The sequence below is a fragment of the Mytilus edulis genome, chromosome 13 (assembly GCF_963676685.1).
Source record: "Mytilus edulis chromosome 13, xbMytEdul2.2, whole genome shotgun sequence".
Lineage (NCBI taxonomy): Eukaryota > Metazoa > Mollusca > Bivalvia > Mytilida > Mytilidae > Mytilus > Mytilus edulis.
The window spans coordinates 54133340-54205428 of NC_092356.1; the positions used below are offsets into that span (position 1 = coordinate 54133340).

The 72089-nt window shown below is 31.2% G+C and overlaps 2 protein-coding genes across 3 annotated transcripts in view; one reads left to right on the forward strand and one right to left on the reverse strand.

Moving 5' to 3' along the window:
• The first annotated feature begins 1975 nt into the window (after positions 1-1975).
• On the forward strand, positions 1976-59582 carry LOC139502365 (uncharacterized). Of its 2 annotated transcripts, none has more exons than XM_071291825.1 (13): positions 1976-2369; positions 34213-34335; positions 38109-38319; positions 39441-39653; positions 40946-41068; positions 42131-42337; positions 44349-44506; positions 48242-48372; positions 50142-50304; positions 51063-51267; positions 52445-52622; positions 53692-53881; positions 59183-59582. In XM_071291825.1, exons 1-13 carry the CDS (start codon positions 2166-2168, stop codon positions 59471-59473), a joined length of 2397 nt encoding a protein of 798 aa, XP_071147926.1. In that variant the 5' UTR covers positions 1976-2165; the 3' UTR covers positions 59474-59582. The 2 variants fall into 2 exon arrangements, with proteins under 2 accessions (XP_071147926.1, XP_071147925.1); XM_071291824.1 differs by lacking the exon at positions 1976-2369 and adding an exon at positions 9650-10082.
• A 12435-nt stretch (positions 59583-72017) lies between these two features.
• LOC139500407 (transmembrane channel-like protein 3) overlaps positions 72018-72089 on the reverse strand; it is an 18992-nt gene continuing 18920 nt past the window's right edge. The window contains exon 20 of the mRNA XM_071289146.1: positions 72018-72089. This exon is cut by the window's right edge and continues 281 nt beyond it. The gene's annotated coding sequence lies outside the window, so the exon portion shown is untranslated.

Here is a 72089-nt window from a genome sequence, read left to right on the forward strand (position 1 = left end):
ACGAATCAATGCTTACAATTGTTATTCCGTTCCTAATTATCAAGTCCAACGTGTGATTAATTGAATTCAATATGTATTAAAATTTTGGATATTTGATTTCGTGGTTTTTCCAAAGTATATATAAGAGGTAAAATTAAAGAGAAATAATGTTCTCCAAGGAAAATTATCAACAGAAAGTGTTTTAGTAAATGTCAAAATCAAAAGCTCAAACACATCAAACTAATGGATAACAACTGTGATATTCCTCACTTGGTACCGACATTTTAATAGTATGGAACTTGTCCACCTTGTTTATGTTGTTGAACGGTTATTTTCTCATCTTCACCCCCGTAATCAATTATCCCAAGAATAATATTGAATCCATAATATTCGGGAATATAAGATAATGCTGCATAAAGATAATTTAAATTGTGTTCTGAAAAACCCTAATCAATATATAATGATAAAAAATTGATTAATGTATCATACAATCATGAATCTTCAAAGAATTTAGTGACTTAAACTCAGAACATGGCTTATCTTCGTAAATCAAATTGACTAGTTAGTGGTAATAATATTCAAACTTTGATCTTATCGTTACTATTAAGTCGCATGCCTAATACGTTTAAAAACCGGATGTTGGTTACAAGAGAAAGCTTTCAAGAAACCATTAGATTACTCATCTTCGATACCTGACCAATTGAACACATTAAGTTTACTTTTAAAGTTTGATGCATTAGCTTTGATACTATTCATTGATATTAGGTCATTCAAATGAATATTAAAGTTTAGTGGGATATGCAGAAAAAGTTTGAACATGGTTATATTTTATGACATAACACGTATAAATGTTTCGTAGTTCATAAACGGAATTGCAATTTTGAATATTATTTGTAGCATGTTTATTTAGATATAATAAATATTATATTAACGTTGGTTGTTAATTAGTGAACTCGGGTTTTACTAACAAATTTAACAAAAGGTCATTACGACTGTATGTGGTCGATCTGTATCGGTATGTAACGAAAGGGTCGTCCATGTCTACATTGCAGTGGCTGTTGGTGATTGATAAATACAAAAGTAGTATACAGTTGTTCAAAAGTCATAATTAGGAGAAGACAAACCGAAGTTACAAACTAAATCCTAAGGAAACACATCAACTATAAAAGGAAAACAACGTAACAACAGAAACACTGAGGTGCAACAAAAACAGACGCAAATGCAACATAATTTAAAACGAACTATTTGACAAAAACTGCCATACTCTTGACTTGGTACATGACATTTAAAAAAATGTTTGGTTGGTTCTTCTGTCACCATGGATAAATTACAAAATTCAAATAAGGTATTGCTTTAATAATATCAATGTTTGCGGCATTTAATTTGCCCAGCGTTGAAAACTATATGTCAGTCTGCATATGATCCCTTATATATCAGTTGGTCTTTAATGAACATCTCTTTAATTTTATACATATCATAATAGTAAAATAATTGTACGTGTCGCGGTATGCCAATTAGTTTGAATATATCCTGATGTTTAAATAACATTAATGCGTAATATTTGAAATATTACCAAAGTGAAAAAAGATAGATAACAACAAATTTGCTTGTGTATTGAAAATAACAAAAAAGCATTAGAAATTACCAAAATTACCAAAGCCAATTATAGTGGAATTAAAGGTTGTCCTGTCTATACGGTTCATTTTCATTGTCAATACTAGTATTTGAATTAAAGAAATGATTTTACTTATTATTTTTGTAGAAAAATATTACTAAACCATATAACATTATTCTAAAAGAAAATTGAACACAAATTGGCTTTTTCTATCGACTATATATTGGTGCACCCTCTAACATGCACATCCAATCATTCTGTTTGTTTCAACATACATCAATCAATTAGCCTACAGGTGATTCGAAAGTAAGATTAAATCCAATACAACAGAGAATTCTACCATTACTTTTCTAAGTATATTATGGATGTCAATTCGCGGAAGCATTAGTCTAAGTAATATTAAACATGAAAACTTATAAATAAATTAAAATTAATTTTTCAACATAATCATAACAATTTGTATGTCAGCTTCTGGTAGGTTTTGTAACAGTGTCGATGAGAACTATTTTCCAACTTATTTATCGTACTTTTTAAAAGTAACATTCAAATATTAACTGCTGAAATATTAACAATGGCAGTCGGTGGATATATACGCAATACCACAAGTTGTCATAACTTGGTATATGGGAATAATGAAAGTTTGATGACATCCCAGGGACTCGCAGGAACTATAACTAACATGGAAATGGTTTGGTTAATTGTTGGTTTCGGTGTATTTACTGGACTATTGGCTGCTAGTTTTAGTGCAATCAGAAAACACATTCACAGAGATAAGGTAAATACAGCGCTTTTTGTTTGTTACATTCTATCTTTCAATCCTATGATATGACAAGTAAGTATTTCGTCAATTAAATGTATACCTGTTTCTATTATTTTTTTTTGCAAATGATCACAATTTTTTAATTGCATTTCAACCTTTCTTATTAAATGCAACAATACGCTTGATATGTTGTAAACACCAAACTTCCTCCATGAATCTGAGATTATATAATCAGCTTGAATTTAAAAATGACTAACATTGCATTTCGATTTATTATACTAGTATGTAATTAATTCAGAATATATATGCCTGTTTTTAGTAATATTTTCAAACTTCGACTGCATCTTGTGTATCTAGATTAAATATCCATATTTAGTTCAAAATGTTATACCAGGAAGATTTCGCTCTTCTACAAAAGGGAGAACGTAATGACTTCTCTAAGTTAATATGTCTTTAAGATACCTAAGCAAATTTATCGGATTTGATAAATGTTTACCCACTAATTGATAAGGAGAAGTATTGAAATTGAAAATTTCACAATTTTTCATTATTTTTTAGCTTTTTATTTTAGAATGTTTCTTGAAATTACATGAATATATATATATATATATATATATATATACAACTCGTCTTAACATCAACCCAACAATGTTAGATCTATAGCTTTTGCAAATTTTGTGTTCTTCTCTCGCCGGGATTCGAACCCATGCAACTGAGATATCGTGAAACCAAATCGCCTGCACTGTAGCCGTCCCGCTAGACTACACGACCACCTGGGCTTCATAAAAAATTAAGCTTTCGGTGGCGGGGTGTTACCTTTCCACTTTAGTTTTAATCTAGCGTCGTAATATATAAGGCATGGAGATGTTATTTTTACAGATCAGCTAAATTATCTATAGAAATGGATCCTACAAATTAATGTAAGATACAGTCACAGAAAATAATTATATTTATAAGTACGTCTGAGTCAGTGACAACTCTACAACAGATGTGCAGTGATGGTGATACATGGCTGTGTACATAATGTACATACATGTAGACTCAAATATGGTGTCGTAACCAAGATCTATTATAAAAGACCAAAATCAGTAGAATCTAAATCTCTGTTCTTTTGAAGATATCCCTTAACACTCTTAAAAACTGAGTTTGACAAAAGATTAAACGTATCATATATTCTTATTTGTATATAGACTGTGGGTGCAGTGATCAATAAAAAGCCGACAGAGTTAACATCAATGACTTCAGAGAACATATCTATTTACAATAAAGATAGGGATTGTATATTTTCTGATGATTTTGAGCTTCGGGTGAAATCTATATCACTATTCTTAAGAAATCATCGTGTTGGCTTTCAAAGAAACTTTTATTATTATTAAGATTCGGCTCGCAAAAGATTTAACCTTCTAGGCAAATTATTGACAAATTTTCTTCGCGCTGGAGGGGTACAGCTGTATCATTCTGGAGCACCTGAGATCACTCCCAGTTTTTGGTGGGGTTCGTGTTACTTAGTCTTTAGTTTTCTATGTGGTGTCATGTGTACTATTATTTGTCTGTTTGTCTTTTTATTTTTTAGCCATGGCGTTGTCAGTTTATTTTCTATCTATGTTTTGACTGTTCTTTTTATATCTTTCGACCCTCTCTTGTAACGCTTTAAGGATAGGATAAATTTCAAAAACATCTTTACAAAAAGTCTAACAGGCTTATTATTCGCGGTATTTCCGATGTTTACAAATATTGGAAAATTGAAAGCTTGCATACCTTAGTGAAGGTAGTGAGAATGTACAAAATATAGACGAAAGAGGTCAAGTAAAGTGTATGTACAATCTTAGAAGTGTGAAGAGAATATTTAGTAGTTACTTAGGACACAATACCAAATTTATCTGCTCAAACAACAGACACATGATGACAAAGATTCATAATAATAACCACTCAGTACGTTAGACTAACAATTCAGCCAGACTGCAGAGCAGCACAAACTAATTGTTCTAATATATCTTACGAAAGATACGACAGAATAACTCCAGGCATCCACAAACTACCAGATTCGCTCTACATTTACTAGTTGAAAATAAACTGACAACCCCATGGTAGACAGACAAACAATAGCGTGCAAAACACAACATAGAAAACTAATAAATAAGCAACTCGAACCCCTACAAAAATCTGATGGTGATCTCGGGTGTTCCAAAAGGGTGATCAGATCTTCTTTATCACGTGCAAAAATGTTGACTGATTAACTTAATAGTATTCAACGTAACAAAGATATTCTAAGTGACATATTATATTTCATGCTACATGATTATTTCATACTATATAATTCAAGTAATTTTGTTCTGTACAACTATATTCAGTATTTCATTGATATGAGTTAAATTTCAACTTTTTATTGTCAATAAAGGTTTGATAGACTTTCGGAAGTAAACAATTAACGCAAATATAAATGGTCGCTAAAATGTAAAGCTTGGACGTTTTTTTTATTTATTTTCTTCAAGTTAATTTTGGAATCACGAAATAATTCACTGAGAAATGCGCCAGAGAGAGCTAAACGCGACCTTAAGTATTAGCAAAAATAAGTTGGTTTACAGTATGCTTCAGTGAAGCAATATTCAAGGCCTATGAGTATTGCAAATCGTTTTGCCAATAGCACAAATCATCTTTGTGCCTTAAGTTTATCAACGTTGAACCACCATCCTCATCTCGGTTTACCATGTTCGTCCCGAGCTCGAGAGGTCCTCGGTTCGATCCCCAGTCGGGTCAAACCAAAATCTATGAAATTTATAGTTGCTGCTTCTTCATTCAGCACGCAGTAATGAGGTAGAAAATCTAAAACTGGTCGAACTGGAGTTAATATGATTTGTCTTTCTGTGACCTGTAAACTTTTGAATAAGCACGATAAAATTCTGTGTCAGCGTTAATGTTCTAATAAATTAGGGTCTATTGTCATATCTCATTTTATAAACATGTTTTCGTACAGATATACGTTAAATGAGACACTAGTGATTAAACATATTCTAGAGACAAAACTATAATAGCATAGAGGATCATAACTCATCTTTTGCTACATTTATTTCTTAAGAGGCCAATGAATTGACGCATACTCAGTCTATCTGAAGCCCTTTGTGGATAACTTCTTCACAAATTCAAACTTACTGGCAAGAAAAAATTGAAAGAATGTGTTTTTTTATTATTCCGTTTAGGCCACACCAAATTAATTAATAGTTCTTTGAGATTTTACCCAAAAACAAATGGGGCGAGCGAGCGAAATTTAAATTTATATTTTTAAATTCTTCGCCTCAAATTTTGAAGAAATATGGAGCGAGCGATATTTTTTTTCTCTCAATTTTTATATCTTTTACCTAAAAGAAGCAACTGAATTTTCAACTCACTTAATTGAAAGGGGACATAATTTGATATAATTAAATTATCTCCCTTTTTATATGTATTTCAACTTTCTGCATTCTTTTTCATTTTGTTTTGTTGTTTGTATAATTAACACTGCACAAATATACACTTTTGAACATATTTTTTTATGCATGAACTTTATATGGCTATCTGCTTTTAATATGCACTGCTTTCATCTGTAGTATATGCACCTTCTGGTCCTTAGACACCCTCTGTAGTATGCTATTTCTCTGCAAACTTTTCATGGCCGTGATCAATATACCATAGTGCACTGCTAAGCTTACTTAAAACCTCTTTACCAGTATCTAAAGTGTCTAGTGACCATCCTTGATCAATGTTTGAGGCCCAATCAATGATATCAGAGTAAAGTCTTTGTGGTCCAGTGAGCTGTTTCCCAGACAAGGGGACAGGTTTATCAGGCATGTGTAACTCATTTTGTGAGCTCATGAGTACCGAAAATGCATTAATTCCACTTGGTTTTGAATTTGATGCATCTTTAGTAGCAGTGGATCCATCATCAATTGTGAACTGCACATATTTAAAGTTTAGGTCATTACACATTGACCATACCATATTTTCGTCAGATATTTCGATACTAGAATCATCGAAACTGTTCGACTTACTTATTTGTATGGTTTTAATATTAATAATCTTACTTTGTGCATCGCTACATCGTTCAATGGCTTCTTGATATAGTTCCCTGAATGTCCGACATTTTGTTTGTGTTGCCGTATTTTTTAATATGTATGCCTTGTTGTTATTTTTGTCTGAATGTTTCACCACAGAAACAATCAGCACGTTTTCCATCTTTGCAACTTTTTTGATCAGAATAAAAAATATGCTTGACAAATGACAAACACTGCATATTTTCAAACGTTTAATTGATAAAGATTTTTTTTAATACCGGAATAGAGTTCGTCGAAAGTGCGGATTTATTTTCGACGTGCGGGAATTTTATTTTTATTTTTATTTTTTGGTTTTGGCAGGTGAGGTGCGGGAAATTTATTTTTATTTTTCATTTTAATTTCGGCAATTTAGGTGCGGGTTTTCCAAAGAACTACTAATTAACTTGGTGTGGCCTTATCACCAAACCCAACAGTTTCATTTGAAATAATAAAAAATGTTCGATCTATATCCTTGCCATAATAAGAAATGTTCCAGCTAATACCGTGAAATAATAATAAAAAAAAAATACATTAACAGATTTCAATTTTTGTTATAAAAAGGTTATGGAAACATTTTACAAAATACCTTCAGAAGATAAAATACTCAAACGTCGTGAAAAGTTAGGAATAACCTAATGAATGCAATGTATAAGATTTGTATGTTACAAGGAGTCCGGATATTAAAAAAGAATACAAATATTCATCCTTTTAGCTGATTATTTTTCATAAGTTTTACACTACTCAATTGTGTTTACTTATGTAATATGTTATATAAAAAGGTCAACTAGTACAGTATGGTCTTTGTATAGATGTTTGAAATCAATAAGTAAAAAGTAAAATCATAAAAATACTGAACTCCGAGGAAAATTCAAAACGGAAATTCTCTAATCAAATGGCAAAATCAAATAATAAAACACATCAAACGAATATACAACTAAGGTCATATTTCTGACTTGGTACAGGCATTTTCAAATGTAGAAAATGGTGGATTGAACTTTGTTTTATAGCGCTAAACCTCTTACTTGTATGACAGTCGATTCAAATTCTGTTATATTTACAACGATGCGTGAACAAAACAGATATAATAGCTGAAATAGTCAAAATATGGGTACAGCAGTCATCACTGTGGCACAATCACAAAACAAACAAATATTTTACAAAAAAGCATCTTATCAAAGGAGTAGGTTCAGTAAGATCCCTTTTTGGCCCCAAAATATAGCAGTTTTACAAAATTGTTAAAATGTAAACCTTTAGTTATTTATTGGACAGTAGAATGCTTCTGCCACATAAATATGGGCTATTTTTGACAATACAATGCACATATATCCGGTACTGGCACCATTAAGTCATGCTAAATTACTGAAATCCTCATAATTCTAGCATTTTAGTTAAATTTTAGACGGTTTTCGTGTAAAACAAAAGTGGCCGCATTCGTGTTCATCCTTAATATTGAAATGGAAGTTGTATTTTATGATAATACATAACATATATAAAGGTTAAGGATGAACACGGATGCGGCCACTTTCATTTTTACCAAAAACCATCTGAAAAGTGACATTTTCCGGCATATTAGGTAGATTTTTCATATTTGAGCTTAAATCGGTTAAAATCTTTGACATAAACTAACTAATTCAAATAAAATAGACACTTAAGTGTTTAAAAAGTGGTCAAAATCTTTCGTCAGATGAACCTGAAATTTGAGGCCGAAATCGGTCCTTACCGGATCTACTCCAAATTTATAAACCACATTCATCGCTTCGCGTGTTTGACGTCAGAAAATGTAAACGTCATACAATTTTGTCGTTCAAAGTATTTAAAAAAAAAAAAATTTAATTTCACATGGGGAATGGTGCTATACAGAGTTAAAAAATCAAAAGTTATGTTAGAACAAATCTCAGAAACAGACCTAGATATAAAATAAATGAATGGATTCCAAATTTAAGTAATAAACAAAATTTTTAAAAATATATATCCTCACAAAGTCATTATTTTATTTCAACCTATGAACATTTAAAATTACTAATCAGAACATCCATTGATATTATTAAAAAAAAAAAGTAATGATTTTTAATCAATTTATATTTCTACGATCGGTTTTCAAATTTTAATACATCACTTAAAAAGAGGGACGAAAGATACCAAAGAGACAGTCAAATTCATAAATCGAAAATAAACTGACAACGCCATGGCCAAAAATTAAAACGACAAACAGACAACAAAAGAACACACAACATAGAAAACTGAAGAAGAAGCAACACAAACCCAATTAAAAAACTAGGGGTGATCTCAGGTGCTCCGGAAGGGTAAGCAGATCCTGCTCCACATGTGGCACGTTTCATGCAACTACCGTATGCATGGATGCAATATGTATATGTGTGTTTGGAATTTAAGTCGTTGGTCAACTGCATGCTGATTTGTGATACTTTAAATAGTTGTCCTCCAGAAAGACTGATACTCGAGCGTCATTGAAATATATTTTGTATCTTCTAAAGGCATACTTAATAATTTACTGAGGAAACCAACCATTCATCCAGTACTCTATTTCGCCAATATATTGTCTTTATCGGTGAAATTAAATACAAGACCTCTAGTTTGACCGCCATGCTAAAGAAAACTTTGATGAAAGAAAAAAAAAAGTAAACAAACGTCCTCTTTTGACTGTGTATGACGTCTTTACACATGAACCGTTAAATGTGTACTGATTGATACTTTAGTATGGGCGAAAATAGTTTTATTTATTAGTTGCAATTGACCTGTCTTAGGTTATCAGCATATTAGCGGTATCTTCCGTTTTTTTGTTTTTCGTAAATTGTTTTGTTATGAATTAGGACATTAGTTTTCCTGTTAGAATTATTTCACATTAACTATACGATATTGGTGTTTCTAATTGTCGTAGACCCGACGTATACGTTTATCTTTAACTCTTAATATCATCTTCATTTGAACGCCGGCGAAGAGTGTTTAAAAGGCAAATGTAGAAATAGCTTTATTTCACTCTAAATGAACAATGCCTGTGTCGATATCTTGTTATAAAATCAAGACACCATTGTAAAGCTACATTTTTAGAAAATAACACTACTAAAACGCTTTTCTTGAACTAATGAAATCATAATGCAACTTAAATCATTGATATCGTTGACATGTATATCCAATGATGCTACTAGCTACAATATACGTCAATCAATTAGTCTACAGGTGATATAAAAATGAGATAAAAACAGGTGTTATGGGATATTCTCATTATTACTTTTCGTAGTCGATGCTCAGAATTTAAACATTAGAAAAAAAACATACGTCCGAATGAGATAAAAACAAACTATTATGGTTAAATGATATCATATTTAACAACAATACGCATGTTCGAGATATTTGTTTAAATCTGAGAACATGTCGTTGTTGACCATTTACAACTTATTCATTGCTTAATAGCATCTACGAATTACCATTTAAAATGACAATGGGAGTCGATGGATACATTCGCAATACAACAAGTTGTTATAACCTAGTGTATGGGTACAACAAAACATTTACAGCAACCAAAGGCCTTGTGGGAACTATAACTAACATTGAAATGTCCTGGTTAATTATCGGCTTTGGTATTTTTTCTGGACTACTGGCTACTGGCTTTAGTGCTATCAGGAAACATATTCACAAAGATAAGGCAAGTATGCTAACATCTACTATGTAAGGTCGCTGTTGGATTGTTGTCTCATTGGCAATCTCATAATAACTTTTTATTTTATATGGACTTATTAGTTCTGTACAAAAACATTCAACCACATTACAGTGAGAATCCTCACAGTTTTTTTTTATGTTAACTCAATTTTTGAATAATTTGTTAGTTTGTTTTAATTTTAATCTCAGTTGTGTTGAACGTCTGTGATGTATGTGTCGGCTGCTGGATCTCTGTTATTGTCATTTTAACCTGTTATGTCTTTTTGGATTGTTCACTCAATGTGTCAGTAAAGCCGAACTATAAACAACGTTCATACAAGTTGAGGTTTTGCTAGCTATGAAACATTTTCCTCGTTACTTCACAGCATATTCCCATAAAAAATAAATCATGTTTTACAAACTATAAATCAATTACCTCCCATCAAACAAATTTTGAGTAAAGACTTTACACACAGTCTGAAAAAAAGGCTATTCCTGTCAATAAGATAAAAGAAATGTGGTGGCGAAAGACAGATGTAATAGTAAAACAATACAAAAATACTTATTCGTGGTTCAAGAAATATCGGCCATGTATCTAAATGTAAATCATTGAATATGATATAACAATAAAGTGTGTGGTTTGATAGCCAATAAGACAATTATACTTCATGTCAAACTTACGTGGATATAAAAAAAAACTATGTTTCATGTTACTGCCTTCGTCAATGAGCAAAACCAATATTCCTAATACATCAAACCTTTTTAACACTGGGATTGAAACATATGCTGTAATTGTAAATGTGAAATCTCACCAGAATAACTAAGACTCAGAAATATTTAAAGTATGACATATTGTAAACACATCTGTGTATTTTGAATAATGTATGTTACTCTCTAAATGGCCTGTTGTATTGTTTTCTTCGAGTGGCTGTTTTGTTGATGTTTAACCTACATTTGATCATAGATATACGTGAATATCGTAATTACCTGATATCGTGGGCACGACACTCGTTTCTAAAGAGAAAAGTACTTGGAACAGTCAAACACATAAAACGTTTATATGTATTTTATCATCTAGCGTACAAGGAATATGTAGCCAGTAAAGGTCGTTAAAAACTTCTATCGTCATCATCTAGCGATTACAGATAAGATCCAATTATATAAGAAAGACATAATTGCAAACAATCTGGTCGTATCTTTCCTGGCTGTATTTCCGGTATAAAAAATAGACATTTGATTGACTTGTTCCATTCATATCAGTTAAAGAAAATTTGAATGTAATTCCTTGCAAGGTCTATAAGTCAGACAAAATTAACCATTTACTTAGAACAGACTATTATTAGGTTATTACTTCATTACATGGTTAAACCATTAATGCTTTCTTACTTTATAATGATAGAGCAGACATTGTGACGACTTTCAATCATTAGCGTTGCAGTTATTCCTCTCATGATTCAGGAAATTGAAATATTGAGATTGTAACTATTGCATTTAAAAAGTTATCTCCGCGTTTTATTATTTAACTTTTGAAAGAAGAATGATATCTTTATGATTTTTTAAATGCAACCGTTATATCAAATCACTAATCGGCCGAACATCTGACATACGGATTATGAAATGCGATTTGTATTATCGCAATATTATATTTGATTACCTCTATCAGGAACATCCAAAGCCAAATATTTGGAAGCCAAGAATGTATAAGAACCGAAACAGTAGAAAAGCTATATAGCAAAAAAAACCCACTGTATTGATATATATAATATAAGTATCATATTTTAAAAAGTCTAAGTTGAAAACAACGTTCAAACCTATGATTTCGTTGGATAAAAACAAATGTCGTTGTAAAGGGGTGTAAATACAGCATGAACAATATTTTCCAAACGACCAAAGAGTGAAAAAAAGTATAATTTAACTAAGCGCATTTGAATGACAAAGGCAGTCAGAAGAGTTTAAGAACATCACTTGTTCAACACAACTGATATTCTTAAACCCTGCTGACTGCCATTGACGATTGCCAAATAAATTGATCACAAGGTGTAACAAAATGGTTTTCTACATTAATTTAATACCAAGTAGACACAAAAAAACTTGCGGCAAAGATGGTAAACCACAATATGAGGTGCTAAATGTTTTGTTTTAAAGTATATTATTTTATACATACACACTGCCAATATGATAAACAAATTCGAATTTATAATCGTATTACATATTTCAATCTTTAGAAAATAAGAATTAATAAAATGATCTTTAAAGAAACTCTTATATCATTTCTAAAGTTTGATGGACGCTCATTCTATGCTTAGTTGACCATATTTGAATATATGTGTAACTTATGACTACGGATATTGTCGATTAGTAACCACAATATCATCCTCATCATCTCGATTGTGATAATACAGAACGACAACATGGCCAATTACACTTTGTCCTTCATGGACAACAGTGTGGTTACCAAAAAAGGAACAGTAGCTGCTTACGCACCAGGAGCACCTGAGTTCATCCCCAAGTTTTAGTCAGATTCTCGTTTCCTAACGGAAAGACGACATTCTTCACACAACTGCTATATTGTTTTATGTCAATGATCGGTCGCATTGATATTGTGTCATTCATTAGAAGCCATTTATTCTAGTGTGAACAACACCTTGCCACTCAAAATATAATTACTGATATTATAAACATAAACAATGATTTACAGTAGTTATGGTTATGCAATCTACATAATATACATTCATATACAATAACCGAATTAATTAATTGTCTATTATTATTTATTGATCTTGATTAATCATTCGGTGCTAGCCAAATCTCCTTGTTGAAGACCAGACTTTGACCTATAATGGTTTACTTTTACAAACTGTGATCTGGATTGAGAGTTGTCTCATTGGCACTCATACCACATCCTATTATATCTATTATAAGTTAATTAATGTTCAAAACAATATCAAAGAAGGATTAACAATTCACGACATTTTTTTTATTTGTCAAATTTGTACCAAAATTAGATGAAATACAAGACAGAACGTGCACTGCCGTTTGTGTTTTTTTACCTCCTTTTTGCCATAGAGTTGTGGGCTTATTTTCGACTGAGTTTAAATGTCCCTTTGATATCTTGCATCTCTGTTTCATCAGGGTTTTTTTATAGCATCAGTTTCGTTTTATCTTAAATATAATGTGTTCCCTTATAGATTACAGATTTTATCAGATTTGATAATTGTCATTAATTCATAACAGACATGAGAAGAGATGACAAAAGTTCGTTTTAGCCACACTTTGTGTATTAATGAAGACTTGATAAGACCTTTGTTATTCAAAATGTATACAAAATTTGCTCTGATACTAATTTAATTTTTTTTTACGTGAGGAATATTTGTAAAAGAGGGACGAAAGATACCAAAGGGACAGTCAAACTCATAAATCGAAAATAAACTGACAACAACAGGCTGTAAGATTTGACGACAGATGTTTTTTTAAACTTCTGTAAAGGAATTCTGGGTCAATTTACTTTCACTTCTCCATTTAAAACTTGTTGTCATATACCTTGTACCAAAATACTCTGCAAACAATGAGATTACAATTATCTTATATAGTCATACAGGATTTAAATAAGTACACAACATTGTTTTTTATGTTAGTTTAATTTTTAAAATTCCAAGTTTTAGATGTTTCTGTTTATATTGAATGATACTTTGTTAAAACAAAAAAGATATTTTTGCAACGTGTTAGATGGTATGCTAAAAAAAAGACATATTATCTGTCTTAACTACTTTCACTTTGCAATTTAAAGCCATATCAGTAATGAATGTTACACCTTTGAAATACCAAACAATCTAAGTATATCGTTCATTATAATTGCAGGGTAATTCATGTGAATTTTCTTCACGAAACATCACACATTTTGATTTCTTTTATATCTTAACTATTTGTTTTTTAAATTTGCCAACTGAAAAACCCAAAATGTATTTAGCCTATGGTATATCTGTATTTTTATTGATATCCCTGTAGTCTAACGGTAACTCAATAACAGAATTGATATTAAAACGCCTACCAAATACAATATATTTCCATAAATCCTGATGAAACTACGTAAAGATACAGTTTTTTAACATCCTTTATTTGTAAAATAAGATAATCTAATTAGACAATCAAAGAATAATTCAAACTAATGATGTGTCGCTTCAAAATATTTATGTTCTTTTAAAAGATAGAATATCGACCTATATATATATTATCAACATTATTTCAGATATTCAGACGTCATATTCTCTTTGATATTACGGTTTGTAAACAGACGTTTGAATATATCATAAGAAAGGCCAAAAAAAGGAGCAATAATTATCAGAATAATTAAGATTTATAAGTTATCTTTCCCTCATTTTATCCTCATAATGCTTGGTGTTCGTTCAGTTCATGTATATACGAATAGTATACTTTACAATGATGCAAGTATAAAGCGTAGCTAGCTAAAACCAGATTTAATATACGGTTTTCTGCATAAGGATTGTATCAAAACAGGATATTGACAATTGTTTTCAATTTGTTTGATGTGTTTTACCTTTTATTATTGCCATTTGATAAAGGCCTTTTCGTTTTAAATTTTTTTAAATCAGGTGTTACGGGATATTCTCTTAATCAATTTTCGTAGTTGATCCTGTTGGTCAGAATACAAACATTAAAACAACTTAATCGCGAATGAGATGAAAACAAACTATTATGGTTAAATGATATCATATTTAAAAACAATACGCATGTTCGAAATATTTGTTCGAATCTGACACCGTGTCGTCGTTGACTATTTCCAACTTCATCATTGTTTATTAGCATCTACCAATTTCCTTCTGAAATGATAATGGCAGTCGATGGATACATTCGCAATACAACAAGTTGTTATAATCTTGTATATGGAAACAACAAAACTTTGACGGCAACAAAAGGACTTATAGGAACTATAACTAACTTTGAAATGTCCTGGTTAATTATCGGCTTTGGTGTTTTCGCTGGACTACTGGCCACTAGCTTCAGTGCTATCCGGAAACATTTTCACAAAGATAAGGCAAGTATGCTAACATCTACTATGCTAGGTTGCTGTTGGAAAGTTGTCTCATTGGCAATCATATCATAATTTCGTATTGTATATAGACTTATTAGGTCTGCAAAAAACAATTAGTAAAACGACTTAGACACACTAAAGGAAGAATACTCACATTTTTTTGCTGTTGATGTCATTGTTTGAATAATTTGTCTGTTTGTTTGAATTTTAATCTTAGTTGTATTGAATGTCTATGATGTATGTTAACACAGTTTTGGCTGCTAAATCTCTGTTATCGTCATTTTAACCTGTTATGTCTTTTTGAATTGCACACTCAGTTTTTCAATAAAACCGAACTAACAACAAAGTTTATCAAAGTGGAGGTTAAACTAGCTTTAAAACATGAATTAGTCAACCAATTTATTCGGTAGTTCAAAGCCAATTTCCATGATAGTTGAGAAACTCTCGCGAAAGATAGATGCAATAGTTAACAATACGAAACTACTTATTCGTGATTCAAGAAATATCAGCCATGCATCTAAATGTACAACTTTGAATATAACATAACAGTTAAGTGTGTGACATGATTGCCAATAAGACAACTATTCATTCATGTCAAACGCCATGGATATAAACATGCGTCAATGCACAAAACCAACATACCTACTACATGTAACCTTTATTATAATGCTTCAACGTTTGTAACGTTCTTTTTGATTAGATAACGTCTCTAATTTTTATGACATCAATTGAAAATTAAATTGATGCTATAGAACGTAAGAACAACGCAGACGATATATGACAGACGTTAAGTACATGTTGTAACATTGTTCTCTGTCGGTTTCATGAAATGGAGATAACAATATTGTATTTTAAGCTCCGACGGCATCACTTAGTGATTTGATGGTCACAAATACCAATTTACTGTCTCTGCTAACGCGTCGCCAGTAAACTTAATTTGCTACCATCAAATCACCAACTGATGCCATCGGAGCTTAAGATACAATACAGTTATCTCAGAATTACACCTGGATTGAAACATATGCTGTAATTGTAAATGTGAAATCTTACCAGAATAATTTGAACTCAGAACGATTTAAAATATGTCATATTGTAAACACATCTGTGTATTATGAATAATGTATGTTTCTCTATAGATGCCTTTTCGGTACTATATGTCTTTAGTTAGTTGTTTTGTAGATGTATACCCTATATCTGATCATAAATATACGTAAAGATCAGTATTACCTGATTTTGTGCGCACTAAACAGAAAAATACTTGGAAAAGTCAAACACATAAAACGTTTATATGTATTTTATCATCTAGCAATTACAGATAAGATACAATTATACAAGAAAGACGTAATTGCAAACAGTCTGGTAATATCTTTCCTGTCTGTATTTCTGGTAAAAATTAAATAGACATTTGATTGACTTGTTCAATTTATGTCAATTAAAGAATATTGGAATTTTATTCCTTACAAGGTCTTTAAGTTAGACCAAATTAAACAATTACATACAACAGACTATTATTAGGTCATTACTTCATTACATAGTTAAACCTTTAATGCTTTCTAACTTTATAATGATAGAGCAGACATTGAGACGACTTTCATTCATTATCTTTTCAGTTTTTGCACTCATGAATCAGGAAATTTGAATATTAAGATTGTAACTATTGAATTTAAAAAGCTACAATTGCATAGAGATAGTATAGTTCAGAACAACGTACATATCTACGCGTTTCATTTTTTAACTTATGAAAAGAGAAGGATTTCTTTTTGAATTTTGAAATGCAATCGTTATATAAAATCACAAATCAGCCGAATACATATGTTTGAAACATCATATGATGAAATGCGATTTGTGTTATTGTAATATTTTATTTGATTACCTGTATCAGGAACACCAAAAGTTCAATATTAAGAAGCCAAGGATGACCCGAAATAGTAGAAAATCTATGTAACCAAATAAACACTGTATTGATACATATTAGTATCAAATTTGATACATACACAATGCCAATATAATAAACAAATTCGTATAAATGTCGTATTGCATAATTCAATCTTTAAAAGATAAGAAATAATAAAATCGAATCGATCTAAAACAAATATTTTTAAGGAAGCTCCTATATCCATTTGATATCCTTTCTAAAGTTTGACAGAGGGTCGCATTTTTAAGTTGACCTTTCTTAATAATGCTTGATAATTTATAGTTAGTAGTGGTAGTTATGGATAGCTAACAGATTACTCTTTCAAATGAATGCAATGTTAGTATGATGCAACAATTATGTAACCAATTATAATGTTAACTGTGTGTAAAATATTTGTGATCAAATTTCCACTTTCAATTGAAATTAGCTTCCTCATAGGTATTCCTAGAGGATTGATTTTATTATATGTTGTTCCTATGGCCAGTATCTACAAAAGAGTGTCTCAGATTTCAGATAGAATGTATAGAACAAATTTTACATCTAATTAAACATTATCTTCTTTTATGTGTTTAGGATGTTCACACTAATTAGAGATTCATTGGAGAATGAAATACCATAGGGACATTTTGAGACACTTTTTTGAAGCCCATGATGTGTTGATTAAGATTTCGTTAAAATTTTCTGTATAGTTAAAGAGATGAAAGAGCTAAATTCATTCAAGTGAACTGACCGAGATTTTGCCACTAATTACATAATAATTGATTACACAATGATTGCATAATAAGAATATTGCATTCATTTAAAAGTTTAATCTTTTATCTATCAATCTTTACCTCTTTTATTATTTTGTATGCATTCATAAGAAAGTTACAGCATTTTACAGGTTAGTGATTGGAAGTAAACAAATCTTTGTATTGTGCTACCTTAACAGCTTGTTGCCATTTAAATACTGTCTACGGGTGCAAAGTGACAAAGTTGTTAAAAGCAGAAAAATAAATAAAAGCCTTAAAGAATTTATTTTCAAAAATAAATCCTGATAAAAAGTTGCATTTGTAATATTATATATTGGAAATAAAGCTTAAACCTTATAGATCAAATAATTTTTGTGTTTGCACAAGACAAGGAATCATGACATCTGCAATTACCCAAAAAGTTTAATCTTTTCATTTATATTTGCCTGTCTTACAGCCACCCCGACAACTGCAATGAACACGATCTTGGTCACCACTTAACGGAAGCGCTTGTACTGCTTCTATGACTTTAACCGCAGTGCTCTCTGATATTTCCAAGATCCTTTCTCTGAATCTTTTCGATTTGATTTCGACTCAATAAACCAATCATGATTAATACTTTTGTTCCTATGTTTCAACTTTCGGCAATATTCAGTACAACTCCTTTGATATTTCTACAGTCAATCAGACCTCTACTATTCCACTGTAACATTGTCTCCAATTTCTAAATCTTTTACTCATCTTTTGGCATGTGCTGTTCTCATCAAAGGGGAAAATTCATCAACTGCACAATATCAACAATTTGTCTACTTTGCGAATGAGTTTTTCAATTATTGGTACATTCAAAACACCATTCTGTCATAAGAAGTATATTTGAAGTGCTGTCTTTATGGAACTGACTTTGACTTCCTTTACATTACTAACATTCTCTCTGTACTATCTTACGCGTGTGAAAGCGAGTTATTAGAGTTTATTATTTCTTGATATTTTTTTCTACACTGTTTCCATCTTTTCACTTAAGTTTTGATTATATATGTTTTATTCACAAAGTACACACATGTTGAAAGTTTATACCTTTATGTCTAAGTAATAAGTTTTTTTTAAAGGGAAACGATTTGTTTAGAACATCAAATATAATGATTTGTACAAGTTATTATCTTTTTCTCAGTAACCATTGTACTAGTAATTACTTGTACAATTGTATTTGTACAAGTAATAACTTGTATGATGGCTTCATACAAGTAATTACTTGTATAAAATGTTTGTACAAGTAATAACCTGTACAAAATAATAACATGTACACGACATATATAAGTGTCTCTTATGACTACAGCTATTGTCGGCTAGTAACCACGATCTCATCAGAATCTTTTCAATTGTGATAATACCGAAAGACACCATGGCCAATTTCATTGTGTGTTTTTTTTTTCCGGCAACATGACATGTGCCAAATAAGGAACCGTAACTGCTTACACATAAGGAGCACCTAAGTTCATCCCCAAGTTTTAATGAGATTTGTGTTGCCCTAACGGAAAGACGACATTCTTCACACAGCTGGTATATTGTCTTATATCATTGATCGGTCGCAGCGATATTGTGTCATTAATCAGAAGCCATTTATTCTAGGTGTGAACAACATCTTGACACTCAAAATGTGATTACTGATATAATAAACATAAACAATGGTTTACAGTAGTTATGACTATACAATCTACATAATATACATGCATATACAATAACCGAATCTAGTAATTGTCTATTATTATTTATTGATCTTCATTAATCATTCGGTGCGAGCCGAGGCTCCTTGTTGAAGACCAGACTTTGACCTATAACGGTTTAATTTTACAAATTGTGACTTGAATGGTAAGTAAATTAATGTTCAAAACAATATTAAAGGAGGATTAACAATTCACGACTCTTTTGTTATTTGTCAAATTTGTACCCAAATTAGATGAAATACAAGACAGAACGTGCTCTGCTGTTTGTATTTTTCTACCACTTTTTGCAATAGAGTTGTGGGCTTATTTTCGACTTATGAGTTTGAATGTCCCTTTGGTATCTTGCATCTCTGTTTAATCAGTTTTATTTATAGCATCAGTTTCGTTTTATCTTACATATAAAGTGTTCCCTTATAGATTACAGATTTTACCAGATTTGATAATTGTCATTAATTTATAACAGACATGAGAAGAGATGACAAAAGTTCGTTTAAGCCACACGTTGTGTATCAATAAAGACTTGATTAAACCTTTCTTATTCAAAATGTATACAAAATTTGATCTGATACAAATTTCAATTTTTTTTTACGTGAGGAATATTTGTAAGGTATTTGACGATAGATATTTTTTAAACCTCTGTAAAAGAGTTCTGGGTCAATGTACTTTCACATCTCCATTTAAAACTTGTTGTCATAGACCTTGTTTTTTTCTATCAAAATACTCTGCAAACAATGAGATTACAATTATCTTATTTAGTCATAAAAGGGAAAATTTAGTCTTTACTTTCAGACGTTACAATAAACGGTATAATTGGTTTAAATTAAATGCTCTGTTTTGTTATATTCTTTTTTTTTTCTTCAGAAATATCAAATAAAAATAGTGGGTAACGAGCCTTAACTTCTTGCAAAAATAAAACACAATCTATATTGTCCTTTTACTTTGAATATAATTTATTGCCCTTGCTTTTGAAAGTTTTTTTATTTTAAACAAAATTTAAATCATTTCACAACCATTTATTTTTTTTGTTAGTTTAATTTAAAAATTAACAAAGAGTTTTAGATGTTGCTGTTATATATTGAATGATACTTGGCAGACTCCTTATCTGTCTTTACTGCTTTCACATTGAAATTTAAAGCCATATTAATAATAAAAGTTACACCCGTGAAATATCAAACGATCCACAACTATCTTTTATTATAATTGCAGAGTGATTTATGTAAAAAACAAATTCACGAAACATCACCATTATTTTATATATGATATATATGTGTTGCTATTGCCTATAGTCTAACAGTAACTCAATTATGGACAATAATGGAACCGATATTTAAACGCCTACCAAATACAATATATTTCCATAAATTCTGATGAAACTACGTAAAGATACAGTTTTTTAACATCCTTTATTAGTTAAATTAAGATACTCTAATTGGACAGTCAAGCAATGATTAAAACTAATGATGTGTCGCTCTAAAAAAAATGTATGTTCTCTTTAAAAGATATAATATCGACCTTTATATATTATCAACATTAATTTCAGGTATTTAGACGTCATGTTCTCTTTAATATAGCGGTGGTAAACAGACGTTTGAATATATCATAAGATAGGTAAAGAAAGGAGCGATAATTAACAGCATTAAAAAAATATTCAAGATTTCTTTCCCTCGATTTATCCCCATAATGCTCGGTGTTCCTTTATTACATGTATATTTTAATAATATAATTTACAATAATTCAAGTAAAAAGCGTAGCTAGCTTAAACCAGATTTAACCCAACATTTTCTGAATAAGGATTGTTTCAAGACAGGTTTTTTACAATTGTTTTCAACTTGTTTGATATGTTTTAGCTTTAAGCATTGCCATTTGATAAAAACCTTTCGCTTTGAATTTTTCTTGGAATTCGAGATTGATTTTAATTTACTTTTTCCGTAATCCTCATACTCAATGTTATCAAAACCTAGTTGACTTTCCATTCCCCTTTGTCTATTTTCCATTCTTTACGTTCGGTCCTTCTACTATTCTCACTTGGTACCCATTGCTTGTTGTGTAGAGACACTCGGATTTCAAGGACAGAAACGGTTTGTTCGTTTTCAATATGCATCCAGCCAGGCTACTGTGGATTCATTTATATTTGTAGCATACTAATTTTCGTGGGTTTCGTGGGTAAAAGTGAACCACGAATTCAAATGTTCAACGAATATCATATTTTCAATAGACTTTGTATTCAGAGATTGGCATAACCATGAAATCGAATAACCACGGAAAGGCAAGATTTCAGAAATCCACGAAAATTGATACCCACGAAAATAAATGAATCCACAGTATATGTAAATGGTGTTAGTTTGTCCTACTTATGTTAATGTGTTTGTGTAAGGATAAAATTAGCAGCGTAATATATACATATCTCTGTTTAACAATTACATTCTGCTAAGATAAGTGAAATCGAGGTACAATTAAAATGTAATGCTCTGTTACACGTGTACAATAATTTCCAAAATTTGATGAATAAATATTAAATTACTGTAGATGTTTCATAAACTTTATTTAAACAATTCTGTGTCAATTTACTTTCAAATCTTAATTTATAACTAGGAGCCATAGAGCATGTTTTTTGTAGTTAAAATACTCTAAAATTCATTTCCAAATTTGGTGAAAAAAACAATTTAGGGGGTTTTCCATAAAGTAATCATGTTGGCTTTGAAGGAATCAGCATTTAGTAAAACTCATTACATTAACTGCTTGATAAACGAATTCGGTATTTACAATTCACTGTGAAACTGCCTATTCTAGAGGGGGTGAATCAGATGTGGATACTTAAAAATTCCAAAGATCTTTTAGAGTACATACAATCTAACTCTCTTTCATCGTGTAACAGTATTCAAATGTTCAACGAATATCATATTTTCAATAGACTTTGTATTCAGAGATTGGCATAACCATGAAATCGAATAACCACGGAAAGTAATTGTTAAACAGAGATATTAATTGTTAAACATTTGACTTTTCTACTCTTTACACTAGCATTCCACATTCCAAACTAAAAGACAAATTGAAAGAGTTGGTTTTGCATTGCTTCGTAAAAAAGAATGGCCAACGTAGATACAAGTATCTTGTCTTAGGGAGGGATACATCCTACTTTGTAAAGGATCACTCTGATTCGAACAAAAAATTCTCTGAAACTGATATTATCAAGATGCTTGATTTCTTGATTGACAACATATTTGTTACGTTCGGAGGACGTGTTTTTCAACAGACTGTCGGCATTCCAATGGGAACAAACTGTGCCCCTCTACTTGCCGACTTGTTTCTTTATTATTATGAGGCTGACTTCTTGCAGGAACTTCTTAGGAAAAAGATAAGAAGTTAGCAATATCCTTTAACTCTACTTTTCGCTACATAGATGATGTTCTTTCACTAAATAATTCAAAATTTGGTGACTATGTGGAACGCATCTATCCAATCGAGCTAAAGATAACGGATACTACAGATACAGTTAAGTCGGCCTCATATCTTGACTTACATCTAGAAATTGACAATGAGGGTCGGTTGAAAACAAAACTTTACGACAAAAGAGATGATTTCAGCTTTCCAATTGTGAACTTTCCATTTCTAAGTAGCAACATTCCAGCAGCACCTGCATACGGTCTATATATCTCCCAACTGATACGATATTCCCGTGCTTGCATTTCCTATCATGATTTTCTTGAGAGAGGGTTGCTGCTCACAAGGAAGCTATTAAACCAAGAGTTCCAAATGGTGAAGTTGAAATCATCCCTTCGTAAATTTTACGGACGCCATTACGAGTTGGTTGACCGTTATGGAATAACCGTTTCACAAATGATATCGGATATGTTCCTTACGTCGTAACTACAATCCCCTTCCCTTTCATGAATGTGACCTACCGAATTGGACTATTTACCGGATTTGTTATCACATAAGCCACACGACGGGTGCCACATGTGGAGCAGGATCTGCTTACCCTTCCGGAGCACCTGAGATCACCACTAGTTTTATTGGTGGGGTTCGTGTTGTTTATTCTTTAGTTTTCTATGTTTTGTCGTGTGTGCACTTGTTTGTTTGTCCTTTTCATTTTTAGCCATGGCGTTGTCAGTTTGTTTTAGATTTATGAGGTTGACTGTCCCTTTGGTATCTTTCGTCCCTCTTTTAGCTGACTTGTTGTTTATGGTTTTTAGATATATTTTTACCGATTGCTTAAAGTACAATCAAATTCTTTATCGAACTTAAAAATACCAAAAAATCATTAAAAGCCATAGAAATTGTAGTAAAGGTATGTGGCATAGGTGTGTGTTCAACTGTTTTTTTCTTTTCTTTTTTGTGCTTATGACGCGTTATATTACTAACCAATTAACGTTCACCTGCTATGTTTTAGAAAAAAAGTAAGATCACAAAAATACTGAAGTTCGAAGAAAATTTAAAACGAAAAGTCTTTTATTAAATGTCAAAACCAAAAGCTCAAACACATAAAAACAGATGGATAACAACTGTCATAATCCTGACGTGGTACAGGCATTTTCATATGTAGAAAATGGTGGATTAAACCTGGGTATTTGAGCTAGCTGAACTTCTCACTTGTAAGACAGTCGCATCAAATTCCATTATATTAAAAATATATATCCTTTCAGGATATAAATGTTGAAAATATTAAAAAATTATATCTCAACGAAAATAAATCCAAAAAAAAATTAATTGAAAAACTAGATGTTTTCGACTCAAACATTTTGATTGATTTGAATTTTTTTTGGTAATTTGTGTGGTTTTTTTATGGGTTGGGGGGTCTTCAAGATATTTTTTGTATGTACAGTTAATTGAAATACTTAATATTCATTGCTGTTAAGATTATCAACCCAGTACCATGTTAAGTTCTGATTATATTTACTTCGTGCAATTAGATCAAGAAATGTTTGACCGCACCAATGAACACAACATGTTTTGTACTCCATGTGCTAATTTATTTCAGGAATGTCAATAATGGTTAATGAATTATTTTATGTTGTTGTTCAATTATCGGTTGTCATTGATGAATATATGACATTTTTACTTCAATCTGACCGACAACAGCGTAACCTGTGTTTGAATGAATTTACATGTTTGAAGCTTTTATATATATGTTACAAGAATTTGTATAATCCGGGATTATGGAAAATCACTTGTTAGTTAAGGGATTATATATAATCAATTACATTTCCAGGGATTATGTTTAATAACTATAAAAAAAAAACCAGAATAGCTTAGATGATATTAAAATGTATATCAAATTTTAATAATACTTTTAGATATTTGGATGATACATGTATTTTGGCTCTCAAAAATGACGACTTCAGTATGTATACTAAAGAAATGTATCCTGTTGAACTTACTTTAAATAAAGCTAATACTAACAATGACCACTGCCCTTTCCTCGATCTTGATATCTATATCACTAACGGAAAGCTTAATATTAAAATGTATGATAAAAAAGATTATTTTTCATTTCCTATCGTTAATTATCCATTTTTGCGCCTGTCCCAAGTCAGGAGCCTCTGGTCTTTGTTAGTCTTGTAATGGCATAATGATGATATTCTTTTTATCGAAATGTTTGTTTTAAAAATTGTTTTTATTGAGAATATTAAATAACATGAAATTGTCATCATAACATCTTTAACGCAGACATTAGTTGTGATAGTTGTTCGGTTGTATGAATGAAGTCAAATTAAAGAACAATATTTTAAAAAATAACAATCATTTATTTTTACCAACTCAATTTGGATAGCATCGACAACTACAACATTGCTTATTTCGTATCTGTTTATTCCACAATATTAACATTTTAAAAACCTTGCCCAGCATATATCGAATCAATTTGATCGACACGTCGAAGCGAAATAAAGTTTTCAGCACAAACATCAGAAGATACCAATGAAGGGATAACAGTAACCTCGAACTGATGTCTTGTATAAGATCTTGGAAGGAGTCCATGATTTATGCCCAGACGTTATCCTTTATTGTCTTTTCGTTAATAATGGCCAATATCTTTTTGGGGTCTCCCTTTTCACGAACCATTTGTAGAACTTGTATGTGATATGCATATATTTTGTTTTTTTCTTCAATTTGCATAAACTTTCAAGCATACGTTTGTTTTAAACCTCAAGCCACATTTACGACTCTGACATGCTTATTTGTTCACATAATGAGGTTCATCATATGAATTCAATATAATGTTTTTAAAAGATGTCACAGATTGTCATAGTAGATTGGAAATGAAAACTGTTCACTTAAACTTTCAAGGAATAGGAAAACAAATTCAAAAAATTAATTTGTTTATTTTACATTTGTTTCATGAAACAAAGGATCTTTGAATTATTTATAATCCCTGAAATATTATATAAGGGAATGCGTAGAATAATAATTCAAACTATCGGTGATTATAGAAATCACTGGTAGTTTTCAGGGAATCTATATAATCACTTATGACTTTAGTGTTTTAGTGATTCTTCATAATCCCTTTTTGATAATTTCATTCCTTAAAGTTAAGCAAGCAAATTATTTTGACCAGGAAGTATTTACCCCAGAATAAAAAGTGATTCTTTCTACAAAAAAAAAATTAAAATACAATTATTTTTAGGTCCATTAATTATTTCATTCAATCATTACTTAGACGGATTAAATATTTTTAAACAGAATAAGTGCGTTATCATACATAGTACAAAACATTTTTCAAATTCTATACCAAATCAACTCATTTACATTATACTTATAATCAGTTTTATACCAGAATCACGTTGATTTAAATTAGATTGTTATAACGTTGATGTTTGCATAAAGAATCAAGTATACCGCTGGGATTCTGTTTGTGTGATTCTCAACATGGATTTATCCGTACCAAAATAGAGCGTGTCTTTGTTTCAATAACTAGGATAGATATGAGAATAGTTAGCGTGTCAAGACTCATGAAATACAGCGATATTCAACGAACTTCAAATAACATAAAACTGCCTATGTTGTCTCGGTCTTCGGCTATTTCAAATCGAGTAAATTCTATAATTAATGCATGTGTCTCTGCAAGTATGTGGCATTGAAAAGTGAGCGAAGGAACCTGTAAGCTCTATTTTTCCGACGTAGTCGGTATAGTTTCGGTTTGTGCCCTTTGAACTTAAGGACGCTTAACAATGGCAACAGAATACGCATGCTGGAAAATCCTTTCTGTGATTGGACAAAATGCTGTCATGGTGGGTGATTTGGTTGTGTTTGAAAAAAACGTATCGTTAATTATATCACGATGGAAAGCAAGTGAAAAACAATAAATATTTGAACTAGATCTTACAAAGATTTATATTTTTATTAAAATAATTGTTTCTCCAATAACTCTTTGCTTCCGTGACAGCTGTTTATTCGGGACAATTACATAATTTTTAATGTAAACTTTCTTGTACGAACGTACATGACTTTTAGAACGCACCTACGCATGTGAGATTTCCGCGGGGATTTGGTGAAGGTAAACAGAAAGATACGAGGACCGAGAATGCTGAACACAAACAGAGAAAACGTTATTTAAATGGTATCTTTGTGCTTCTGAAGGTTATCGAAATGATAGTTTTAAACATATACTAAAATTTAAATTCGTCGGATATCTTTTTTAAAGATAGTTTTTGTTAAGATTAAGGTTCAGCAACAGAAATGACAAATATGGCCGTGTTTCACAAAAAAAAACCCACTGTGAATGCAGACAAACCAAAGCACCTGGAAAGCATGGCAGGAACTAGGTAAATAACATTCCAACGCTTAGGTTGCAAAAGTATTGAAAATATACAAAACGTTATGTCTTTAATCATAGTAGAATATGTAGTGTTGATACGCCCAATGTAAGCCAAAACATTACGATTTTCAGCATACAATAGCGTTAAGTATATGCTACAAATTTTGGTGTTTTTCTTTGCTGAGTGTTTAATTTATTTATTTCATAAGTAAGATTAAAAGAATTTTTCTCCACATTAACCTAATTTGAAACAACTTGATGCAAACTTTGTATCACAGAATTAAAAAGATCTCATTGTAAAGATACTTTGCAGTTTTAAAATTAAAGAAGAAATTAAAAAACGAAAATGAAATACAAATTAACAAACGATAAATATATTGATAGGTGATATACTACCATCTTGCAAAAATCTGCCGGATAATATATAGAAGACTTATAAAATATGTTTGTGTTTGATGTAGTTCTAATCCAATAACCACTTATAGATAATTATGTGTTCCCAGATTGACAGTAACATACACAGAAGTAAGTGTTAAAAATATTCGTATGATACAAAATATAAATCAAATCTCTGTAAAGCATTAGAAAGGCTAATATTCTCCTTGATTGGGGGGTATATCTATGAAAAAGAGGTGTATTATATTTCAGTTTGATCAAGAATTCAATGATACGGATATTATCATATACTTGCTAATAATGCTATTGATGTTTTGCCACAATAAATAGATATCGAAAAACTAAACCATAAGAAATTTAATTGTCATGTACTATTCACGTTCGAGACCGTATTTCAACAAATTGTAACTGATGAATATGTTCCCACAGCTGTGTTCCCATATATCATTCTTATTTCTATTATGACGTTCTCCAAACGCAGAAATTATATAATATTAAGCATTTAAAACTAAAAGTCATGGAATGAATGATTTATTAAAACAAAATAAGACAGTAATCAAGTAATAAATTACACAAATGAACTCGGTTAACGACTTAAGTATCTATTAGTGGTTTGCATGCACAGCCGTTGTCCGCAATACACACGCAAGCTGCTTTCTAGATAATGGAACTTGGAAGTAACAAACATCATTTCCTCCTTTCCACCAGCGACATATATAATCACTTTATTTTCAAAATCATTAAACTTTATAAATATGGAGATAATCTGTTTCAGTATGCTATGTTGCTATGTTGCTCCTCAACTTCGTACTTTATTTTCTCCATCTATCAAAAACTTTGTTTTAAACCGTCACTTATGAGTGTTTTTTAAACGCATTACACGACTGGTGCAGAGTAATATAAGCCCAGTATTATAATGGGTTAAAAATAATATATTCGTTTACAAAACGATGTTATGCGTAAGCTCAAGTTTATGATAAGCCTTATTATATTTGATAACGTTTAAATACCATTTTTAAGTTGTTTAAACGGAGAGAACATGTAATTTCAAATATGCGACACAATAGTGTGTCATTGTAACACTAAATATTTTATAGACGTATAAAATGTAAAAATTGTCATTTCCATTATTCTGTTGTACTGGTTAACACAACATTACTTCAATACTTTGTGTTCAACATGTGTGTTCTGTTTTTTTGTCTTTTTGTTGTTTTTCGTATATAAAGCAGACTTGTACCAAATTTGGCAGTTGCTATCAAATAGTTCGTTTCGTTGTATGTTGGCATTTGTTTTTGTTGTTCTTTTTTGGTCGTTCCTTTGTTTTCATCTTATATTTTACGGGTTTTGCTCGGTTTTGTAACCTGAATTGTTTTCTCTCAATATATCGATTTATGACTTTTGAACACAGTATACTTACGTTGTCGTTATTGTATGTATCAGTGGTATATCATTGATATTGATATGTTTCCAGTAGATGCTTTACTTTTAATTATAAAAGTGATAGGAACGCTAATGCATCATTCCTATGTTGAAGTAAACAGATATTCAGCATTACTTCACTATTTGCATAATGAAATATTCAATTGTATTCCTCAGAGCAGGTGAAACTTCATGAGAAATTAACAAATGGCCTTTGCCAACTCAATGCAAATTCTGTTCATTAATAATTTAATAAATCATTGTAATTAGCTATTGAAATCTAAAGATCGCAGTCAACCTAAGTTCATTTATTTTATTTATGTACTTGTATGTCGCACAAAACGAACTAAAAGTTCTTGTTTTATTAGACATCCGGGTTTCGCTAAGTAACTTGTACTGTCATCTTGCTTGATATTATTGACATTAGAACATATATTCTATTTAATAATATAAAACCTGTTAGACATAAAATGAATCTAATAAAAAGTAGAAAACTAAGTTATCAAAGCTGTGGAATATCCTTTATACGGTGGACACTTTTTTTTAACACATGTTATTATTTTTTTGTGTTATTAAAATTTGCTGTTACAAAATGTTATAAATTATTATAAATTAAGGAATGTATCTCCCTCATGCAAAGCTCTGATTCCTTTCACGGATTTGGCTATACTTTTTGGACCTTTTGGATTATAGCTCTTCATCTTTTATATAAGCTTTGGATTTCGAATAGTTTGGCCACGAGCATCACTGAAGAGACATATGTTGTCGAAATGCGCATCTGGTGCAGGAAAATTGGTACCGTTAATGTTATTATTAGTGTGGCAATAGTAGCAACACAGATTGGTTATAAAAGCTCGTCATCGTTTGTGATTGACACAACTGTACGCTTTAACTTCCCGACCAAATTTTAAAAAGGAGAATTCAATTCTAAAATTGAAATAAAATGTTACACACCAATTATGGTGATGATTTCATTATGATAATGGTTATTGTAGTAATTTTGTATTTATTCATAATGAATAATGTTTTGTTCTTGCGCTGTTTATGACAGTTCTTGTCCATTGGTTTTTTTATGTGTTTTGTAATTTGATTTTGCCATGTGATTATGGACTTTTCGAATTGATTTTCATCTAAGTTCAGTATTTTTGTGATTTTACTTTTTATTCCTTTTTTCCTTGTTTTCAGTATGAATGTGTCATATATTATTACAAAATAACGACGAAACGACAAACAACATTCTACAAAACAATCATCATATATTATTACAGTGCACATTTGTAAAATATTTAGATATGTACACATAGAAAAGGAGAAAACGCTTTACATATTTTTTTTCAAAAATATTTGTATTTGATCTGTAAAACAATCAGAAATGTTACAAGCTTTGTTTTTAAAACAATTGATACACCGATAATTCTATTTTAAGAAGTCTGCATGAAATTAAAATTTCAGTACTATTTATCAGCTGAATTCTTTGCTGGCGTATATTTTTGGAGTTTAAATGAGAGGAGAAAATAGTAAAGAGATATGTAAATTTCTTAGTCAAACAGACATCGCCATAGCAACAAAATAACGACGAAACGACAAACAACATTCTACAAAACAATCATCATATATTATTACAGTGCACATTTGTGAAATATTCAGATATGTACACATAGAAAAGGAGTAAACGCTTTACATATTTTTTTCAAAAATATTTGTATTTGATACCTATCTGTAAAACAATCAGAAATGTTAATATAGAAATAGAGTACAAGCTTTATTTTTAAAACAGTTGATACACCGATAATTCTATTTTAAGAAGTCTGCATGAAAGAAAAATTTCAGTACTATTTTGGCAGCTGAATTCTTTGTTGGCGTATATTTTTGGAGTTTAAACGAAAGGAGTAAATAGTAAAGAGATATGTAAACTTCTAAGTCATAGCCATAGCAACAAAATAACGATGAAACGACAAACAACATTCTACAAAACAATCATAAAATCTTAAAAGCTTATAAGTGTTTACTCCAGACACGCATTTCTTTTACAAAACACAACATTTAAAACTAATGAGTTAGCAACTTGACTCCCTACGAAAAATGAATGTGATATCAGGTTCCCCGCTAGTGTTACCAATTAATGCTATGTTTATAAGCTATATTTGGTGCGATGGTCTCATGTAACAACGGATTAGTAATCACAACACATCATACACCATTGAAATGCATTGTGTGTGACATTTTTTGTTGTTCATATATCGATGTTCGAACGATCTCTTTTTAGCACCTATAATATTATTATTTTTTTAATAAAAATATGTTTGTTTCGTAAAACAGATGTTGCAATCCAGTACCAGTATCACGAGTGAGGAAGCTCAATGTGATGTACAAATTTAAGAATTGATAGCACGTGGTGGTAATCATTCAAAACTAAACTTGTACGTTTCTTAATTTGTGTCTGATTTTTGTCTTTTATAGTTTTTCTTAGCTGCATTTTTGGATAGAACAATTCAAACTTAGGTCCAAATAGAGTTAACCTAAAAGATCTTACATTTCAATCATTAATGAATTTGAGGCTGGAAAAACCTTTTTCGTTAAAGTAAGGATTGTTTTTCCTTAATCTATTCATTGAAATGAGAAAAATAATGAAATGCAAAAAACATAAGCTGATTGCCAATACAAACATAATCAGATAATGGAAATTAAAAGAAAAAATGTCATATTGGATCTAAGTAACCTTCTATGTAAAAGTAAAGACATCTGAATCTTATGTCTTTCATATGTTATTGTGATCTGAGTCTTATGTCTTTCATATGTTATTGTAGTCAGTAAACTCTTCATCCTTATTAAGACTCTGCATTGATGTACATATGTTTGAAATCTGAATACGATGCGCGATAAGAAATATATTATACAAATAAATTGTTTTATTTTCCAAAACAGTCATACAGACCTTCGCACCAATCAAACCGTTAAACTTGTTGTATTTTAACTCTAGCTTAGTGGGCACAGTTGAACACAGTTGGATTCAACTGTGCAAATTACTATGCATTACGGTATTTATGATACCTTGAAACGTAAAGAAGTTGATATTTAGAGGCCTTAAATTGACACAATGAGATATATTTCAAGAGTAAAAATCAATGTCATGATTCAGACCTAAACAATACTGTGAATTAATTAATCGTGAGTACAAATATTTAAGGTTTTGGGTAAACTTTTTTCGTGTATATTTGATTTCGTTATATGGTGCAAGTCTGCATATATACATATGAAAAATGCATTTCGTTGAACTTTTAAAGTCGTGGTTCCCCTGTACAAAAATAAATTCAAAAAAATTGATATCCAACAAATGACAATGAATCAACAATGGAAAAAAAACGTGACAAACGACAACCACTACATTACAGTTTTGTGAATATGGACCATCATATGCAAAACATTACAGTTCCACAGTTTTTAAGCTCTCGAACAAGGAATGTAAGGTTTTCTAAAACGACCTTCTAAATGGGTGTTTATTAGATCACGTTTCTTTAGAAATAACAAATTCACTAACCTTCACGGTGGTAATAAATTTCAAGTCGTAAGCATACACAATATTCCTTATCTAATTATATACGAAAATCTAATAACAGTTAAATGTGCTATTCAGATCTACTATCTATTTACTTCCTGTTTGACTAAAATCATATTCTGTTAATCATTGTGGGTATGAACTTATCTCATACATTTCTAAAGTTATATCGCATGATTTTTTTATATTAGATCTGAAGCTTTATAATAAAACTGAGAATGAAAACGGGGAATGTGTCAAAGAGACAACAAACCAATCAAAGAGCAGGAAACTCCCCATGGCTACCAATGGGTTTTTAAACACAGCGAGAAAATCTGGCATCCAGAGCGTGGTTTATCTGTAATTTCAAAAACTCCTAGACAAAAACATCTGTCCATTTCGAATCTATAAGACTTCTAACAAAACAGAGACACTCACACACTCACAACGCATAACAACACTTCAACTTTAAAACACCTAACCTATAAAATTACTAAAACAAATCCAAACGATTATGAATTTTTAACAATATTTACACAGCTGGACGATAGCTGGACCCTTAAACATTCTTTGTGTCGAGTTGTATTACATACTAGTAAACGTTGTTTTTTTTATATATATTAATGAAGGGTTTTATAATTATTTGGTCAGGATTTCTGTTATATTTATTTTACTGTGACAGCAATTGCAAAATCTTCCGAACAGTCAATTCCCGTGGATGATACATACATTACAATCTATTTTATCTTGCTTGAAAAGACTCGATTGACATATAATAAAAAAGAGTTAACTGAAAAGATACATCAGAAGATAAATCTACTGTTTTCTTGTTTTGGGTTACCAACTTACTTTTATATAGTCATATAAGTGTTATTATTTAGATTTCGCATTTACTTTTATGCAATCATTGACGTCTTTCTTGTTTCATAAAAATGTATATTGTTACCTTTTCATTGATGTTTGCAGGAAATGTACTCCTTATTTTAGTAAAGATAAAAAAAAAGATTTCTTTTGTAGATTTGCAGATGATTGTTCTTAAAAATTGTTATCAGTTCATTCATTCATTTCAATTACAATCAGTTTTATTCCTGCTTGAAAAGACTCAATGGACATACATTTCAAAAGATGAAAATAAAAATGTACATGACAAGATAAATCTATTGTTAAAAAGTGATTTACGTCAGAACTACAGGAAATCTGTTAACAACTGAATGTTAAAATCTATATCATGACCGGCATGTACTACACACATTTGAATGATAAAGAGTAAAATCAAATCCCACAGTGATATCTGATTATGTTCATGTGGGCTTGTTCAAAAAAAGTAAAACAAAAATACCGAACTTCAAGGTTTATTCTAAAAGGGGCAGTCCATGAAAAATGACAAAATAATACGTTGTGAACCAACGGAACGAGTGCTAAATTTACATATTCTAAATTGACCATATATTCTAAAATTGACAATATATTCTAAAAAGACCATATTTCTTAAAGGACCATATATTCTAAAAAGACCAATTGCTAACGTTACCAAACTTTGCTTTGTAAACTAACCCCTTTTTTAAAATTGATCAATGCCTTGTTTTATTATTAATTTCAGCTGTTACTTTTTTTTAGAACGTTTTTGATACAGCTTTTGATGCTGGAGGAAAAGTGAGTTCGGGACTAACAGCTACAACCATCGTATCACAATGGACCTGGGCTGCCACTTTGCTCCAATCTGCCACTGTTGCCAGCAAGGTACGCCAAGTTAACAATATCAATCTATATTATAAATTCAGGTTAGGTCTCAGAAAATTGTTTGAAACAGCATATGGATTCATTGAAGTATTAAACAAGCATACGTTTACCTACATGTTCTTTTTTTGCTTTTTGTTAAGAGAACGCATTGCATGACTTTACATACAACTTCCAGTGTTCGTTTTGATATCCGAACAAACATGTATACACGTGACAATACATTGGCACCATTTGCCTTATTTGAAAAAGTCGTTACAGTTGAGAAAAAATATCGAAGAAAGGAACGCTATGAGAAGTAAGAAAAAAAGACAAAAAAGTTGCGAAAAGAAAATAAAGAAAGAGTAACAAATAAGGTATTAGAAATAAGTAGCAATTAAGCAAAAAATAGTAGCAAATGAAGAATAAGGAATAAGTAACAAATAAGGATTAAGGAATAAGAAGCAAATAAGGCATGAGGAATAAGTACCTAACTTGAAAACCCTGAAACGTATGATATTGAAGAGATCTTAGCGACTAGATTTCTTACTTATATAATGGATTACAAGCTACCAGCTAACAATTAAGAAATACAAAATTAGTTACAAGTAAGGAATACGAAATAAGTAACAAATAAGGATTAAAGAATAATTAACAAATAATGATTATGGAACAAGTACCTAACTTGATGATCTTTTAATGTATGACAATGAAGAGATCTTAGCTACTAGGTTACTTCTATTGGGGATTACAATCAACCATCTGTGAGATAGTCAATTCCTATGATATCAGATATCGATAATAAATCAATACTGTTTATTAAAACTATGCTTTATTTATGAAATCCTTGCATACTGTATTACATGATTATGATGGGGATGATCAGCATACTGATAATGAAAATTGTAATACAATTTGAAATTCATATTCGCTAAATTAGTTTCAATACATGTGAACTATTATGCAACATTGCATCATTATTAAGGGTGTCCTTAACGGCCACTAAACGTTAACATTGGTAAGTATTTAATTATTCAACTGTTTCCCATGAGTGTGATTCATTTGTAATGGGTGATTGTACATATTTTGGATGAAAACTAAATAAAGTTTTCCGAATATTTTGGTAATGAAGGAATTTATCGATTTGTAAACCCTGCCGACTCAATCTAATATTAAAAATATTCTGCAGAAAGTTGTGAGTTTGTGAGTCACTCTCTACTTGATACGGTATCTTTTCATTCTATACCATTGCAGTTATAATAAAATGCTTTAAAATATTCATTCCAGTTTTGATAGTTATTGATATGATGGTAATTTTTATCGAAAAGCATCTTTTGGTTAGTAATATAAAATGTTATGTAACAACCTAACATTATCATATCTATAGCTTATTCGAGGAAAATACATCAAGTTGTACCCACACCCTGCTTAAGCACCAACACAATTGTTAAATAATTTAGATATAAAAAAATTTGAAAAAAAATTGAAAACGTGTTGGTTACGCTAATTACAAGTAATATTTAAAGTCAAATTACAAAAAAAAAAATGAAAAAAGTTCCATTCGAATAATGTTTTCCAGATATATCATCTTATCTGTCCTTACAGTATATAATTGTCGTGCATTGATATCAAACCAGACATCATTGTTTATGTTCAATTAAGGCTTTTGAATCTTATCTGATGCTACTCCCAAAAGACACATTAAAATGAAATTTGCTTATAGAATTCTAAAACAAAAAAATGATTGTTGTTTTTATTTGTTAATTACTTAAACGCTTTGCTACGGAATATCGATATTTCTATTTAACAAGTCTGAATATTTTATTTTCATAAACAAAGGGTTGCAGAGAAATTGGTAAATATTAATGATGTAATAATAATAATAATAGTTCGTGCGTGATTGCGTAAACAAAAGAATACAGTGCAATTTTCACAACAAAGACAAAACAGTAAATGAACTTTGGTATATTTTTAAAACACAATTTAAACTAATGAGGTGGGCGATGTTTGATAATACATGATGGTTAGTATTCCTTGCAAGGTTCTTTTCTCTGAGAAAAAGAAAACGACTAATGTTACTATTATATTATTTGCGTTTTTTTTCCTTCTCACAATATTGCGATAATGATTGTTTTCTTTTAGATTGTACAGTGTTACATATTAATTGTAAAATTACTTATTCCCTATTACATATAAGTCACATATATTACAGGTTCTTTTATTTCTATGAATTTTGTGTTTTCCAATAACCATTCTTGCTTAAGGTGGTCTTTGAGCCTTAGTTATTCATACAATTGATAGACCACAACTGACAAATTGCTTTTAACAAATTTTTACTATTTATTAATAAGGCCATAATGATAAAAATATGCAAATAGAAGTTTATAAAAAGTTGAAAAGATTTTTTTTCTATTCACCAGTTTCTATTCTTCATTAGAGTTTTGTAATTCGCATTTTAACTGTGTTTAAAATTGCAAATCGTCCTAGTGTACGTTTTCTAAAATATTCATTTTCGTTTTAAACCTTTCAACTCCAAACTGTAAAGTAATACGGTTATAATGAATCTATTAATCATATCTAATTGGTATGCGATTGATAAATTATTATACATTGCTTTTTATTGAATTTTAATTACATCAAGAACCTAAATTAGCAACTAAAAAGTGTACAGGAGTTTAGACAATAAAAATGCATTGGAAAGGAAAGAAAAGAGGAACGAAAGATACCAAAGGGACAGTCAAACTCATAAATCTAAAACAAACTGACAACGCTATGGCTAAAAATGAAAAAGACAAACAGAAAAACAATAGTACACACGACACAACATAGAAAACTAAAGAATAAACAACACGAACCCCACCAAAAACTAGGGGTGATCTCAGGTGCTCCGGAAGGGTAAGCAGATCCTGCTCCACATGTGGCACCCGTCGTGTTGCTTATATGATTACAAATCTGGTAAATAGTCTAATTCGGTAGGTCATATTCATGAAAGGGAAGGGGATTGTAGTTACGACGTAAGGAACATATCCGATATCATTTGTGAAACGGTTATTCCATAATGGAACGTGTTACTTACATTTTGTACTTGCAATACCACTCTTCCATTCAACTATTTTTTGTGGATGTATATTTAAAAGTGAGAGGCGAAGCATACCATAGAGAAATTAAAACTCATTAGTCGAAAATAAACTGACAACGCCATGGCTCAAAAAGAAAAAGATCAACAAACTAAACAATAATATATAAAACACAACGGTGATCGAAGGTGCTCTGGAATGGTAAGCGATTTTGCTCCACATGTGGCACTCATCGTGTTGCACGTGCTACGTACAATATAATTATTTCCAATAATTATTGTTTCATGTTTAATGATGTTTTTTTTTAAATTTAATTTTGATGATTCTCTCAGGAAACATTGAAATTAAGTTTGGCAATTTAGCAGTTGTAAAAATTCCATCAATCTTTTGTTAGATTCCCAGTCAAGTTTAAAAATGTCTGCTCTGTAATAATTTGTTTTTTGTTCTTGTGGTGTGATTAATGAAACAAGTACTATCTTTAAATAAAGACAACAGTAGTATACCGCTGACAAAGACAACATACACCTCCTGATGTGATCATATTTAGTAAAACATACATTTTTATTATATAGCCTAAAATGCAGAAGACAGTTATTTTTAAGTTTAAATGTTTCTTTTTTTTTTGTTGTTGTTGTATAACTCATTTTAAAAAATCAAATTAAATTATACCTTGTAAAAAAATGCAGATATCCATATATCTTATTTTTTGTGTTTTGACAGTATGGCATAAGCGGGCCCTTTTGGTATGCGGCTGGTGCAACTATTCAAATTCTACTGTTTTCAATTATTTCCGCTCAACTGAAAATACGAGCACCAGGTGCAAAGACATTTTTACAAGTGATCCGAGCCCGATTTGACAGAAAAACACATATTACATTCTGTGTATTTGGATTATTAACCAATTTAATTGTGACCGCTATGTTAATGTTGGGTAAGTGTTATACCATGTAGAGTTTATATATATATATATAGTTTAGTTATGATTGATAAAAAAATAATAAAAAGATGTGGTATAATTGTCAATAAGACAGCTGTCCACAAGAAGCCAAGTTGTATATTATTGAATTATTTGTTATTTAGACGTATATTATGTATATGGATGTTTGTGGATGACTACATAGGGATACTAGTGGAAATTACAAACAATACAGAAACCAAAACGTCAACTTATGGATAATTTACAACAATGTACTATTCAGACTGTGGCATCGTGATTTAATTAAAAAAAAAAAGAGAAAAAAATAGTATGCTTTGCTTGCGTACTCAATCTTCTCCTTGTTAGTCACATAAATGCCTGTAAAGACGAAGCGAACGAGGGTTGTCCCATCGTAACACTAACTTTTTCCGCAATTTAATCTGTAATGATCTAATATTTTACGTATATATTTGTTTCATAGCCGAATTATCAGAAAATACATACTAAGTTTTGATTTGTGTGATTCTGTGACATATAAATTGTTTGAAATATCTATGGTTTTTTCTATCATGCATGCATATAATATATTTGGAATTATGTAATTACTTAAACAGTGAATGTCATGTGATAATACCTTCATTATAATCGTTTTCATGTTTTCGGCTTTGGTGGTAAATCCAGGCAAGTGCCTCGGACGCATAAAATTCATAACGTGTTTTTTTAGGCACTAGGTGAATACCTTTGCTGGTGTATTATCAGTCTCCGATGGTCCTATCAGTTCAGTAGTCAGTACTGCGGTTTTGACATGATATATACAAATTATTTCAAAATTGTCCGTTTAGAAATTTAGAAAATATAAGGAATCTGTCCATTTGGTCATTTGGCTCTTTATCTGCTTCAGTTCTAGTATATTCTTAGCCATCAAATTTTCGAAATTTAGTGTTCCTGATGAGATTAAATAAAACAAAAGGTCTTTTGACTGCCACGTACATAATTCAAACTCACAACCTCAACTTTGACAGACTATTGGTGCAGTAATAAGACTACTTTCACCACTCGGACACAGTGCCCCCTCCTATTTTTTAACCATTGTCTAAGTTTATCTTTTTTTAGAAATATTTTCATTCTTTATTCAGGAGGAGCAGCTGTGTTAACAAGTCTTGTAAAAGGATTAAATGTAGAGTTTGCCACAGTGTTAGTAGTTGCAGTGATAGGAACCTATACATTTATCGGGGGACTAGGAGCTACGTTTTATGTCTCGTATTTTAATACAGCATTGATATACATAATAATGTTGATAATTATGCAGAAAGTCTACAATGATCCGGATAACAGCAGTAATCCATTAGGTATGAGTCACATATGTGTCTTTAATATTTGCAAAGTTATTTGACAGAGAAAATAAAATATAAACAATGATATGAATTCCGTTCTCTGTCAAATGTACATAATCGCTTCCTTCCTACCAAACATACTGGTATTGCCCTTAAATACTGCACTGTACTGTGCGGATTATGTTTGATAAGGAGATACCATCTTGCTTTTTCTCGATGTTTGCTTGTACCAAATAATATTGCATGATAGAAAGAAACCTCTCGGAACATTTATGATTCAATTCATTAGTTTTCAATAGTGGAATTTTACATGTTTTAGTGCCACTTTACTATTTATTTTACATCTTTAGGTAAATGAAAGTAGAATATAAAGAGATGTTATGTGTACGTCAATGACATAATAACCAAACAAAAAAAAAACAAACTCCAAAACACATAGAGAACAACTTACAGTCTACATCAAAATGCAGGTCTTCAAGCAATGTGCGTTGAAAATAGATGTTTTATTCTTAGCTATATGACATATGCATAGCCTTTGAACACAATTAAAAGCCTGTTATACTTAAATGTACCGAAAAGAAATGGATTTAAACTATAAATATTCTTTATCGCTGTTTTACAAAAATTTTCCTTCGATCTTACTGGCTTATAATGTCCTTTCTCAGCATAGTATAGTGATTTGAAAAAATATTTCAGAAACTAAGGGCGGATGTTCCGTTGTCAATGTACATTTCAACGTCGTAATAGGCAAAATAGCGATGAATAGATTATCATTGGTCATCTCAACTCGATTGCTTATCTCACGTTCGCCTTATTAGCTCAAGCGAGAAAATCAATCTCGTTTAGATATAAACAATGATAATATATAATAACAGAGAGTTTTTATTGGTTTGTTTGTTTCTCATCAGACAACATCAAATGACGAATATACAAGTACCATATGTTCACTTTGTTCAATTTCCTAGTTTATAAACAAAAACAAACTCGACACATGACTCTTTTTCGTCTTATTGTTAGAGAACTTCTCATTGGTAGATTTACCACGAATATTTTTTTAGAACAAATATTTTTTTAAATGTCTTATTCAATATTATTTGTGTATCTGAAACAGACTTTGGTAATTTAATCAGCTTTAAATGAATAATTGATCTCGTTCATCAAGCAATTTTGTCAGTTTTAGGGAATTAAGGTAGTAAAGGATATACCATTCTATTTATTTAGTCTATTTTATTTAATATTTCATTTGATCTGTATTAAGATTTAGACCTAAATACATGTCATTCTAGTAACAATTTCATTTGGTTTAGGAAGCAAGGACATTATCTATCAGTTTGTTGGCTGTAGTAAAGGACCAGCGGAAAACCTTGACAACAGTTACCTAACAATTATGTCCAAACAGGGACTCATGTTCGGTCTTATCAATATTGTAGGTAAGATGTAACAAAAATGGTGGTGTAATTTGATATGACTTTGTGTGTCGTATATTTTAAGACAACAAAATGACGATGTTCCTGACTATGAACAAAAACTTCATAATCTTTATCTCAATAAACGGCATGAGTAAAGGTTTACATACAAAATCATGTGTTAAGGTAAGTTCATTAAAGGAGCTGACATGCAACTTTAAAATATCGGAATAATAGACGACAAACAAAAGTACAAGTGAATCAATACTAGAAATACTATATCGAAAAGTGTTCTATTTAAACCAATGTGTACATTTAAAACAGTTGATGGTTCCTTTCCATCTTACAAAATCATGTAGAAGATTGCACTTCCGGTTTATTATAATCACACATGAACCCTGCTTAGAAAAAAGCGAATGCTTTAAAAACGCTCATATAATTCGTCAGAATGTTTAATATTCTAGACTTGAATGCTTGTTTTTGTAAATTCATTCGGGGGCCAAAGGTTTGACGCTTTTACAACCCTATGAAATTACTAGAAGAAGCACTCAATGCTCTTCAACTTTTTACCTGTTTGGCTTTATAAATATTTCGATATGAGCGTCACTGATGAGTCTTATGTAGACGAAACGCGCGTCTGGCGTACTAAATTATAATCCTGGTACCTTTGATAACTACTATCAATACTTATATTTACATGTTTCGCTATGATCATGAAAACATGGTTATTATTCAGTTTTTTTCCTTTTATTTGCCTGTGAACCTTGTTGTGGAAACGTGTGTCATTATGAATGTTACAATTTCTGCAATTCATCTAGGAATGAAGAATAACGCGAGATTGCTGTTACCCAATCAAAATAACGGATACTAATAAATCATACTTCTAATATAATTATATATATTTATAAAAGCAAGTCAATGTAATGTATTATTCCATGGTTGAGTATGTGTCCATAGCGGAATTGCTTTTATATGACAGAATGTTGTTCTATAGAAAAAAAAATTATTTTCGCACTACGTAGGAAATTCATTGTTTTTTTTTATATATATTCACATTCTTTCATCAAAGGAATATTTTCATTTTAGGAAATTTTGGGACAGTGTTTGTCGACCAATCATACTGGCAAAGCTCAGTAGCTGCCAAACCTAAGGAAGGTGTGTTCGGTTTTCTCCTTGGTGGTATTTGCTGGTTTGCCATACCTTTTGCGTTTGCATCCACTACTGGTTTGGGATATATTGCTTTGAGTGCTCAGCAAGACTCGCCATTGTTAGATGCCGCCAGCGTAGACTCAGGTATTTTTGTATGCGGAAAGATATATCTGAGTACTAACACTAAAGTCCTTATATTTTTTTTTTTAAAGATCAAACGATCGAATATCACTGCATAATACGTGTCTAACTTGGAGTAGATAACGCGTTCTTAAATATTGAATACTAGTAATTATAATACATTTATCTTTATTGTCATCTGAATTCCTTACAGGTGAATTAAGTAATGCTTTGAAAATGAATGACCTTATATGTGAAAGAATTAACTGTGTGTAGGCTTGGTCTGCTATCGAATTCTTTTTGATTATTGTTATTGATAAAATATTTAATTGAAATGAAAACAATTGTTTCCTTTAGTATAACACAGTCAATTTATTTCAACCTTGTTCAAAGCTTATGATTTCAAATGTACATTTTTATATATTATTTTTCTAACGTTAGCCCGTTGTATTCATCTTTGATGGCCCTCAAAATGTCCTCAGGGATGTAAAAGATGGCCCTCAAAATGTCCCCAGGGATGTAAAACTTTAAACATCTTTGAATTCGAAGAGTATTGTGAGAGGAGAATGAAAACACACAACGGAAAAACACATTGATTGCTATAAAATACTTTATATATTTATTGAAACAAGATATTGTAGAACCATTAGAACCTTACAGAACAATTATCAATTACTATGTAAGCTTTCCGATAAAAGGCATGATAATTCTATAGAACACATGATAATGGAACTAATTTCTATCATTATATAAACTTCCTTGTCAGTTAATTCTTTGTATATTAATTCAATTCTTTATTACTTTGAACAATAAAGTTCATCAGTATAGTACGCTTCGTGTCAGGAATTGTCCATTAGTTTGATGTGTTTTATCATTTGATTTTGCCATTTGATTAGGGACATTCCGTTTTGAATTTTCTTCGGAGATCAGTATTTTTTGTGATTTTTTTTATCAATATACAATATTAAAGTTGTATAGCGTTTAAAATATATGCATATTTAACGCTAGAAATTTCTGTCATGTGGTAAACAGTTAGTAATTTTCAAAATATATATATATATAATAAATGTAAAGATTGCACTGAAACTCAGAGAGTAAATATTTTCCAAAAGTTTATTAGTGATTTAAATTATACCAGAAAGTAATTGATCTAACTTAAAAGTTGCAGGTATACCAATCTACAATAATTATATTTCTTGATAAACTTCTTAAGTATATAAGTATATTATTCTCATTATAGATCACACATAATACACATTCTGCTATTTTACTAATCCCGTAGAAACGACCAGTTTCAATTCATAGATTATGTGAGGGCAAACGAATTTTCGTTACCCATTTACGAAACAAAATACATTTTCCTAAATACGTCTGTGTTCTACATTTGACACAATTTACTTATATATTCTACAAGTTGGTGATTTTTAAAGCGTAAAATGTAACTCTATGTCATATAACAGTTTCTCGGTTAATTGTTAATATGAACTATTCAAACAAAGTACCCATTTGTTGTTCAATTACATAATTAATCAAACTAAGATCATATAAGTTGATCAGATTTTGCATTTACTACTATTTGGTACTTATTTTTTGACGCATGACTTCATGATATAATTTTCACTACCATGAATTTTTAACCATAATTTGAGCATCTTCAAAAAAGAGGGACGAAAGATACCAGAGGAGCAATCAAACTCATAAATCGAAAATAAACTGACAACGCCATGGCTAAAATGAAAAAGACAAACGTCCCTCATATTATAACGATTTTACTTAAACGTAGTTAAAATATTGTTTATATGTTTTGAAACATTTTGTAAAATAAATGAAACACACCTGAGAAGTTTTCTTTTTGAAAACCATTGAAGATTGTGTTATTGCAAATAGAACACAATTATGCCATTTTCGAAGAATCGGTCATCCATGGGTACTGTTTTCATAATAGAAAACGCGGACACGACTCATGTTCATGACAATACAGCAAATATTTCTCAACTCATCAATTAAAGACATTTCAAAACCTTTATATTTTTAGGTCTAATTCCACCCTTGATTGCACAGAAGTTATTAGGAAGACCAGGAGAATTTCTTATATGTGTAATGTTACTGATGGCTGTTACATCAACTGGGTCTGCCGAGGTTATGGCTGTTACATCTATATTGGTCTATGATGTTTATCAAGTTTACTTAAAGGTAATGTAGGCTTTAATCATTTAAACTTTGTTACTTTTTGCCTGCTTCATATTTCAATAATAAGCAATACTTCATTATTGTACAATGATTTCCTACATCATTGATCTATGTGTTTGACCCTCCCTCTGGTTACTTTCATACCTCTTTTTGAAATGTTTTGAGTTTGGAATGGACCCGAGCATCTTTGGACTTATAAAGTCAATGTACTGCTTGACGTTTTTCAAACATCTGTCTTTATTATTATCTTCATAGTCCAACCCTGCCTAAAGAAATATATTAATGTTATCATTCAAAAAGAAGGCTTACACAGCTTCTTTTGCATAGGTACTATTTCTGTACTAAATACTCGTAGTACTGGAAATCTACTTTTAATATTCAGTACTATTTTGTTACTCTTAAATTATTGTAATATTTATGCACATGTAATTTACGGTACTTTATTTGTAGATGAAATTTAGGTACTACAGATTTTTGGTTACTACCATTACATTTTCAGTATTTTGAAATTTTTTCATTTTCAAATCTCTTAAAGTTTTGATTTTCAAACATGGAATATTGTATTATTTCTGTACCAAAATATTTAGTACAAATCAAGTACTGCAAAATACAAGTACCTAAATATTACAATAGTTTTAAAGTAAAGAAATAGTACTATTAAAAGTAAATTTGCAGTACTGCTTTTTTTAGTACAGAAATAGTACCCATGCAAAAGTAGCTGTGTAGAAGCAGTCATATTGAGATTATTCCTATTCGAATATTCATCTCTTGTATAAACATACTGACGTAGATTTTTTGCCAAACGTGACGTCAAATAAATCACCTAAAACCAAACTCTATGGCGATCAGATACCGATTGGAGTTAGGCGTATTACCCAGGTTGAACGAACACGTATTTATTTCTCAAACAGAGGTAAACATGTTTGTTCTTTATTTAGTTAGTAAGCTTAAGGGTAAAATGGGTGTTAATCCGACTTAATACATAAACAAATCAGTATTTAATCTCAACTTGATTAACTTTTTCAGCCGTAGATCTTCATTTGAATGTTAGAAGAAAATTAATTTGAATCTATTCTTTTTTTGTTTTGATTTTCATGCTAACACACTTACTTTATACAATCTCCCAATTGTTACGATATTCCCGTGCTTGCATTTCCTATCATGATTTTCTTGATAGTAGGTTGCTGCTCACAAGTAAGCTATTAACACAAGAGTTCCAAATGGTAAAGTTGAAATCATCCCTTCGTAAATTTTACGGACGCCATCACGAGTTGGTTGACCGTTATGGAATAACCATTTCACAAATGACATCGGATATGTTCCTAACGTCGTAACTACAATCACCTTCCCTTTCATGAAGGTGACCTACCCAATTAGACTATTTACCGGATTTGTTATCACATAAGCAACACGACGGGTGCCACATGTGGAGCAGGATCTGCTTACCCTTCCGGGGCACCTGAGATCACCCTAGTTTTTTGGTGGGGTTCGTGTTGTTTATTCTTTAGTTTTCTATGTTGTGTCATGTGTGCTGTAGTTTGTTTGTCTTTTTCATTTTAGCCATGACGTTGCCAGTTTGTTTTATATTTATGAGTTTGACTGTCGCTTTGGTGTCTTTCGTCCCTTTTTTATACAAGTTTGTTTTGCAATTACGAAAATAAGTAAATTTTATCTTTTTAATCAAAAATACTTATGCTTCATTACCGTCTACAACTAGATATAACTCATCAATCAATCAATACAGTATAATTTTTAAAAAATTATTCAGAAACAATTTTTTTTGTCAAACAAATTGAAAATATATCGTAAGTATTACTTTATTAGTAGTTTATAAGCGTCAAAGAAAAGAATTCTCACATCCACATCCTGTGGTCTGTGGAGTATAGTTGTTTCATTAGCAATCATACCAGATCTCCTTATTTTATACACATAAGCAATTTCTGTATAGTTTGTGATAAATTCAAATCGTAAAAGTGACATTAGCTTGACATGAATATTGGAGTGATTTATTTTGTTTTTATATTTTTGTTTTATTGTTTTACTTTTTATATGTTTTTGGTACAATGAATTCTACTATACAAACCAATTTACCGTTACAGTGGTTTCCCAGTGTAAAAGTAATTGAATCAGATAAGAATTATAAGACATGAAAAAAGAATAATTGTACATCATTTATCGCTATGAACATTTTTGAAGATTAGATTGTACTTTCAGAAAAAACACGAAGACTTTTATTTCAACTCAATCTTACATTGATGTTTAATGTCTGATATGACCTTTTAGTTCGTAGGCTATATGTATCAAACTCGAATACGATTTCAGGAAGTTTGCTACTCTGTTGAAAGATAACAAGCTTTTTAAAAGACTGTTATGAGATGATAGTATATGAATAAATAAACAAAAAAGCAGAAAAAATAGAGTGTGCTTGTTTTCGAGATAAAAGCCGTTGAAAATTTGGCGGGAAATAATTCTCTCTAGATTTTTGCTGATACATGGATAAAACCAGAGGACTCCAAAAATCTGGCAAAAAATTCAAAAATTAGAGGAGCAAACATCCTTAAGTTATTTAAAACGTTCATGTTGTAGACTAGAAAACATTTTTGTAACATTTTATGACAGCAAGTCTTTTCAACATGAGTTTACGCTCTCATCTCATTGATTTCTCCATGAACCGCATTGAAAGGAATCCCCTACTAGATATAATCGATCAGGCGTGTGCATTAAGGGCCTCAGCTGAGGGGTATCTCAAACAGTGAAAATAATACTATAGTAATTTGTTCGTTTGAAACACTTTTCTGGGTTTAGATTAATTGTAAAAGCTCAAACAAACCAAAATAAAACAGACGAAAGCCAGCTATACGATTTGAAGGAAAATAGATAACAACCAATATATCAATGAGAAATGAAGTATGATTGTCTATTGGATAACTTTCCGCTAGCACCAAATGGACGTAGAAGTAAAATCATCTCAAAGTAAACTTTCCCTGAACTAGTTGTTACCTTAGTTTCTAAATAATAATAATGTCATCAACTAGGAATTTGGGAAATCATTACATATATTGTAAAGGTTTTCACATTAACATGTTGTTGTGATAAGAAGTCTCCTATTGATGTGAATTAAAGAATTGTATTTTCGAATGTATGCCATTGTGTGATCTTAATAAAAAAACATTCCAATATAAAGTTTCAGGTTAATATCCTCACTTAAATACGATAACGTTCAAAATTATCTTATGTTACTAAAATCTGTATAAGTAAAGTAAATAGTTTTTCCTATTTTCATATATCTATATTCAGCTTTGCACCACGAATTGTTATACATCATGTAGCTGTCACTGGACTTTTAACAGATACCAATCAAATAATTTTGTAATTCTGCATAGAAACCAATTTCACCTTCCAATCCTGCCAATAAAGTCTACAGTAACGTTTCTCTGAATGATGTAGTAAATATTACTATATTTAATGCCATTGCAGTATACTGTGGGTTCATTTCCTCTCGCGGGGACCAATTTTTATGAATAGTAGAATTTTATTTCGGAGGATTTTTTTTTAATTTCATGATTTGGAAAAGTATGCATACAAGAAAATAGATGATAAGTACTTCGTTGAACATTTTTTTTTACAAATGTAAGAATAAAACAGGGTAGATGCTGAATACTATTTACTTTACATTACATTATTGTGTTCATATATTTTGTTCATTTCATCTGAACGTATTCTTTGAAATTTTTGTAGCCATTTAGAATGGTATTAGATTCTAACACCTGTATTCTATGTGGAAAGGCGAGAGGTCGTTTAGCAGTTCTTCGTGATAAATGCAAATGTGAAAGCATGACTAATTGCATTGCTTGCAAAAACGATGATAAGTATGTATATGTTCGTTTCAAACTAACTAACTAACCTATTTAACATTTTCATATTGATGTAAACATTTTTAAAAGCTTTTAGTATGCCAAATGACGATTTCACGGTTTCACTGAACTTATACATAATAGAGTGTGTTGTCAGTTCTTTTCAATTTTAAAAGATTTGTGTTCGGATGTTTACTATGAATGTATGGTCATGCACATCACCTTTTAATTTTATTACCATATGCAATTTGTTTATGATGTGCCATATTGTGATTTATATTTCACGGTTTACTTATCGTGGCATGGTGTTCAGTTGACACATATGCATGTGTGTTTTTGGAATAGAAAATTTAAAAAAAATGATAGTTGGTGACATTGGAAAGTCAATTGGTTCTCTTTTAAATAACGAGTTTAATAAATTTATAGAATAAAGTAACCAACTGTGGCGTCAGTTTTATTCTAGCCCTTAATAAGATGCGTGCTGTTCGTTATACACTAAAGGCTGAGAAACATTCTTGTATTTCCTCATTCTTACTACAATTGTCATTCTAATCGAGTGAATAATCCATTGTTCTAGTATGAATAATGCAATGAAACCTAGAAGTAATATGTATACATGATAGATTTTAGATGTAAGTACAAACTACTTGTAACGAAAGACAGAAAAAGGATATCATAGGAAATCAAACTCATAAGTCGGAAATAAACTGACAAAGTATTCGTATATTGGAATTAATCTGTATACAAAAATTAACAAACAACCTAATAACTGCACCTGAATTATCATCAGATTGGTATCTTTATTTATCAACACTGCGGATGCTATTATGTGAGAACGATGTACGTGGTTGTTGCCTTCCTGAACACATGAGTCTGTATACTTTCTATGATTAAATATTCATTGAACAGTTTATCGACTTTGAATTTGATGGTCAAAATTGTGTCATCTGATAAAAATCAGATATATCTTATAGTATGTAAACCATCTAAAAGGCTAGACTTGATATGTGTATATATATAATTACTGCCTCTTGAAGGTCATTTACAGACATTGCTACTCAAAAAAAGCAAATTCTATTATTTAAAAAAAATGATATATATATAGGTCCTCACCGGCATCGAGTGTGATACGATCTTTATCCACTAGAGACAGTTAAATTTTCAAATTTGAAACACTAGGCTAGCCGAGATTGTTAGATATTTAAACTTTAGCTATCGAGTAAAGATAAACATCGTAATACACGAGACTTGGTTGTGGGATCTGTTTCTCTAATGATTTTCTAACAATATGCAGACAAACTTATTCCTTCTCAAATAATCTGCAAAACGATGTGTTCTTTCTATATGACGTCATCAGGCATGGTCACCTTTTTTCATTCTGTCACCATAGGTAATTTGGAGGAAAGGCAGAAAATTCGACGTCATAATCAGATTGTAACCATCTGAGAATAGACGAACCACACGTTGCCTCAACTTTTATACAATCGGTGCAGAATTGAATAGATTGACGAAGAATTAGTGAAACCTATTGTAATAATTCCTTATCGGCATGTACAAATTGTAATAGTACTCACTATAGATTTGTTTAGCATGCTTGTATACACCTGAATGACATACTATTCAAATGTGACAAAATCACCTTACAATTGTGTGAAACATTGGTTTGTCATATTCATATACAAAATACTGTTTTTCAGTAATAATTTCTAAATATTTAAAAATTTAATACAAATAATAATATCATAGTACTATACGTGTTTATACCAAATCAAAATATATTTCAGAGAGATAAGCATGTGCAAAAGAACAATAAAACCACAGTATATGTGTAAAACACATGGTAATTTTAGAATATATGTAGACTACCTGTTAAGACTTAAAAACTGGTGTCTAATGTGGACAGTCTTGTGTATTATACCTCTAACGGTACTGCTAAAAATTTTGACGGTATGTATTCAATCTTCATAATGAAAAAAATGTACCAATTTTATTACATTTGATGTGTATTTTATCAAGTCATGTCACTCCAACGATGCTCCAGGTCAAAATATTTGTAAAATGAAAAACATAATACAAGCATAAAAAGGCGTATCAACCAAAATGACCTACAGTATAACAAAATTGGACAAGATTCGGCGCTTTATATTAGAGAGATATAATCCTCATTTTAAAATGGGATAACTATATATTATTCTTGTAAAGTTACATAGTAAGAAGGTAGGAAATATTACCTAAGAAAATAAGGTTCGATAATAACCTTTATACGGTACCAAACCAAATTTCTGAATTATTACTTGCAAACTTGAATATTGAAACTTGCATGACAGTTGAACATTGAATATTACAGTTTGTATCGTCAGTGTTTTTAAATAAAGCTAAATTATTTAACAGCAGTTTAATATTTGAAAAATATTTAAAGTAAACTTTAGAAATGAACTAGAAAGTCCTTAAAGACAAAACAAATATGTTGACACCTCTGCAATAAAAGATTGGTAAAACGTCCAGTGTTGATATATGTTTATTTGAATAGATAAAACAAAATACAGAAGGTTTTTTATAAGTGCATGCGCCAAAAGAAAACATTTAATGGAGAATTGTAAAACGATATTACGCTCCTCTCATGTTTGATAGCGTAACCTGCTCAATATAAACAAATAGCTTTATGATTCAATCTAAATTAAAATTTCCAAACTGTTTTGTTTCAGGTCAGTCTCTCCTGGTTGTACCTGTTCATGGGTATTTTGATTGGATCAGCTGTTATACCTATTATTCTCTGTATGTTTTGGGAGAAACTTACGGGACCTGGTATGATAGCTGGGGGTATTTGTGGTACAGTGGCAGCTTTGATAGCATGGTTATCAGTCTCATCGTTATATAGCGGTGGACTATATGACTTTATAAATAACACAGGTATGTATCTTAATACCATTGCTGTTTTATTTCACAATTTCATTACGAAGTTCAATATCTAAAAGATTATTTAAATATTATTAACATTATTTTTATACCATATAATGTGTTCCAACGAACGGCGAAGGAACAAGTAAAATCACAACAATAATGAACTCCGAAGAAAACTCAAATAGGAATTTCCCTTATGAAATGGCAAAATCAAATGGAGTTTGATAAAATGTATTTGAACTACAATGTATATTGAAATAGCGGTATCTGAGGTCTGGATTGGGTAGCTATAGTTAAAAAGGGAGAAATAAAGGTGTAACAAAAAAAAACAGAAAAATAGTCCAACAAATATAGAATTGAAAATAATGGAGTGCTAAAATATAAAGAATAGAGAATAATGGAGTAAATGTGTTTAATGAATAAAGGAATGGCTCCCTATCCAGATCCTTGTATTATATGTTATTTTTATTTATTATACTTCACGTTAAAATGCCATATTTTGATTGGCTGATAAGATGGTGTTAATTTACTCTATCACATAGCTGAGAGGGTGACAATTTTTTTTATTGTTACCCTCTCGTCTAGACCAATCAAAACCGATAGTTTAAAGGACAATTCATTGACCTATACATCAAGTCATTAAATACAATGCTGAAATGCTACGTTTTGGCTCAGATTTTATTATTGGACTGTTAAAATAAAAAAATAAAACATCTTGAATAACTTTTATTATTTTTTTCTAACACCCGTAACGTTGTTATGTACGTGACGTCATAGAAAATACTTTAAAAATAAAATTAATCTGTAAAAGACTATAATGATTGAACATTCAGTATAATAAATTAAATAACACATAGCTGAGATGGTGATAGAGCAGATTGGTACCCCTCGAAAAAGCATTGCCAACCTTGGCTTCGCCGCGGTTGACAATGTTTTCTCGAGGTCACAATCTGCTCTATCATCCTCTCATCTATGTGTTATTTATATAATCTTCTGAAAACATAGGTGAAGGGAAAATATGACAACGACAGGAATTTTTTCCCACATGAAGTCTATTTACTAGAGTGACGTAATTTCAACACTGGTTACGATTTATCTCATTGTTTTTTGGTTTACAATCAAATTGAAGGAATAATCGGGATATTTCACTCCAGCATAACATAATTACATATTCGTTTTTCTACAGGAAAGGAGCTACCAATGTTGATTGGAAATATAACATCTATTTGTGTTGGTGGTTTAGTGTGTGTTCTTGTAAGCTGTTTTCAATCCCATAAGAAAGGATCAGGAATGTGCAATGAAACGTGGGAGCTGACGAGAGATATTGACAGTCCATTGAGTCCATGGACCGAGCTATACGCTACGTAAGATCATAACATAATACATATAATACATACAATAAGCAAAGAACTTACGCTGTTAGTCGTTATTGTTTTGATTTCTTCTTACATAATGTGGGGTTTTTTTTGTATCTTATATGTGTTTTAATAGAAATCAACCATACTGTTGTTTAGTACAACATGACCAAATTGATGAAAACATCTAATTTACATGCCTCATTGGTAAATGTTTAGTTTCCTTAGTTTGATTTTTTCTGAGACATTCTCAAACATATGTCAACTATAATGGAATGATTGTAATACATGCATAGCTGACTTTGTATATTTATGAATTATATGTCATCTGAAAACTGTCAAAAATTTTGAAATCTTGTATTTGATGTAAATATACGATTCAGGATGCAACCCAAAACAGATATGATTCTGCAAACATAACAAGAATGTTAATGTATTTAAATATCGTTTCGGATAGGTTTTTATGTCTCATTTTGCTTCCGACATCGAAACTTCACTGCACCAACTTGTACAGATGATATAAACTTATATATCTATAATTAAAATAAACATGATTTTGAAACACTCTAGTAATTTACTGGTTGATATATTAAGGGTCAAGTAATAAATCGTATGATACCGCCTTTTGGTTCCTTCTTATTACCTGATAGAGTAATGGTTATACGAGTGATAACCAGCCCATTAGTCAGCACTTCGGTGTTGACATGAATATCAACTATGTGGTCATTCTTAAAACATTTCTGTTTACAAAACTTAGAATTTTTTGAAAAACTAAGGATTTTCTTATCCCAGGACTAGATAACCTTAGCCGTATTTGACACAACTTTTTTGAATTTTGAATCCTCAATGCTCTTTTCAATTCAACTTTGTACGTGTTTGGCTTTATAACTATTTTGATATGAGCGTCACTGATGAGTCTTGTGTAGACGAAACGCGCGTCTAGCGTACTAAATTATAATCCTGGTACCTTTGATAATTTATTTGTCCTATCACACGTGAAACATCCGCCTCATATTATTAAATATGTTTTAACTAGTGTCTAAAACTTATCATTTGACGTTATATTTTCTGTTAACAGGGACCTTGGTTTAAAAGAGGCGACTTCATTAGACTGTCGGCCAGATCTAGAACATATCAAAAAGACTTTTCGAATGTCAAGTGTAATAGCTATTGTAGGCGGTTTGGGCTGCCTATTATTATTGATTGTAGTATGGCCTACAACAATGATAGCCTCTGGAGTATTAAATAATACAGAATTCAATATATGGGTGAGTTAGATTTCTGACACGACAATTAAATGATGAAATTGATCTTGGAGGTTTCTTCATCAGCTTTTTTTTTATTTCACCTCTTTACCGCAACGAATCTGTTTACCCATATCATTATTTGATCGAAATGAATTTATTTACCATATGATTAATTGATCGAGATGAATTTATTTACCCATGTGATAATTTAGTCGCGAAGAATCTGTTTACCCATGTGATTGTTTGATCGCGATGAATCTGTTCACCCATGTGATTATTTGCTCGCCATCTATCTGTTTACCCATATGATTTTTTGAATGCGATGAACCTGTTTAACAATGTGATTATTTGATCACGATGAATCTGTTACCCATATGATAATTTAATCGTGATGAGTAAGTTTACCCAGGTGATTATATTATCGCGACGGAATTGTTTACACATTTCATAACTTGATCGAGATGAATCAGTTTACTCAGTTTTTAACCGGATTTTTGTGACAAAAATGTCGGTTATTGATTTGGGGATGTACGGCGGGCGGGCGGGCGGCAATCAAATGTTGTCCGTGCATTAACTCATGAACCGTTCAACCAAAGCTTTTAAAATTTTAATATGTTGTTACTGACAATTAAATGAAGGTCAAGTTCAATAATGGCGATTTTGACTTTTACCGTTCAGGAGTTATGGTTCTTGAAAGATTGAAAAATGGAGTTTCCAGTCGTGTCCGTGCATTTACGCATGAACTGTTCTACCTAAGCTTCCCAAATTTTAATATATGTTGTTACTGATGACAAATGGTGTTTCCAGTCGTGTCCTTGCATTTATGCATGAACTGTTTTACCAAAGCTTCCCAAATTTTAATATGTTGTTACTGATGACAAAATAGAGGTCAAGTTCAATAATGACGATTTTGACTTTTACAGTTCAGGAGTTATGGTTCTTGAAAGATTGAAAAATGGTGTTTCCAGTCGTGTCCGTGCATTTTCTCATGAACCATTCAACCAAAGCTTTTGAAATTTTTATATGTTGTTACTGATGGCAAATTAGAGGTCTAGTTCAATAATGACGATTTTGACTTTTACCGTTCAGGAGTTATGGTTCTTGAAAGATTGTGAAATGGCGTTTCAATTCACGTTGTTGCATTTACTCATGAACCATTCAATCTAAGCTTTTCAAATTTTAAGATGTTGATACTGATGACAAAATGGAGCTCAAATTTGATATTGACGATTTTCACTTTCACCATTCATCAGTAATGGTTCTTGTGATATTGCCAGGACACAAATAAATATTAATAAATCCGGTTTGCTGTCGTTGTGACAGCCTCTTGTTATTTGTTTATTATCAGTTCACATATACAATGTAATAACTAACAAACAGCAATTACACTTTATACATTTCAATCAGCCCGATCATTCCATCGTTTCTATGACAGTTCGCATTATCGAAAAGATATACCATAGCTCTAACAATCCTAATCTTTCAACGACTCTCCGTAGACAAAAAGAAGACTACTGGATTAGACAATTGGGAACTGCAACACCTTATGGCTGCAATGACAAAATTGATGGTATAGGTATTCTATCTAGTCCTTCGTGTAACTCGGTGAATGTGATGAATATTTTCAACTCGACTCCTCGACGTAGACGCAGTCATGGTCATCGTCATTATACATCACCTTCTCTGCATGATGTCTCTATTAATGACTTGCTGCCATTCATACAAAAGCCGTTAGGTATTCATCACATTCGCACGAAACTTTATTCATTACCCCTTTCGAAACTTCATTCTCTGTTCAATTTATGTTTGGAATCCACTGTTACAAACCCTCATTCAAACCAATACAAACTTGAAGCTATAATTTCGGATATTGCAAGTCACAGACTTTTCAAGCCAGTTCGCATTGGAAAAGATGAAAAAGAGAAAAGATTTTTTCTTAATCTTTCCTTTGCCAACAAAGGTCTCGATGGCGTCAACCTAGGCAATATCCTTCATCATAAATAAGTGCAATCGAAAATACCTCCTTATTTCAAAGACCAGTCTGTACCAATAATTTCTTATACCTATACCAAACCTATTGCAACTAAAATTTTCAATTACAAACGCGTTTTGCAGGATCTCGATATTGACGACTTCAAGTTTAAACCTCCTGATTGCACTTGTGCTAGTTCCAAATTCACATATAATCCTGCTGGCCACGTTATTACCGGTGACCTTAACATTGTTAATAACACTTCTCTACGAAATGTGTTATCGAAAGGTCCCAAATATCGTGAGCCTAAATCCATCAATTGGAAATACAACTTTAAAATTTTGATGGATTCAGTCGAGGATTATGCCAGGCAATGGGCTAAGCGCGAGAAGGAAGACGTAGACACTCTTTCCGAATGGATTAAGGCAGTGAGGTCGTTGATACAAATCAGAATTAAGAAACTGAATGGGTCCATCAATGCCCATGCTACGTCAATCTTTAAAGACCCAAATGTTGCAAAACACCTATCCGACCTCCATGACAAATATGTTGTTGTCCCTGCAGATAAAGCCCCAAATAACATCGTTTTTGTGTGTAAAAGTCACTACATCAACTGCTTGATAAACGAATTAGGTATTGACAATTCACTTGGTAACTCAACATATACCCTCACGACACTTACCAAAGAGGAAATCCTGGATAATCATAGGTCTGTTCTATGTTCCTTTGGAATTTCAACCAAAGATGAAGAACTGGATCTTCCATCACTGTATTGGATACCTAAACTACATAAGTGTCCTTACAAACAACGGTATATTGCTGGGTCTTCCAAGTGCTCCACGAAACCTCTTTCTAAATTATTAACATCTATTTTATCAGCAATCAAAGACGGGCTTCAAAGTTATTGTGAAACTGCCTATTCTAGAGGTGGCGTGAATCAGATGTGGATACTTAAAAATTCAAAAGATCTTTTAGAGTACATACAATCTAACTCTCTTTCATCTTGTAACAGTATTAAAACATTTGACTTTTCTACCCTGTACACAAGTATTCCACATTCCAAACTAAAAGACAAATTGAAAGAGTTGATATTACTTTGCTTCATAAAAAAGAATGGCCAACGTAGATACAAGTATCTTGTCTTAGGGAGGGATAAATCCTACTTTGTAAAGAATCACTCTGATTCAAACAAAAAATTCTCTGAAACTGATATTATCAAGATGCTTGATTTCTTGATTGACAACATATTTGTTACGTTCGGAGGACGTGTTTTTCAACAGACTGTCGGCATTCCAATGGGAACAAACTGTGCCCCTCTACTCGCCGACTTGTTTCTTTATTATTATGAGGCTGACTTCATGCAGGAACTTCTTAGGAAGAAAGATAAGAAGTTAGCAATATCCTTTAACTCTACTTTCCGCTATATAGATGATGTTCTTTCACTAAACAATTCAAAATTTGGTGACTATGTGGAACACATCTATCCAATCGAACTAGAGATAAAGGATACTACAGATACAGTTAAGTCGGCTTCATATCTTGACTTACATCTAGAAATTGACAATGAGGGTCGGTTGAAAACAAAACTTTACGACAAAAGAGATGATTTCAGCTTTCCAATTGTGAACTTTCCATTTCTAAGTAGCAACATTCCAGCAGCACCTGCATACGGGGTATATATCTCCCAATTGATACGATATTCCCGTGCTTGCATTTCCTATCATGATTTTCTTGATAGAGGTTTGCTGCTCACAAGGAAGCTATTAAACCAAGAGTTTTAAATGGTGAAGTTGAAATCATCCCTTCGTAAATTTTACGGACGCCATCACGAGTTGGTTGACCGTTATGGAATAACCGTTTCACAAATGATATCGGATATGTTCCTTACGTCGTAACTACAATCCCCTTCCCTTTCATGAATATGACCTACCGAATTAGACTATTTACCGGATTTGTAATCACTTAAGCAACACGACGGGTGCCACATGTGGAGCAGGATCTGCTTACCCTTCCGGAGCACCTGAGATCACCCCTAGTTTTTGGTGGGGTTCGTGTTGTTTATTCTTTAGTTTTCTATGTTGTGTCGTGTGTACTATTGTTTTTTCTGTTTGTCTTTTTTATTTTTAGCCATGGCGTTGTCTGTTTGTTTTAGATTTATGAGTTTGACTGTCCCTTTGGTATCTTTCGTCCCTCTGTTATACATGTCAAGCACCGTTTTATTGTCAATTTGACCATAGTTTATCATAGTTTGGCAAATAAACAAATAGTTTCCACCTACGAATGTGTGGCATACATTAATTGTTATTCAGAATATCAATTTTGTAATTGATATTTATTATTGTTAAGATATAGACAAGATCCTATAGCAGGATTTATTAGATATAAATTAAATACACTGATCCATTCCAAATCTTTAAAATAAACAGTAGAAAGTTACAAAAAAGATATACCGAACTCGGAAGAAATATTCAAAACGGAAAGTCCCTCATCAAATGTCAAAATCAAAAGCTCAAAAACATCAAACGAGCGGAAAACAACTATTCCTGAGACCATTATTGAGTCATTTAATGTTATGTCATTCCCTACCTGTGATATGTAAATCTTATAATTATGTGAATTCATAAATACGTATCTTATAATAACGTATCAGGGATAATACGTTTAAGTTTTGTATTACATATCATCATCGGTCTTTCTAGCTTCTTACTTCTAAGAAATCTGCAAATCGATATAATTATTGACATATAAAACTTTTCTACAAAGAAACCTTGAACCTAAAGTCCGAATTATAAGGTACACTGGCTGTTTGTGAAATTAATCTATATGTTTGTTACCCGTGATAAATGTTTGAATCAGTTGAAAAAGACTCTTTTTATATATTTTGTGTGTTATGTTTTGGTATACACTGTAACTCATCTCTTATATGTATTCATGTATTATTATGTATGAATACATCTGTTAACGTATTCATAAGAAACCCACAAAACCTTTCGTTCTTGATATTTTGAGATTTTAGGACCTACAAATCCATTTTCTTAGTTGATCCTTTCAGCAAGTTTAATTGTGAACCTTTCGATATAACACGTTGTATTTGTATAATCTGTTCAATTAGTTAAATTTGGAACTTTTGCCTGTACCAAGTCAGGAATATGACAGTTGCCCATTCGTTTATGTGTTTTCTCATTTTATTTTGCCATTTGATTAGGGACTTTCCGTTTTGAATTGTCCTCGGAGTATTTTTGTGATTTTAATTATCTTTTTTTAATAACACACGTTGTATTTGTATACTCTTTTTAAATAGTACAATTTTGAACTTTTGAATAACACACGTTTTATTTGTATAATTTCAGGTGACAGTTGGACAAGTTTGGGCATATTTGGCTGCTTTATTCATTATCGTTGTTCCAATCATCACTGAAGGCATGGACATTGTAAAAACATACAATGAAAATACTAAAGTGCACAGTGAAATTTCTGTGGACAAACGACGTTCCACAATGAACATTAAAAACTGTGTCAGTGAACCATCAAAATCAAAAGGAAAATACAAAGAAAAGAGTACTCTCGCTGAAAATGATATTAATGTAACTGCGGATAAAATAATCGACAATGATGAACTAAATACTGTTAATTTGATATGACTTTAGGAAATCATAATTAATGTTATAAAAATGGCATTTTAATGCAGTAGCCACATAATTTCAAAATACGTAAATTGAAATGTTGTGACTGATTAGCAAAGTACTTAATTTGGACAATTCGGTCAATGAATATAAGTTGTTTTAAAAAGTGTACAAATTATTGACGATGAATTCGCAATGACGAACCGTATTAGCATTGTTTTCGTTAAAAGGGTAATGAATATACTAATATGTAAAACAATTTTAGAAAATTACAATATGGCACACGGGAACACATTTAGATAAATGTAAGTATATGTAACTGCTTGGAATCCCATTATACTTCTATCAAAAAGTGTGTCTTTACTCACAGGCAACGTGTATAAGCAGTTTTCAAACTTTCTTTACGTACCATTATTGTAGGGGAGGGGCTCTTATTCGTTCGGTGCACCCTTTATAGTATTTGGAGGTCATGGGATTTCCACAAGTTTTCTTTCATCATAATAGAATTATACGTTTTGAACTACAGTGGCCTCCAATTTCTAATACAAATGACCGTTCCAAATGATTCTACAATTTTGAAGACGTTGCTGTCAAGTAGGAACTGAGCAATGGAATCTCAGAACTGAGAGATGTCAAAATCATAATGAGAAATAATAAAAAGGAGATATGTCAACTTGGAAGTTAGAAATGTAAGTTAGAAGTGACAAAATGTAAGTTTGACGTGAGAAATGTCATATGGTTAAAGAAATATATGAGAAATGAATAGAAAAGAATGTTCTAACTAGTCTTTCGTAGTACGAGATTTTTTACGCTATTTATGTATATACATGTACTTTATTTTACATTACAAAAGTGATTATAGTTGATAAATAATTGGTAGAATAATATATTGGCATTTTAACTGACGTTTTGCTGTTTAACATTAATGATATAAGGTCTTAAATAAAACTGTATAAAACATCAAAAGACAACCACATTAGATGAGTGAGATATAGGAGTTGCACCAAACAAAATTATATAACAGTACACAACCACCGACAATGTGCTTCAATGAATTCATATGCACTGCATTATGTTTCACTTATTTATTTTGAAATTATTAAATTGATGCCTAAATGTCAACTTCAAACTTGGAAATGTCAAGTCGTAAGTGAGAAATGTCATTTGAAAGAAAGATATTTCTAAACGGAAATCATATATAAAATATATAATTCGTGACCAGTCTTTCGAAGTTATAAGTTATTAATTGAAATATATACAAATCTGGTACAATTACATTTTTTTTGTAATAATAAAAAGATTATTAAAATAATGTATTTCTACACAAAAACACGACCCCGTTACATGAGTGTGATATCGTAATTATACAAAACTGAATTGAATGCAAGTACAAAACTATGTAGCAATATATGTCCTTTCTTTAGCACCGACAATGTAGTACAATAGACTAATATTTATTGAACTATGTATTAAATGTCTATTTTGAACTCTAAATTAATTGTTGATTTGAATGATGCCTAAATGTCAACAAGAAACTGAGAAATGTCAACTTGGATGTGAGAAATGTCATCTTGGAATATAAAGACACAAGTTGGTTCCTTTTTCCTTTTTCCTTTTTCGATATTCAAATTTTGAAAAATATTACAAGTCCAAACTAAAAATTTGTTTTCCTTCAAAAAAAATTTTCCTCAGAAATTTTTTTTTCCTCAAATTTTTCCTCAAATTTTTTTTTCCTCAAATTTTTTTTTCCTCAAAATTTTTTTTTCCTCAAAATTTTTTTTCCTCAATTTTTTTTTTCTCAAATTTTTTTTCCTCAAAATTTTTTTTCCTCAAATTCTTTTTTCCTCAAAAAGTTTTCCAAATTTTTTTTTCGTTTCCTTATTCGGTTTCTTTTTCCTTATTCGGTTTTCATTTCCTTATACAGTTTCTATTTCCTTATTCGATTTTCATTTCCTTATTCGATTTTTATTTCCTTATTCGGTTTCTTTTTCCTTTTTCAATGTTTATTTCCTTTTTCAGTTTCTATTTCCTTATTCGGTTTCTATTTTCTAATTGGATTTTCATTTCCTTATTCGATTTCCATTTCCTTATTCGATTTCCATTTCCTTATTCGGTTTCTATTTCCTTATTCGGTTTCTATTTCCTTATTGGGTTTCTATTTCCTTATTCGATTTTCGTTTCCTTATTCGATTTCCATTTCCTTATTCGATTTCCATTTCCTAATTCGGTTTCTTTTTCCTTTTTCAATCTTCATTTCCTTTTTCGGTTTCGATTTCCTTATTCGGTTTCTATTTCCTTATTCAGTTTCCATTTCCTTATTGGATTTTCATTTCCTTATTGGATTTTCATTTCCTTATTCGGTTTCTTTTTCCTTATTCGGTTTCTATTTCCTTATTCAGTTTCCATTTCCTTATTGGATTTTCATTTCCTTATTGGATTTTCATTTCCTTATTCGATTTCCTTTTTCGATATTCAAATTTTGAAAAATATTACAAGTCCAAACTGAATTTTTTTTTTCCTTCAAAATTTTTTTCCTCAATTTTTTTTTCTCAAAATTTTTTTTTCCTCAAAATTTTTTTTTCCTCAAAATTTTTTTTCCTCAAAATTTTTTTTTTCCTCAAAAATTTTTTCAAATATTTTTTTAAATATTTTTTTCGTTTCCTTATTCGGTTTCTCTTTCCTTATACAGTTTCTATTTCCTTATTCGATTTTCATTTCCTTATTTGATTTTCATTTCCTTATTCGGTTTCTTTTTCCTTTTTCAATGTTCATTTCCTTTTTCGGTTTCTATTTCCTAATTGGGTTTCTATATCCTTATTGGGTTTCTATTTCCTTATTGGGTTTCTATTTCCTTATTGGGTTTCTATTTCCTTATTGGATTTTCGTTTCCTTATTCGATTTCCATTTCCTAATTCGGTTTCTTTTTCCTTTTTCAATATTCATTTCCTTTTTCGGTTTCTATTTCCTTATTCGGTTTCTATTTCCTTATTCAGTTTCTATTTCCTTATTGGATTTTCATTTCCTTATTGGATTTTCATTTCCTTATTCGGTTTCCATTTCCTTTTTCGATATTCAAATTTTGAAAAATATTACAAGTCCAAACTGAATTTTTTTTTCCTTCAAAATTTTTTTCCTCAAATTTTTTTTTTATCAAAAAGTTTTTCAAATTTTTTTTTTCGTTTCCTTATTCGGTTTCTTTTTCCTTATTCGATTTTCATTTCCTTATTCGGTGTCTATTTCCTTATTCGATTTCCATTTCCTGATTCGATTTTCATTTCCTTATTCGGTTTCTTTTTCCTTTTTCAATATTCATTTCCTTTTTCGGTTTCTATTTCCTTATTCTGTTTCTATTTCCTTATTGGATTTTCATTTGCTTATTCGATTTCCATTTCCTTATTCGATTTCTGTTTCCTTATTCGGTTTCTATTTCCATATTCGGTTTCTATTTCCTTAGGTAGCACTCCACAGTTAAAAAATAAAATTAAAAATGAGCCACAAAATGTTTTATCATCTCCTATTCCTGGATTTCTAATACATTAACCTAACTGTTTGTGTTGTACATGTGCATATGTATGTAATCAGTATCTTCCATAGATTTGATTTTCAAAAGTGAAAAGGGTGAAAATTAATTCCTTTTATGTGTATCCATGGCAACATTTTGCATTTATTTCCCATAAAATATTGCAAAAAGGGGGGTGAACATGTCACATTTCACCAAAAAATTTGGATCAAACTAGAATTTCAATGCCTTTGAGTGATACCTTTTCAGAAACTGTTTCCCTAAATCTTCCCAATGATCAAATAAAAAATGGGTGTCTTTCGCCTCATTTTTTCGTAAAATCCAATCACAAAGTTCGTGCGATAAAAAGTTGGAAAAAAAACATTGCAATAATTGCCGGACCAGTGTATGGTAGGGACATGCAAATACGGACTGTCATACAGAAAACAGCCTATATTACATACATTACATAACCTTGATGTTCATATAAACCCAATACAAAGATTATTTTAATACTCAGCTATCCAAAAATGAATTTTATTGCACACTAGCTCTCATATTTGAAAAATTCACAGGGGCCAAAATGCGAAACTACACATCTAACTGTGGAGTGCTACCTTATTCGGTTTCTATTTCCTTATTCGGTTTCTTTTTCCTTATTAGGTTTCTGTTTCCTTATTTGATTTCTTTTTCCTTATTCGGTTTCTATTTCCTTATTCGGTTTCTATTTCCTTATTCGGTTTCTTTTTCCTTATTCTGTTTCTGTTTCCTTATTTGATTTCTTTTTCCTTATTAAATTTTCATTTCCTTATTCGGTTACTATTTCCTTATATTTACAACTATCAAACATCAACACACACCAAACTTGATGTAATTGAAAGATATCTAGAGGTCAGTATACAGGCTCGAACAAAAGACAAAAAAGGAAAAATATAGCGAGCTTTTTTGGGATGAAGATGTAGTAAAGACCGAACGTCAGTTTTAGTCGGATATACTTTAATGTTAGTCTTACATGTTGTTCTGGAACTCATTCCTCATTTATTCGTCAAGTGATCATCATTTTATATTGTTAACGTTTCATTGCGTACATCGCTTAATGTGCGCCAGTTTTAGGAGTTTTATACAGGACAGTGTAGGAATCCATGTTACTTTCCCCTTTCTCTGAATAACGAAAACTGCTCAGCGGGTCATGTGCACAACTACAAGGAACATTCAGCGGACACGTTCTTCTTCTTCTTCTTCTTCCGGTAAGCGGCCACCGTCAACTGGTTGTCCAAAGGAACAATTCATGGCTAACCGCAGCGTGAGTTACATTTAAAACATTGCAAATTTTGTATTTACATCAGCCATGAACTGTTTTAATATCTTTTCTTATGTTATAAAGAAATTATGAACATTTTACCGTTCAAACTGTTCGTATCTGAGATGTTACAACTTAATTCCAGACAGAACCCGACGTGTGCAAGAATATTTATCTATTTATTATTATAAAGAACTTTAACGGCTTTATATATCTACGAACTGTTTATCCGTATATTTTATGGACTTAAATTATCATTGAACACATTGTAAAATTGTATTTATATTTTATTTTCAGTTTTTCATCTTTTGGATTGGTAGTAAAATAAAAGTCAGCTCCTGATTGTTTTATCCTTACATTAACCCAGTCATCTTGGTTACACTCACTGGTCCGGCCAGTACACATGTATAGATGTGTATATATATCATTGATTCAGTGGCGATGGCAAATAGACACTGATAAGTCTTAAATAAAATTTTATAGTTTTGAATGTTTCTTCATCAGTTGACTAAAAATAAGTGGAGGTATGTTCTTATTGCCGACAAGAGAGGCACTCTACCTATATTAATTTGTGCATAAAGCGATTGAAAGTTGTTATATACTGAATGCTTTTACCACAAATGCGCCTAAGTTTTAATCTGTGTATATATACTTAAAATACGATGATAAAATTCATGTCTTGTTCAGGATTTCTGTCAGATCCAACCATGTAGAAGTCATGTTTGTGAGATATGGTTTTAGTCGATGTTGTTCATGAAGGACCTGTAGTACAAAGTATATCACTGGATTGAGCTCTCTGTCTAAGTGTATCATTAAAGTGCTTTGCTTTGAGCTGAGTTCATTGCGGTGCAATTTATTTTTTTGTGAAATAAAGATTTGACAGACTGTACAAGGATTTGTCAAAGTAGTATTCATTCTATGTACAATGTATGTAATCACTGTGCTTAAACGGCCGTGGGTAACTTAAGTTACCCACAGCCCAAGATGGCGGACTCTAAACTTGTTGAGATGATAGTTGATACGAAATCTACTTTTTGCAACGTTTTTCATGATCTATGTAAATATTGAGAAGACTTTTGAATCAAGAAATCACTTGCCATCACTACATAAGCGTTAATTTTGACTTCATTTTAGCGCAAGGCCAACTTTTAAAAAAAGCATAAGATGTCCGTAACTTATAAATCAAAAATAATCAGACTGTCCGTAACTTTATTTTCGGATGTGGGTAACTTTGTTTTCAAAACTGTAAGATTAACAATTTCAACACTTAAAGGACAATAAACACTATCAAACCCTTAAATTATTACATAGATTTATAGGGGCTATAATACTTATCATGGCATTGATATGATACAAAACAGAGCAGTACGATATTTCTGTGGTTTACATCGGTTTGCACCTACTATAGCATTAAACAGTGAACTTGGCTGGTTACCACCAACGCAAAGACATTGGTTAGATATGGTCCGCCTATGGAACCGTCTCATTCTTATGGACGACGAGAGACTCACGAAAAAAGTTTTCGAGTGGGAGTATAAGAATAATGGATTATGGTGCACACAAGTTATGGACATCTTTAATAAACTTGGTTTAAGTAACCTCTATGAAACAAAACAAATAGTGGACATACAAGAAGCTAAAGAAAAACTTTTATGTTATACTGAAAGTGAATGGAAATACAAATCTGCTTTATCACCGAAACTACGAACATTTGTGACCTTCAAAGAAAATTACGAACTAGAACAGTATATCACATCTAATCTGTCTAAACAAGAACGATCGGCTCTTTCCCAATTAAGATGTGGGATTCTTCCTATACGCATTGAGACTGGAAGGTTCCGTAACGAAGCGCTACCAGAACGAATATGTGTACTGTGTGAAAAGCAAGAGATCGAAGATGAAAAACATTTTATTTTAAACTGTCCATGTTATGACAAACTTAGACAAAGGTTTCTACCTGTGGCCGCATTAGACAATTTTAGTGACAATAACGAAAAACTTATCCATTTATTAAAAAACTGTCAAATTCAAACTGCAAAATTTGTAAATTCGGCTTTTATTCATAGAAAAAAACAACTTTACTTCTAATTCTGTATTCTTATTTTGTAAATTTTTACGTTTTCGGATACGATATCATATTGTTTAAAGTGACATATAGGTCCAATGGGCCGGGTGTAAATATAAATTGCTATGTATATAATTGTATAAATGTATGTTGTGATACACATGTCACTATAATAAATAATTACTTACTTACTTACTTACTATACAATAACGATATGCTTCAAAAAGCAAACAAGAGTGTCACGGATTTTCCGTTAAATTAAAAAAAAAATATTCTTGGGATAAAACGGGATTTTACGGTACGGCGAAATTGATCTAACATTCTTCTAGCTTTAAAGATTGTTCACTGATGAGTCCTTGGTCGGTGTAGCCGCGGAAAAATTGATATCCTTTCCTTTAAATCATGATATTCTGAATTGTTAGTCTCTTCACTATATCTAGTGTGATGTGTTGTTGATTTCGAGAAAAAAAAATGCCAATATCTAGGAATAGATGGAAGGCTATATTGTTAAACAGGATTTAGTTTATTATAGCAATAAAAGTAGATTTATAAGCTTCTAAAAGTTTCATTGACCTCCGGGATTCAATAAGATCGGGTATCAAATCATACATATCTTCTTTAGAGGTTTGGACTGATATATCTATGTATTTCTGCTAAGGATTGTCCTCCGAAATTGTTCTCCTAATGTCATTTGCATATGTTCACTATTAATTGATTGATCGATTTTTGGTTGCTTAACGTCCAGTGGCAAATATTTCATGCACATCCAGACGGTAACAAGTTCACAATAAATACTATAGGTAGGTCTTGAAATAATAGAAGACATCTGGGATGAAGATCGGGGAAATATGGACTGCCACTGGAAATTAATGGTATATCGGATAGGGACAGAAATTTTGCCTAGCTACAGGCCACCTACGGACCCATCAAAGAAGTGTTGCAATGGTTCTTAACGTGCCCTCCTTACACGAGGCATCGGATTTAACGTCCCAAATCCGACCGGACGTGACTGCGTAGTTGATACATCCCGCACAGCCAAACGGACGCCTCACTTCGGCAAGCGTTTTACTGCCGGTCGGGAGAAGACCAAGTGACCATATTTCTATTCCCCAGTCACCCTTTGGGGTGTTCACCATTAATGTAATTTCTACAGATGGAAATGGTGAGATTTATAACCTGCATGTCATGATTAATCATCTAAAACTTAAGCAGTAAACAATCTATAAAGTCAGTAGAATGTATGATTATACATTAATTTTGCCGTACAATTTTCTACATAAGAAAATGCCTGTACCTAGTCAGGAAAATGGCAGTTGTTATCCATTCGGTTGAGTTTTGGATTTTTCCATTTGATAAGGGACTTTCCTTTTTGAATTTTCTTCAGAGTTTAGAATTTTTGTAATTTTAGTTTTTAATGCCTGTACCAAGGCAGGAATATGGCCGTTGTTTTCTATTCGTTTGGTGTGTTAAATTGAGCTTTTGGCTTTGCAATTCCATAAAGGACTTTCCGTTTGAATATTCCTAGGAGTTCGGTATTTTTGTTATTTATCATTTCTTTTTTTTATAATTACATCTACGAATAAAGATTCTTTGAAAATTACTGACATCATGCTAAAGTTACGGACAGCCCTATTGGTATAAGGAAAAAAGTTACGGACGAGCTGTTTTGAAGTTACGGACATCATAAGTGTTTTGGAAAATCGCGCTGTAATCAATTATTTTTTAGTAATAAACCACGTTTTACATTGCAGAGTTTTCTTAAAAGATTTATATAACTTTTTAATTACTGAACATTTCTTTTGTATTCATTGTATTATTATCATATAGGAGCAAACTTCCTAACCGAAGCCAGGCGGCTCCATTTTGGGCTGTAGGTAACTTAAGTTACCCACGGCCGTTTAAGCACAGTGATTACATACATTGTACATAGAATGAATACTACTTTGACAAATCCTTGTACATGAGCGTTGTCTGTCAAATCTTTATTTCACAAAAAATGAATTGCACCGCAATGAACTCAGCTCAAAGCAAAGCACTTTAATGATACACTTAGACAGAGAGCTCAATCCAGTGATATACTTTGTACTACAGATCCTTCATGAACATCATCGACTAAAACCATATCTCACAAACATGACTTACTTCATGGTTGGATCTGACAGAAAACCTGAAAAAGACATGAATTTTATCATCGTATTTTAAGTATATATACACAGATTAAAACTTCGGCGCATTTGTGGTAAAAGCATTCAGTATCTAACAACTTTCAATCGCTTTATGCACAAATTAATATAGGTAGAGTGCCTCTCTTGTCGGCAATAAGAACATACCTCCACTTCTTTTTAGTCAACTAATGAAGAAACATTCAATACTATAAAATTTCATTCAAGACTTATCAGTGTCTATTTGCCATCGCCACTGAATTAATGATATATATACACATCTATACCTGTGTACTGGCCGGACCAGTGAGTGTAACCAAGATGACTGGGTTAATGTAAGGATAAAACAATCAGAAGCTGACTTTTATTTTACTACCAATCCAAAAGATGAAAAACCGACAATAAAAATATAAATGCAATTTTACAATGTGTTCAATGATAATTTAACTAAAGTCCATAAAATATACGGATAAACAGTTCGTAGATATAAAAAGCCGTTAAAGTTCTTTATAATAATAAATAGATAAATATTCTTGCACACGTCGGGTTCTGTCTGGAATTAAGTTGTCTCATCGCAGATACGAACAGTTTGAACGGTAAAATGTTCATAATTTCTTTATAACATAAGAAAAGATATTAAAACAGTTCATGGCTGATGTAAATACAAAATTTGTAATGTTTTAATGTAACTCATGCTGTGGTTAGCCATGAATTGTTCCTTTGGACAACGTGTCCGCTGAATGTTCCTTGTAGTTGTGCACATGACACGCTGAGCAGTTTTCGTTATTCAGAGAAAGGGGAAAGTATCATGGATTCCTACACTGTCCTGTATAAAACTCCTAAAACTGGCGCACATTAAGCGATGTACGCAATGGAACGTTAACAATATAAAATGATGATCACTTGACGAATAAATGAGGAATGAGTTCCATAACAACATGTAAGACTAACATTAAAGTATATCCGACTAAAACTGACATTCGGTCTTTACTACATCTTCATCCCAAAAAAGCTCGCTATATTTTTCCTTTTTTGTCTTTTGTTCGAGCCTGTATATTGACCGCTAGATATCTTTCAATTACATCAAGTTTGGTGTGTGTTGATGTTTGATAGTTGAAAATATAAGGAAATAGTAACCGAATAAGGAAATGAAAATTTAATAAGGAAAAAGAAATCAAATAAGGAAACAGAAACAGAATAAGGAAAAAGAAACCGAATAAGGAAATAGAAACCGAATAAGGAAATAGAAACCGAATAAGGAAACAGAAATCGAATAAGGAAATGGAAATCGAATAAGGAAATGAAAATCCAATAAGGAAATAGAAACCGAATAAGGGAATAGAAACCGAAAAAGGAAATGAATATTGAAAAAGGAAAAAGAAACCGAATAAGGAAATGAAAATCGAATCAGGAAATGGAATTCGAATAAGGAAATAGACATCGAATAAGGAAATGAAAATCGAGTAAGGAAAAAGAAACCGAATAAGGAAATGATAATCGAAAAAGGAAAAAGAAAAAAAATAAGGAAATGAAAATCGAATAAGGAAATAGGAACTGTATAAGGAAATGAAATCGAATAAGGAAAAATAAACCGAATAAGGAAACGAAAAAAAAAAAAATTGAAAAACTTTTTGAGGAAAAAAAATTTGAGGAAAAAAAAAATTTGAGGAAAAAAAATTTTGAGGGAAAAAAAATTTGAGGAAAAAAATTTTGAAGGAAAAAAAAAATTCAGTTTGGACTTGAAAATCCAATAAGGAAATGAAAATCCAATAAGGAAATGGAAACTGAATAAGGAAATAGAAACCGAAAAAGGAAATGAATATTGAAAAAGGAAAAAAGAAACCGAATTAGGAAATGGAAATCGAATAAGGAAATGGAAATCGAATAAGGAAACGAAAATCCAATAAGGAAATAGAAACCCAATAAGGAAATAGAAACCCAATAAGGAAATAGAAACCCAATAAGGAAATAGAAACCGAAAAAGGAAATGAACATTGAAAAAGGAAAAAGAAACCGAATAAGGAAATGGAAATTGAATAAGGAAATGGAAATCGAATAAGGAAAAGAAAATCCAATAAGGAAATAGAAACCGAAAAAGGAAATGAACATTGAAAAAGGAAAAAGAAACCGAATAAGGAAATGAAAATCGAATAAGGAAATGGAAATCGAATAAGGAAATAGAAACTGTATAATGAAATGAAAATCGAATAAGGAAAAAGAAACCGAATAAGGAAACGAAAAAAAAATTTGAAAACACTTTTTGAGGAAAAAAAAAATTTGAGGAAAAAAAGAGGAAAAAAAAATTTTGAGGAAAAAAAATTTTGAGGAAAAAAAAATTTGAGGAAAAATAATTTTGAGGAAAAAAAAATTCTGAGGAAAAAAAATTTTGAAGGAAAAAATTTTTTTAGTTAGGACTTGTAATATTTTTTAAAATTTGAATATCGAAAAAGGAAAAAGGAAAAAGGAACCAACTTGTGTCTGGTCCTGGATAAAGGAATGTCAACCTGGAAGTGAGAAATGTCAATTTAGTAGTGGGAAATGTCATATGGAATGATAAATGTAATAAAAAAATATGATGATCCAATCAGTCTATCCTTATATTAAATAAGGTAATTAAGGAAGTCCCTTTTACATGTACACAGTACTTTATCTTACATCTATGAAGTGATAAAACTTGTAAACTGCCGTTGTCTATATGATAGTTAAATGGGTACAGGACATGAATGATGATAGTATCAACTTAATATTCGATTATAAGCGGTAATGGTAATGCATATTTTTTTTTTGCTTATTGGATTTTGAGAAAACCATTAATGTAGTGGATAAGTATCAATTGTCTCTGAAAAAATCAAACTTTTTGGGCCTTTTATACATGTAGCTAACTTTCGGTGTGAGCTAAGGCTGCGTTGTTGAAGACCGTACTTAGACCTATAATGGTTTTTTTTTACAAGTTGTGACTTGGATTGAGAGTTGTCTGATTGGCACTCATACCACATCTTCTTGTATCTATTTTTGATTATACTGCTGTTCCATTTCTCTAATCGTGTTTGGGCGAAAGAACGCAACAATTACAAATTGGTAATGCCCATTCTTAAAAACGTTATATGAAGTTAGGTGTCCCTATAGGCTAAAATTATGGCAACGTCTATTCAATTTAAAGATAAATGGCCTTTCTACCTATATCAAAATTGTTGCGCTGGCTTATAAGCTGATGATCAAACGTTACTCTCTTTCTAGTAGCTGTTATACAATTCTGCGATCAAAGGTACAATATAGATTTGCATTGTGTTGAGAAATGGTAAAATGAGACATACATATTTAGGAATAAAAATAAGTACATGGATGGCCCACTCGAAATTTAATTTTCTATGTTCAGTGGACCTTGAAATTGGGATCAAAAGACAAATTTCGCATTAAAATTAGAAATTAGACAGATCTGATCATAAGAAACATGTGTACTAAGTAAATTGGACTTTTAATTTCATCAAATACTACTTCGAACAAAAACTTTAACATTTTAGACGGACGAACGAACAGAAAGAAAAACATAATGCCCATAATTGAAGCATAATTGATGTTTAGGGAAACAGAATTTCACAAAGCTGAAT

Bases quoted from the DNA above. Each gene is read 5' to 3' on its own strand.
- LOC139502365 (XM_071291824.1), top strand. From the start codon at position 9,873: ATGACAATGGGAGTCGATGGATACATTCGCAATACAACAAGTTGTTAT. The intron at 44,507-48,241 runs GTAATGTAGGCT...AAATTTTTGTAG, and splicing joins TTTATCAAGTTTACTTAAAG to CCATTTAGAATGGTATTAGA. The intron at 50,305-51,062 runs GTATGTATTCAA...GTTTTGTTTCAG, and splicing joins TACTGCTAAAAATTTTGACG to GTCAGTCTCTCCTGGTTGTA.